A 72,089-nucleotide genomic window follows, 5' to 3' on the forward strand; every position below is an offset into this window, starting at 1 on the left:
TTGATTTTTCTTTAGTCTTGCCTCCATTATCAACCGCAACCTTCATCTTTCCAAAATATAAAATGATCATCAAGTAACATATCCTCAATTTTCTTTTCTTCTGTGCATTATCCTTGCCAGCAATGAGGATGCATGACCTGTTAAGCTGAATGTGCGATATTCGCACTTGTCAGCTCTTTCAGCCTTTGGTATTGAGTGGATGCTGTTTTTCCGATAGTCAGATGGTATGTCGCCAGACTCAAATTCTACACACAAACATGTACAGGCGGTTTGTTGCCACTTCCCCGAATGGTTTTAGAAATTGAAACGGAATGTTATCTATCCATTCTGCCTTATTTTATCTTCAGTTCTGCGAGCCCTCTTAAAATCTGATTCTAATACTGAATCCTTCATATTTTCAAAATCGACTTCTGCTCCTTCCTCTATCACATCAGAGATATCTTCCCCCTCAAAGAGGACTTCAATATTCCCGTTGAATTGTTAATGTTACAACCATTGCTTTTGATTTCACCGAATGGTGTTTTGACTTTCCTGTATGCTGGGTCAGCCCTTCTGACAATAATTTCTTTTTCTATTACTTCACAATTTTCCTGCAGCCATTTCCTCTTGGCTTCTCTGCACATCCTGTTTATTTATTTTCTCAGCGGCTTCTATTTCTGTATTGCTGAATTTCCCAGAACATTTTTGTACTTCATTTTTTCATCTGTCAGCTCAGGTATTTCTTCTGATACCCATGGTTTCTACGCAGTTACCTACCACGTATCTACGTTTCACTTTACAGCTTCTGTGATTGTCGTTTTTAGAGGTGTCAGTTCCTCTTCAAATGAACTGTCTACTAAGTTATTCCTCATCGCAGTATCTAAAGCCTCTGAGAACATCATGGATATCTCTTCCTTCCTTAGCGCTTCCTTATCCCACTTCTTTGCGAACTGATTCGTCCTCTTAAACTTCAGTCTACTCTTCATCACTAGTAAATTGTGAGCTGAGTCTACATCTGCTCCTAGCTACGTCTTACAATAAATTGTTGTTGTTGTTGTCTTCAGTCCTGAGACTGGTTTGATGTAGCTCTCCATGCTACTCTATCCTGTGCAAGCTGCTTCATCTCCCAGTACCTACTGCAACCTACATCCCTCTGAATCTGCTTAGTGTACTCATCTCTCGGTCTCCCTCTACGATTTTTACCCTCCACGCTGCCCTCCAATGCTAAATTTGTGATCCCTTGATGCCTCAAAACATGTCCTACCAACCGATCCCTTCTTCTAGTCAAGTTGTGCCACAAACTTCTCTTCTCCCCAATCCTATTCAATACCTCCTCATTAGTTACGTGATCTATCCACCTTATCTTCAGTATTCTTCTGTAGCACCACATTTCGAAAGCTTCTATTCTCTTCTTGTCCAAACTAGTTATCGTCCATGTTTCACTTCCATACATGGCTACACTCCAAACAAATACTTTCAGAAACGACTTCGTGATACATAAATCTATATTCGATGTTAACAAATTTCTCTTCTTCAGAAACGCTTTCCTTGCCATTGCCAGTCTACATTTTATATCCTCTCTACTTCGACCATCATCAGTTATTTTACTTCCTAAATAGCAAAACTCCTTTACTACTTTAAGTGTCTCATTTCCTAATCTAATTCCCTCAGCATCACCCGATTTAATTTGACTACATTCCATTATCCTCGTTTTGCTTTTGTTAATGTTCATCTTATATCCTCCTTTCAAGACACTGTCCATTCCGTTCAACTGCTCTTCCAAGTCCTTTGCCGTCTCTGACAGAATTACAATGTCATCGGCGAACCTCAAAGTTTTTACTTCGTCTCCATGAATTTTAATACCTACTCCAAATTTTTCTTTTGTTTCCTTTACTGCTTGCTCAATATACAGATTGAATAACATCGGGGAGAGGCTACAACCCTGTCTCACTCCTTTCCCAACCACTGCTTCCCTTTCATGCTCCTCGACTCTTATTACTGCCATCTGGTTTCTGTACAAATTATAAATAGCCTTTCGCTCCCTGTATTTTACCCCTGCCACCTTTAGAATTTGAAAAAGAGTATTCCAGTCAACATTGTCAAAAGCTTTCTCTAAGTCTACAAATGCTAGAAACGTAGGTTTGCCTTTTCTTAATCTTTCTTCTAAGATAAGTCGTAAGGTCAGTATTGCCTCACGTGTTCCAACATTTCTACGGAATCCAAACTGATCCTCCCCGAGGTCTGCATCTACCAGTTTTTCCATTCGTCTGTAAAGAATTCGCGTTAGTATTTTGCAGCCGTGGCTTATTAAACTGATAGTTCGGTAATTTTCACATCTGTCAGCACCTGCTTTCTTTGGGATTGGAATTATTATATTCTTCTTGAAGTCTGAGGGTATTTCGCCTGTCTCATACATCTTGCTCACCAGATGGTAGAGTTTTGTCATGATTGGCTCTCCCAAGGCCGTCAGTAGTTCTAATGGAATGTTGTCTACTCCGGGGGCCTTGTTTCGACTCAGGTCTTTCAGTGCTCTGTCAAACTCTTCACGCAGTATCATATCTCCCATTTCGTCTTCATCTACATCCTCTTCTATTTCCATAATATTGTCCTCAAGTACATCGCCCTTGTATAAACCTTCTATATACTCCTTCCACCTTTCTGCCTTCCCTTCTTTGCTTAGAACTGGGCTGCCATCTGAGCTCTTGATATTCATACACGTGGTTCTCTTCTCTCATAAGGTCTCTTTAATTTTCCTGTAGGCAGTATCTATCTTACCCCTAGTGAGATAAGCTTCTACATCCTTACATTTGTCCTCTAGCCATCCCTGTTTAGCCATTTTGCACTTCCTGTCGATCTCATTTTTGAGACGTTTGTATTCCTTTTTGCCTGCTTCATTTACTGCATTTTTATATTTTCTCCTTTCATCAATTAAATTCAATATTTCTTCTGTTACCCAAGGATTTCTAGCAGCCCTCGTCTTTGTACCTACTTTATCCTCTGCTGCCTTCACTACTACATCCCTCAGAGCTACCGATTCTTCTTCTACTGTATTTCTTTCCCCTATTCCTGTCAATTGTTCCCTTATGCTCTCTCTGAAACTCTGTACAACCTCTGGTTCTTTCAGTTTATCCAGGTCCCATCTCCTTAATTTCCCACATTTTTGCAGTTTCTTCAGTTTTAATCTACAGGTCATAACCAATAGATTGTGGTCAAAGTCCACATCTGCCCCTGGAAATGTCTTACAACTTAAAACCTGGTTCCTAAATCTCTGTTTTACCATTATATAATCTATCTGATACCTTTTATTATTTTAAAGATCTCTGTCTGACCATGATGTAATCTAACTGAAATCTTTCTATATCACCCATTCATTCCAAGTATACCTTCTCCTCTTGTGATTCTTGAACAGAATATTCGCTATTACTAACTGAAATTTATTACAGAACTCAAGTAGTCTTTCTCCTCTCTCACTCCTTGTCCGATATTCTCCTGTAACCGTTCTTTTATTCCTTCCCCTACAACCGCATTCCAGTTCCCCATGACTATTAGATTTGCATCCCCTTTTACGTAATGTATTACCTTTTCAATATCCTCATAAACATTCTCTATTTCTTTATCTTCAGCTTGCGGCGTCGGCATCTATACCTCAGCCATTGTAGCCGGTACTGGATTGCTGTCGATTCTGACCCTATCACTGAGCTTTCAACTCACTCTCTTCCCTACCTTCCTATTCATAACGAGTCCTACTCCCATTATGCGATTCTTTGCTAATGTCGATATTATCTTATACTCATCTGCCTAGAAATCTTTCTGTTCATTTAATTCCTCCGACCCATACTATATCTAGACTGTCTTTGCAGTTCCCTCTTCAGATTCCCTAGCTTCCCTACCACGGTGATGCTTCTGACATACCCTGCCTCTACTATATCTAGACTGTCTTTGCAGTTCCCTCTTCAGATTCCCTAGCTTCCCTACCGCGGTGATGCTTCTGACATATCCTGCCCCAACTCGTCGAACGTTATCCTACCGTCGGTTATTCAATCTTTTTCTCGTAGTCACCTCCCCTTCGGCAATCACCTCCCGGAGATCGGAAGGGGGGACTATTCCGGAATCTTTTGCCATTCCTGTGGATACACTCTAACATTCTGCGTAGTGTCTGCTTGTTCTATATCGTGTCTGCCTACCACTTTCGCGCAATGACGCTCTGAGCGTGTTTTTTAGGGAATTGACTAGTTTGAACCTGGGACCTGTTGCTGATGAGGAGAATTCAGACCACACATGACATGAAGAATTCAGAAGAGTTCAGTGAGACTAGCGATGATATAACCAAATACTTAATGATTTCAGCGTCTGCTCTATTGCACTCCCTGTAAAAGAATCTTAATAATAACTAAATTTAGTGGAAGGGGTTCAAGGCATTCCTATTTTTAGTTAGCTGGTAAAATAACGTCGAAAAAGCAGTTAAGTTTACCATTGGAAATTTTATTCTACTCACAAAACATTGTTTAAAATTGCACTATTAATAAAAGGAAGTGTTTTAATATAGGATGTTAAAAACCAACTGCGTTCAACAAAAATGTGAACGAATATACCCTGAGTGGGTTTCCAAGTTCTACAATGGATCGAAGGATGACCTATGCCATATCACATCTATAATCTAGGTTTAAATTAAGTTTCACAAAAGAGAAAACTATCAAAATGGTCTACAGTGACCCTCAATTATCTTTATTTACTTATCTAACTTGTCGTAAATTGTAGTGGCTGATATGGCTTCTGAATAACTATATAACAGAAAAATCATCGCGTTTCAGATTTTCACTTCAAGTGGCAAATGTGAACACCATGAGCTTTAATTGACGATCGACACTAGTATTACGCAAAATGGGTGTGTAACAGATGAGGCTTCTGCAGTTCTGAGTGAAGCTTTATATGCTGTTATGCAGCATTGCGTGCGTTCATTACCTTGTCGGTGTTCGTCAGGGGGCGGCGGGCAGCACAGCTCCGCTCACCTCACCGTCTCGCAAGCAACCACCTTCCTAACTTCTCCTTACTACAGTTTACCGAAGTTGGTTTAAAAAACTATCTGGCTGTGTTTTCATCTGACCAATCAGGGTCTCAATGTTAACCTTAAGCTCCGCCTACAAAAATTCTGTCTATCCAATGAGAAACGTTATACTTTTCGTGGTGGGGCAATGTTTTTAAAGTTTGCAACGTAACACAGACATGAAAAAAGTCTCACGCTAAAACTTGCAGCTGGTGTGGTCCTTTTAGCGTTATCGTAAGATCTATACTGTTCTTCTGGAGGGCTCTATCTTTTAACATGGGCTGGGGAGGTAGTCCTAGCGCAACAGAGACGCGAAAAAGTCTCACGCTAAAACTTGCGTGTGGTGTGGCTCTTTTAACGGTATCGTAAGATCTATACTGTTCTTCTGGAAGGCTCTAGCTTTTAACATGGGCTGGGGGGTGGTCCTAACAGTTAGATCGAGACGTGGGTGTCGGTCCCTTATTGTAGGGCCTTCTAACTTAACACGGTTCTGCTCTCGGCTTCTGTTCTCTTTTCTCCCCTCGGAACTGAGTCTGTCTCACGGTGGGAAGGTATGACATGCATTTAGGCATTCTTGTGTTAGTCTGTGGTATTCCATTTGCTCACTCGTTACTCGTATTACTTTGGTTAATTTAATGTCACGATTTATTCGGAGCTATGTGACATACTACTGGATTTGCTTATCATGTCAGGGTTTTCATGGAAGGTGTTGGATTTGCCTGACACCTTACAACACGCGTCTTTAATGCAGTGGTTTCCATTGCCTTCTGCATCCTCATGGCGTTGATCATTGCTGACTCTTCCACCTTTAGTTGCAGTTTCCCACAGCAAGGGCAAGAGAGTGGTCTGAGCCTCTGCCCGCTCCTCCACCTCTTTTAGAAGGCCGTTGGCAGAATGAGGGAGGCTTCTTATGCCGGAAATCTTCAGCCACCAGTGATGATTATTAATTAATATTTAAGTTGTGGCGGGTTTCGAATCCGGGACCGATGACATGTTCATTATTAGTCTAAGACGATATCCCTAGACCACGGGTGCACGACAAAAGGAAAGTGAATAATAATAGATTAAAATTTCAAACGAGACTAACAACACCAGTGTAAAAAAAATGACCAGTTATGTTTTGTGTTCTGTAATACAATCCCAAGCTACTATAAGATCTTCTTCTCACTCAGATATCCAACCAGAGAGGTGCATCCGACATTTTCGTGGTTTTTCCAACCATGTTTCAAGGTTTTAAGTAAATAATTTGTTGGTACTAGCCTCGTTAACGATACACGGTGCAGCCACATAAATGTGAATACCACCTACGTTTGACATTAGTGTGCAATAACGACTCACAAACGGCAGATGGCAGTAGCGGCAGTAGAGGGTATATGAAACATGTCGGAGGACGCGGAAAACAATGCACTAGTGTTCATAATGTGAAAACGACCCAATTTATCTGACGCTCAAAAGGGCATTATTATTGGCTTTCGGACCAGGGATAGAAGCATTTCCGAAACGGCTAACTTTGTTAACTTTCCGCTAGCGGCAGAGTGTTGATATACCGCGCATTTCAAAATAGCATTATCCAAAACTATCGCCTACGCAACTGCGGTGCATCATGGCCCATAGAGGACAACAGTCAGTGACGGCTGCGGAGATGTGTATGGGATACTAAAGTACAGTTGTTCAGCAGCTGACCGTCCATGTGGACCAAAGGACTCCCAACAGTGTCTCCTAAACGAATGTTCAGCGAATGTTGCTACATATGGGCCTACTGGATTCCCACGCCAGTGCCAGAACTGGACTTCCATTGAGTGGCGACACGTGACCGTTTCAGATGAATCACGTATCGGACAGATGGCCGTTGGCATGTACGCTTGAAATGTCTGAAATCAAACGTCCTGCAATAATCGTCAGAAAGGTCCTTCCCAGATGGCAGGGCATTCCCTGGATGCTCTCGTCATTCTGCAAAGTACAGTGGATCAACACCAGTTAGCATCTGTCCTTACTGACCATGTAGACGCCTACATACAGTTTGCTTTTTCGCGGCACGGTGGTACACTACGTCATCAAAAGGATCCGGACACTCCCAAAAACATACGTTTTTCATATTAGGTGCATTGTGCTGCCACTTACTGCCAGGTACTCCATATCAGCTACCTCAGTACTCATTAGACAGAGTGGAAGAGCAGAATGGGGCGCTCCGCGGAACTCGCGAACTTCGTGGTCAGGTGATTGGATGTCACTGGTGTCATACGTCTGTACGCGGGATTTTCACACTGCTAAACATCCCTAGGTCCACTGATACCGATGTGGTAGTGAAGTCGAAACGTGAAGGAGCACGTACAGCACAAAAGCGTTCAGTCTGACCTCGTCTGTTGACTGACGGAGACCGCCGACAGTTGAAGAGGGTCGTAAAGTGTAATAGGTAGACATCTATCCATACCATCACACAGGAATTCCAGACTGCATCAGGATCCACTGCAAGTACTATGACAGTTAGGAGGGAGGTGAAAAAACTTTGATTTCATGAGAAAGCGGCTGCTCATAAGCCAAACATCACGCCGGTAAATGCCAAACGACGTCTCGCTTGGTGTAGGGAACGTAAACATTGGACGATTGAACAGTGGAGAAACGTTGCGTGCAGTGACGGATCACGGTACACAATGTGACGATCCGATGGCAAGATGTGGGTATGGCGAATGCCCGGTGTACGTCATCTGCCGGCGGGAGTGGCCGAGCGGTTCTAGGCGCTGCATTCTGGAACCGCGTGACCGCTACGGTTGCAGGGTCGAATCCTGCCTCGGGCATGGATGTGTGTGGTAACCTTAAGTTAGTTAGGTTTAAGTAGTTCTGAGTTCTAGGGGACTGATGACCTTAGAAGTTAAGTCCCATAGTGCTCAGAGCCATCTGAACCAATTTGAACGTCATCTGCCAGCCTGCGCAGTGCCAACAGTAAAATTCAGAGGCGGTGGTGTTAAGGTGTGGTCGTGTTTTTCATGGAAGGGGCTTGCACCCGTTGTTGCTTTGCGTGGCACTATCACAACACAGACCTATATTGAGGTTTTGAGCACCTTCTTGTTTCTCACTGTTGAAGACCGATTCGGGGATGACGATTGCATCTCAACACGATCGAGTACCTGTTCATAGTGCACTGCCTGTGCACACAGGCGGAGTGGTTACACGACAGTAACATCCCTGTAATGGACTGGGTTGCACAGAGTGCCGACCTGAATCCTATAGTACACCTTTGGGATGTTATGGAACGCCGACTTCGTAACAGGTCTCACTGACCGGCATCGATACCTCTCCCCAGTGCAGCACTCCGTGAAGAATGGGCTGCCATTCCCCAACAAACCTTCGAGCACCTGATTCAACGTATGCCTGCGAGAGTGGAAGCTGTCATCAAGGCTAAGGGTGGGCCAACACCATATTGAATTCCAGCGTCACCGATACGCCACACATTTATAAGTAATTTTCAGCCAGGCGTCCGGATACTTTTGGTCACGTATTGTATCTACCAGAGGGACAATGAAACGTGCCACAGAGCTCGCAGTGTATGTCCGTGGTCCGAAGAACATCAAGACGAGTTTAGCATACACTCCTGGCCTCCACACTCCCCGGATTATACTCTTTTGGGAATCTGTGGTACCACAATGATCGAGCTGTTCGTGCCGTGGGTCCTCAACACAAGAACCTAGCACAGCTAGTAGCGGTACTGGATTCGGCGTGGTTCCACATCCCTGCTGGTAACTTCCAGAACGTCATTCACACACTTCCTGCTTGTCTCGGAGCAGTCCGTGATGCAAAAGGTGGTTTTTCAGGCTTTAGACAGATGATCGCATTAATGTGACTGGACAGTGTATATTAGAAAATTGCATCTTGATGTTATCTGTATTGTATCTTATCTTCAGCATCTCAGGTCAAAAGACAGAACTGGGAGGTCACGACATAGACATTTTGTGATGTAAAGAAGACAAGCTGTGATAGTCGTTAAAATTATTCTGTGTCTTCCCATAAGAGCAAAGTCTGACAGTGGTAATGAAGTTCAGAAAATCATCACGTGTCATTCTTGCAGGGCGACGTTTCAGGATGCATGGAACAACTTGCTGTCTTTTGCCAACTAACAGATCATAGATTTCTTTCGTTCGTCACTTGTAATCTGGGCAGACACCTATTACAGGTCTAATACCAGTATGAGCTATGGTGGACGATGCGAGCGAGACGTTTAGGCGTGACTCGTTGAGGAACCAAATTAGCAACTGTCAGCTACTTCAGCTGCCGATTTAGAATAAGTGAAACTCACGAAAGTAGCTGTATCGAATTGGGGCTCTTCTGTCTAGGCGCCACACGACAGTACGAAAAAAAAGAAAGAAAAAACAATAGGTGCAAATGGCTCTGAGCACTTTGGGACTTAACATCTATGGTCATCAATCCCCTAGAACTTAGAACTACTTAAACCTAACTAACCTAAGGACAGCACACAACACCCAGTCATCACGAGGCAGAGAACGGTACCGCACGACCACCAGCTGCGGACCACAGCACGAAACTATTGCTCTACACAGTGCGTAGGCAAACAATTAATCATCGGAACGAAGATCTAAATTCACATCCATTGGCCTGACTGTTCTTTCGAATGCACACTTGTAACTTCTGGTTATTGGCCATATCGCCTTCTGCGTTCAGTATTCACAGCTGTAGATACCTGACATTCGCCTTATTTAGAACGGCGAGAAGTTTCGCTTCATGTAGACATTCATTTTAGGAAAACGCCTACCATTTGCGACGTTATGGGTATGCTGTCAAAATGGGAGCGGTAGATACCGGTTTGTTCAAGGCTATCATCTCAAAATTCAGATGCTGAACAGTCTAACTTCTGACTTTGGCACAGAAAGGGGTAAATTATGCTGCCACAAAAGACTTTGGTCACCTACCAAACAGCGTCAAAAGACTGACAGATAGCCAACTAACATTTAAAAATAAATTAAAATAATTTCTAGATAACAACTGCTTCTACTCATGGGCTAAATTTTTAGATATAAATTATGGGAAAAAAACTTAAACATTAGTGTCATGCAATATGTTGTGTAATATAATATCTTGCACAGACATCTTTTATTAACCTGACACTATCCACATCATTACGAAGTGTCGTATTTATGATCTATGGAACAAGTATTAATCTAATCTAATCTAATCTAAATGGTTTCACGTAACCATATGTGAGTCCGTCATTACTGTTGTAATTATTCTTTCATTTGGACCTACTTATTGACCCTGTTGTACGTTTCTCACTGTAACTGTTATAATATTTCTATTTGAAGGATGTCTGGCGTTCTCAGGACGCAAACTTTCACTTGAAGCTGTCTTTATTAAGCTTTACCAGTTAGTGCTACTCACTGCACCTGGGTATACGCAATAAGCCCTTTAGATAGCATGGGACATTAGACCCTGTAAGTAATTTTATGATTCCTACCCATGTCTTTTGTTGTTCATTCACGTACTACGATTTAAATTTTTTAGAATTCAGAATTCCGAGGATATTAATATGGCTCTATAATGCTTTGTACAGAAACAAATTACTCTCAAGCGCACCATAGGACGTATCTGCATGGTAGGAAACCTGTTGTACCAGTCTCTGAGAGACTACAAGAAATCAGCTAGCGTGGCAATGTCTCAATCAGCCGGCCGGAGTGGCCGAGTAGTTCTAGGCGCTACAGTCTGGAGCCGCGCTACCGCTACGGTCGCAGGTTCGAATCCTGCCTCGGGCATGGATGTGTGTGATGTCCTTAGGTTAGTTAGGTTTAAGTAATTCTAAGTTCTAGGGTACTGATGAGCTCAAAAGTTGAGTCCCATAGTGCCCAGAGCCATTTGAACCATTTTTGTCTCAATCAGTTTTACCAGCATTTCAACATTCAGTACATTTTAAATTGTCCAAGTGTTCTTTTTAATATGTATAATTATACTAGCTGTGGACTCCCTGCTTATAGGATAGTTTGCAATTCCGTGACACAAAATATTCCAGACACACAGAAGCACTTCATTCAGATGATACTAGTTCCGTACATTACGGTGTCATGAGAGTTTCGTAATATTTTGACGGAGCGCCTTCAGGCGATGAGGTTAACAGTTGGTAGACCAGCAGACCGTTAACGACTGTGACGAAGCTAGGTGTGCGCACGTTGCGACTAACGGTGTTTGACAATGGCCCTATGCTGACGCAACAGCTCCCACAGTCAGCGTGACTGTAGAAGGGACAGGGCCAGGTCCTTCGCTAAATAGTATCGAAGAATCATGACTTGCACAACAGCTCTGTGTCACTTCATTAAAAACAACAACTTACGGTCAAACAATAGACCATCCTCAAGGTTAAAATATCAATTTCATGACATGTGTCATATGCAGTTGGTCTATAGGTCTAGTCATCATAAATGTTGCCAAGATTTGATACATGTTTGAGGGATGTCATTTTCTATCTAGGGATGGTCAGTTGTCTGTAATTGTGCATGACGCTTGAGTTCTCTACGTGTAGACTTAATTCAGAAATACGATCAACACAGCATTCCCTACAGTGGCGAGAAGTGTTACAAATACATCTTTGTTTGTCTTTAACAGAACGAAGAACGGCGTGAAGACATTTTAAAGGGCGAAATGGCATATCATCTTCTTATTTATAAGAAATCTGTCAATCTTATGTGGGATGAGCTTGCTCATCGTGTTCCAATAATATGATTCACACTCTGTGAAAATGTGGACATAATAATGGTCCTTAGCCTCTTTCTACATAGGTATCACATATGTGAATGAATTCAGCACGGTATCAGACACTACAAGCGTTAAGCAACGGCCCATTTCTGAAATGCTCATTGTGTCAGAGATGTAGATGCAGTGCGTGTCCACCGCCAAAACAAATTTCCAGCTAAGACATTGTAACTATTGTCTCGCAAAGCGTTTGGTATATTCACAAAAGTCTGCAAATCTTATAGTTTACAATTTATATTGAACCTGAGCAATAGTTCTAAAACTACGAGTGTAATCAAAAACAATTGTGACCTGTAGCTCCCGTTTTAAATAAAATCTCATTTATTTTGCTGAATAACTATTAGTCAAAACCAGATCAAAACCTCTACAGCAGTTCCCAACATTCGCCTGCATATACAGACGGAAGCGAGCAGGCTGGTTCAAATATCTCTGAGCACTACGGGACTTAACTGCTGAGGTCATCAATCCCTTAGAACATAGAACTACTTAAACCTAACTAACCTAAGGACATCACACACATCCATGCCCGAGGCAGGATTCGAACATGCAACAGTAGCGGTCGCGCGGTTCCAGACTTTAGCGCCTAGAACCGCTCGGCCACTCCGGCCGGCACTTTGTAAAATTTTAATCTCATGTGTCCAGTAGTATCCTTAAGCATTCATAACATGTTGCTGAAATTATTTACAATATATAGATGAGTCTTTCGTTTATCATTCTGGAAAGTTTGATACTAATAAAAGAGGTCGCTGAGTAGCTCATTTTGCGTTTCTAAGTCTGGATCTATCACATAAATGTTCAACTGTAAGTGGTAAAATTTTATGTCTCTGTTCTCTCCATGCGAATAGCAAGTGAAAATAGTGTACGTTGTTGATGTAATACTTAAAAGACTCTTGGAGTTCACTACAAGTATGTTCTTGTAAATCTCAAAACGAAGTCGAACATTGTCTACTGTTTGCTGTCTCTTTGGTTAAGAGATTCGTCTTCACAATCTCCGCAGCAGCAGCTTTTAAAAATATTTCAGTGCACTAGAATATAGGTAACTAATGCTTTACAACACATAAGAGTTTTCTGAAGTTTCACAATGAGTAATTTTTTTTTTAATCGTATGTGTGTAATGAGGAAAGAGAGGTTGGCCTTTACTGAAATTTCATATACCGCGCTTTATTAGTGTACTGGTTTAAATTTTCTACACTCCTATTATTTCCTCTTAATTTCCATCGCTTCAGTGAGTTTAGTATCAGCTCTGGGTCGAAATGGGCAAAAAATTACGTGCTTGTAATATACGATTTGATTCCAGGATTATTTCAGATAACAGTAGCGAATAGAATCCGAAAGACAAACGCCGTTCATCTGCTTTTCGTCTTCTGATGCAATGACATTTCTCTTATAGACCACTTTTTGAAAGACGCCACTTACTTACTGTATATTTCTATCGCTTAAAGCTGAAATAGCAGTTATACGATTTTCATTACATATGTGCAGTCAGTGGTGATAATGCTGTCGTACAAAAATTACGTGAGACTGTCAACTGGAGTAAAATACAATTATTTAAAAGTTGTAATGTTTTCTTAGCACTTTCATTGGGCAATCACTCCTGTATAAAACAAAAAAAAAATCGAAATTCGGTGTGTACTGGTTATGATGAAGAAACGTACAGAAAGGCAAAAAACTATGTGTTGTTGTTGTTTTTGTGGTCTTCAGTCCAAAGAATGGTTTCATGCCTCTCTCCATGCTGCTCTACCCTGTGCAAGCTCCTTCATCTCCCAGTACCTACTGCAACCTGCATCCTTTGAATCAGCTTAGTGTATTCGTCTATTGGTCTCCCTCTACGATTTTTGCCCTCCACGCTTCCCTTCAGTACTAAATTGGTGATGCCTTGATGCCCTAGAACGTGTCCTGTCAACCGATCCCTTCTTCAAGTCAAGTTGTGCCACAAATTCCTCTTCTGCCCAGTTCTATTCAGTACCTTCTCATTAGCTACGTGATCTACCCATGTATCTTCAGCATTCTTCTGCAGCACACATTTCAAAAGCTTCTACTCCCTTTTTGCCTAAACTATTTATCGTCCTCGTTTCACATCCCTTCATGGCTACACACCATACAAATACATCCAGAAAAGACTTCCTGACACTTAAATCTATACTCGATGTTAACAAATTTCTCTTCTTCAGAAGCGCTTTCCTTGTCATAGCCAGTCTACATTTTATATCCTCTCTACTCCGAGCATCCTCAGTTATTTTGCTGCCCAAACAGCAAAATTCATCTACTGCTTACTGTGGTGTCACCACAAGGCACTACACTGGCTAGGTTGTAGATTTCAATTCGGCCGCGGTCCGTCAGAACACATCGGACCCGCGAGTCGCCACTGTCGACGCTAGCAGACCGAGCGCCGCCACTTGGCTGCTCTTACGAGACAAGCTAGCACACTGCCCAGTTCTACAGCCGACTTTAATAGGAGTGGTTTACTTGTTATAGCTTCAGAGATCTCATTTGCAGAGATGCTAGTTAGCATAGCCTTCAGCTAAGTCAGTAGATACGACTAGCCAGCCGCCACATACAGTTTATGCATTGACAATTGATCTACATGTGTGAAGCAAACAGAATTGTGTAGAAGTTTTCGCACTCCATTCTATAACTGCACTTGTAAATATTATTGTACAAAGTCAAGATCGAAGTTCACCGCTGATGCTGAATTAAAGCTAAGTATTTAATTGTATTCCTGTCTACTAACTTTCTAATCACCTAAGATGTTCCAAATACATCCCGTCAAGTATAGTTCATTGATCCTCACGTCATCAAACGTGATCAGCCGGGTCACCATTATTCCTTGAGGCCCTTACTTCCTCCTCATACATAAAATTTACGAACATATAAACAGTCTTAAAATATTAACATTGAAAATATGGTAGTCTTTGATGAGTACGAAATTAAAACCAGACGTTACCACACGAGAAACTATATTTTATTGAGCATTTCGTACAGATGATAGTCACTTCTTAGACACGCTATAATTTTGATCTATTCCGTAAAATGTCTTACTAGCAGCTACATGTGGATTTTATTTGTTATGTGCGGAACTGGAGCAGTAGAAGCCAGCTGGGGATCCGCTGACCTCGACGCTTCAGCCGTGGTGGCCGTGGTGAGAGTCATAGCCACCACCGCCATGGTGAGAGTCGTGGTGGCTGCTTCCCCCACCGTGGTGCTGGCCCTGGTGGGAGCCCCCTTGGTGGTAGCCCCCTTGGTGGGAGCCCCCTTGGTGGTAGCCCCCTTGGTGGCCGCCACCATGGTGGTCTGCCTCAGCACTGGCCCACAGTGGTGATACACACAGCGCCACCACCAGCACCATGGCAAACATCACCTGTGTGGCACCAAGATATGCAGTTGATAGACAAATCATTGCAGCATACTGAACACATTAACATCAATTTATAATAATCTGATACCGAGGCCGGCCCACTTAAAAGTTTCAGTGCAAATATCTTTGGAAAAACTATAGAAATTGAAAATCGACTTCTACAGGTATGAATGTAAGGCAGAGGCTCAAGAGAGTAAAAGCTATGAGACATGTTAAAATTATATTCAACACCAATTACTGTTTTAACAGACACCCCATATCATTTCTTACGCTATCAATAACACGAAAAATCTCCAAAAGAATAACTTTGTTTGCATTGCAATACGTCAACTACATCTCGCTCAGTGGCAAAGTGAAGATGACGCTTGAAATAAACGAAACGCGCTGCTGTTGTGCACTATGAGATACAAGCGTTGCTCCTAATCTCAATGTGACTGGCATTCTACGGTGCAACAAACTCTGTACTTATGGGTGTTTGTATTGATATGAAATGGAGTGGAATCTATACAGATGTTCAGTCAACACAACGAAAAATAAGGAAAGGGTTTACTCGTTCGTACTAGAATGGACATGTCACCGGCCACAGTACACATGATTAATGGCTGACCAAGGATCTAAAAACAAGGGTTAAATGTTAGTTTTAAGTAGACATGTGTCTTGACATTCGTATTGTTTCCAGCACACTTCACAACGGTGTAAATACCAACATGCAAAACGTTTGTTGTACCGTAGTACGTCAATCACATAGCAATTATGACCAGTGTGGAGTTCATGCTTGCATCTCGAGATGTGCAATAGCGGCGCGTTTCGTTTATTACAAGTGCCAACTTCACTTCAATTTCTCCAGATGCAAATGAAGTATTGTGATGCAACCAAAGCCGATTTTATTTCGTTTTTTTTTTTGTTTTTTTGTTTTTTTTTTTAAATTTCATGATGATTGCATACTAAATAATACGGGGTGCCCACGTCAAGAAAGTAAAATAAAATAAAAAATAGTTTGCTTTGAAAATAATACCTGCTTACGTTTTTAGAGCGTCTCAGAATATTTACTTCCATGAGCCCCTGACTTATATCCATACCCGTGAAAATCGTTTTTTAATGTCGACTGTTGTTCTAGAGTTATTTGCACTGAAATTTTTAAGAGGACCATCCTGTATGACATTCTAATCTAGTGTGTTCTGTTCACTCTTTCCGAATTGCTACGTTAAGCGCATGCAGTAAACTTCTGTGTGAGTGAAAGGGAAATATATTGCCTTCACTATATAAGTAAAATTTCTTGCAAAATACAGGCAATGTTGTAAATGGAGAAGATGCTAGTAGATGATAATTTAAAATTAGTATGTAATTGTATTCTTGATTGGTATTTCCTTCTGTACCATAGTTGTATTCTTGTTCCTCTTTCCTCGCTTCCCAGTTTACTGTGACAGTTTGCAAGAAGCATCAAAGCAGATGAAGAAAAGAAAGCAGCATAACCCAATAATATTAATGAAGAACCTACGAAAAGTGGAACATTAATGTTGGAATTGAGGCTGTTCCATTTATTAGATGAATGATGGAAATGGAAGATGATACCTGATTCCAGGGGAGCGGCGGAAATAATATCGCTCTATAAAAAAATGAACTAGAAACGCTTGTGAAAATTTCTGAGGAATTAGTCTTTTGATCCCTGACTAAAGATTATAAGCACAAATAATTAATACTAGATAGAAAAGAATAGCTGACACCCTCTTACTGGAGGAACAAAATCGTCTTAGAGAAGACGATCATGCAGTGACAACATTACGACAGGAAACTGGAAAGAGACGCGAACGTAATCACTGCATTTATAGGCTATAGAAAAACTTTCGATAGAGTGAATAGGTATATGCTGCGAAATATAATGGAAAGTCGAGATTATCCTAAACATTTAATACAGGTGATAAAAAGTTGTATTTAAATCACAATCAATAGAGGCAAAGAGAGAACAAGGCCTGTATCAGTTAACAGGGGAGTACAACTAGGTTGCAGTCTCTCTCTCTCTCTCTCTCTCTCTCTCTCTCTCTCTCTCTCTCTCACACACACACACACACACACACACACACACACACACACACATATATATATATATATATATATATATATATATATATATATATATATATACTATGTGATTGTAGCACAATGGAAAGAAGAAGTTAACTCAGAAACAAAATTAATTGCTAGAAAAACAGTTTCTGTTTTTTTGCTGGTGGTCAAATGATTTTACTAAAGAGGAAAGATGTCATGAAAGCAGTGCTGCGTAATGGCGTTTAAAGGAAAATACCCAGTTTGTTCTAAAAAGTGCTAAATGGAAAATCAGGTGTATCACTTCGGTAATATAGGTAAGTTATGTTGAAGTTCAAAACGTTTCGAGTGATATGTGGCACTACACGGGAACATAGCCAATAAAATCAGGCAACACACACAGACAAATTTCTACAAAATAATTTCAGGACTTATCCTCACATACGGAAGTGACTTGTACAATAGTAGAAGGATAGGTTCATGTAAAATGAAAATTTTAAGGAAAGTAAATGGAAGTGCTCTAAGAGAGCAAATGACGCATTATCGAATAAGGAGATAATTAAATATATTTTGCATGAAAATGGAAGAAGCATATTGAAAGAATTAAGGCAGGAAGAGTAGTCAGACTTCTAATCAACTATAGGCGTAAAGAAAAAAGAGACACAGAAAGCCTAAGGAGAAGGTGCCTTTGTGATAACGGATCAGGCCATAAGCCTATACCTCAAACTAAATGAGAAGAAGAATTTTGCAACTTTTGGGAAGACCACATTTCTCGATTGCTTGAAAAATTATTTATAGTAATATACAAGGAGTCTGAAGATTACTGTTACTAGCTTCTAGAGGATCTGGAAGGAACAATGTAGACAAATCTTGATAAGGGATCCACGTCCGGAGGTGTATCTGTCGGCAGTAAAACAAGTTTGAAGACCGGATCATTTTCAAATCTTCCGGTAGACGATACGCACACAGGAGAGACAATGAAATGTAATCTGCGTGCTCTACAGGAGCCCATGGTTTGGGCGGCGATTAGAATACGGATCGTTGGTTCTCAAATGCCTCTAAGCACTATGGGTCTTAACATCTGAGGTCATCAGTCCCCTAGACTTAGAACTACTTAAACCTAACCAACCTAAGGACATCACACACATCCATGCCCGAGGCAGGATTCTAACCTGCGACCGTAGCAGCAGCGCCGTTCCAGACTGAAGTGCCTAGAACCGCTCGGCCACAACGGCCGGCAGCTGATTGGTAATGGCCATTTTTACTTGCGAGAAAAACGGTCAGATTGATGAAAAGATCGCACGATAATTGATACACGTTGGAAATTGTAACATGAAGTTTAATACATCAAGATTAAAAGCAGTTCTATGAAAGAAAGGCGTTAGGGTGGAAGCTGCAGAGAAGCATTTGGGTAACATAAAGTCGACCGAACGAAAAGTCATCTGAAGGGAACACCAGAACATCAAAATGCACAGCAGAGAAGCTGTAAAGAGGTATGACGTTCTGAAAGAAATAGCTGACGTAGATAAAGGAATGATTTAGTGAGCCGTTGAGATCGTTGTAACAGTGCAACGGAAATGAGTCAAATGCTGAAGTTCATTCTGATCTACAAAATCCCACACAAGAAATTTAACATAGCGTCAGAACGGTTCTATAACAAGAGACATAACAGCAGTTCAACACAAATATTTTTAAACGCCTGGCGAATATAAATGTAAGGATTAACACTAGACACTTGTCAAACGTTAGCTGACATTGCACACGAGTGATTATAAGAAAGAAATTAAAATATATGATGAAACACAATAAAGGTAAGGCTACTGCTAGGGATCTGAAGGAATTAATTATTAGAACAGTATCGGTCTGGGATACTGTGTATAAGAGAATAGTTTCATCATCTGAAAAGGAGTATGGGACTTGGCGTCTTGCGAAGACAAGGGATGAAGGGAGGAATAATTTTTGTTCTTTGAAAATGAAGTACAAACTGGGGACAAGATCATTTTTTTAAAAATTACAGGGTGTTTCAAAGTTTTTGTATTAAATGTCTGGGGGTGATAGATCATGTTATAGGGAACAAGGTTTGCTAGAGGCAGACGGTTTCCAGCAACGTTAGGCATCAATATGTATTGGTTATGCTTCTGAGACGTAGCGTCAGGCAATCTGAAGCGATATTACGCCTTGTGTAGCGTCTATAATGCAGTCAAATATTCCGTAAGAAAGGGGATAGACCCAGAAAGTTCCTTGTTCGCTTCTGAAATCACTTTCCGCTTGCAGACACACTTTCCTTATTGGAAATCATGCAGTTTGCTGTGGTGAGTACTGTATATAGTGTGTCCGGAAAGAAACACCGACAAGCTTTAGGGACAGGGCCCTTCGTCAGAAACACGAAAAAATAGTAAACATGGGCTCTGAAGTGCATACCTTAGAGGAAGTATGTTACACATAGTGAACATAAACAAGTGCTCGCCGTTCTTAAAGTATGCATTTGTAGGCCCCATGTTTAAAGCTAAACTCTAAACTCCGCCCGAACAGGCCATGAAGGTCCAACGGTACCGACCGGCTGACGTGTTATCCTTAGTCCACAGGCGTCACTGCATGCGGATGTGGAGGGGCATGTAGTCAGCACACCGCTTTTCCGGCATTATGTCAGTTTACCTGACTGAGACCCCATGTGAACTCGACATTTTCTTCTTTTGGTCCACACCATCTCCTTCCGAAATACAGTAAGCGGAGTCATAGCAGAAGAAGACATCTGTTTCATGGTATCGAAGATGAGCAAGTGCTCGTACCTCTTAAGGTATGCATTTTAGAATTCTTGTTTCCTAGATTTTTCTTTCTTGTTTTTATGTAAGGAAGATGTCCCTAAGGGTTGTCTGTGCTTTTTTCTGGGACACCCTATGTGCTGATCAGCCTAGCTACCTAGCTGGAATGACTACTATTCAGACACAAGCTCGTTTCCTGTAGTATGATTGAGCGCGCTGTCCATGTGTAGAATGGGGAAGGTGTGCTATCTATCTGAGTTTGACAGAGAGCAGACTGGGATAACCTGGAGTCTCGGAACGAGCATTTCGAAAACTTCATGACTTATCCGTTGTTTAAACAATTGCCGAAACCAAGGTGAAGCCACATACAGACGTCATGGGGTTGGGCGTCACCCATGATTGCAGATGGACGTCGTAGACTGGGCAGGCTGGTAAAAGCCGGCCGGGGTGGCCGAGAAGTTCTGGGCGCTACAGTCTGCAACCGCGTGACCGCTACGGTCGCAGGTTCGAATCCTGCTTCGCGCATGCATGTGTGTGATGTCCTTATGTTAGTTAGGTTTAAGTAGTTCTACGTTCTAGGGGACTTATGACTTCAGCAGTTGAGTCCCATAGTGCTCAGAGCCATTTTGAAGGCAATGTGGCCGTAGAGCGCTAATTCAAACTGTCCGCCAGACGCGATTAATGTTAGTCGTTCCCGTAGCGTAGATGAATGCACACGAGAGTGCGCATCCTTTCGTTCGGACTCGATGCTTACTACCGATCCAAGTCCAGTATTTTTAGCGCTCTCTTATTATGTTTCAGGAAACCAAACGAACACGTTTGGCGGCAACGTCTCTGGTGGGGCTACTCGAACTGGCGTGCGCAATGACCTGATTGGATAATTTCAATGTTAATTAGCTCGGAAACGTCTCCGATGTATCTAATTTTTTCTTATCAGTTATTTTCAACAAACTATTTCTGACCACTCTATACATATAGTGTCTGAAGCATCGAAATAGTCAAAGATTTCAGAGTTCCATCCATTACTGAATGTCTTAACGACGACGTTCGGAATATCTAGAAGAGAGGGAACGTAGGCACATATAAAGAGGTTGTTAGTTAAAGCTGGAAATGTGACAGTGTACCACATGCTTTTAGAAGTGAAAAAAGTCTGTCTGAAAGCGCACAAACTACGCAACGGAAATTAATTGAAAGACAGAGAGGTTTCCAAAGTGGAGATTCAAAAATGGCTCTGAGCATTATGGGACTTAACATCTGAGGTCAACAGTCCCATAGAACTTAGAACTACTTAAACCTAACTAACCTAAGGACATCACACACATCCATGCCCGAGGCAGGATTCGAACCTGCGACCGTAGTGGTCGCACGGTTCCAGACTGAAGCGCCTAGAACCGCTCGGCCACACTGGCCGGACCAAAGTGGAGATTTGCACCATGGTAAATAAGGGATTAGAAAAGTTAAATCCATAGATGCTCTCAGCAAAGGTATTTTTCGGTAATGACTAAGATAATACTTAAATCAATCACGTATCGTATAAAGTCTGTAGAAATTACATGTCTGAAATCATAAAACGATCCCTTAGCGCAACATATCTTGTACATTCTTTACGATAGGCACTTTTGTGACCTGATAAGCATTCCGTAATAAGATTATATGTGAAGTAAAGTGTAATTTGTAGCACGATTAATTGTCTGTTGCAACCCAGAACTTCTGCAACTGAGACTGACATTCTGCTCAGATATTTAACTGTGTAGGGTCTCATCCGTTCTGTTAATGAAAACGAAGGGAGAAGCTTAAAACTTGCGGTAATCTTCCAGCTTAACGTTCCAGTCCAGCAGACGGTGACATCAGCGGTCTCAGATGTCCTCACTCCATGAGACAATCCGGAGTTTACAATTTTACTCTCGAGATTGTTGCCAAATCCGATGACCTAGATGATACTACTGCCTACTTCTCCCACGTTGCCGATACACCGAAAGAGAAAACTTTTGTGTCAGCATTGATCGACTTGCTAAACATGATTCCACCACACGGTATAATTGTGAATCACTGAAGACTGTTAAAGGGCTCAGTGGCTCGCATTTCCACAGCTGTAAGATGTGTAATATAATTTGGCTACTCCCAGAACAACCACCGCCCCTGACAATGTGGCACAACAACTACTAGAAACTGGTAACAAATGCGGACATTTATGTAATCCCAAAATGGAATTTCCGCTCAGCGCTACTACTCACCAAGAACTTGTTCATTCTGTTCGATTTGGCTTCAGACCTGCAGAGCTTAGCGCGGTGGTGGCTCTTATATAGAGGTCCGGTGTAATAAATACGGGACACGGCGTCTTCCCGGAGACGCCTCCCGGCGGCCGTGACCGGTCTCACGAAGGCGTTGCCCAAACCGGCCTCTGGACACGGTCACGCCTTCCCCACCAGCGCCGGCAGCTGAGCAAACACTGTGCGAAAAACTCCCATCTGCCAGGGAGTCACCGCCGGTCACTGACTCCACCTTAACAGCTCCCTGTGAAATCGTACTTGGTAATCAAGACTTTAACAGCCAAATAACTCATTATCACTCATCGAAACACATTCGTCCAGTGTTCGTTCTTTTGAGTTCTGAATAATGCCGTTGCTAACGTTTACCAGATAATCTCAGTGTGTTCAGATGTATTATCAGAAGTCTACGATGATCTCTCCTGAAGTAGAGAGTAAATTTTTATCGCTTTATTAACTGAGAAAGAAGAATAATTTCGGGCTTCTTCTAGGTCTGCACATATAGAAGCCTCATTGCTGCATCGTTTCAGTATTGTGTAAATGCTTAGTGTAGACAGCAGTCTACGCGCTGATGACGTGGTACTAAGAAGAGTTGCGGCTCCCTATCGCTGAAAGATAAATTCGAAACACACCTACATATTGCTTTGGTTCTAATGGGGCTATTCTTCACAGTTATGAAGAACTGGAAAAGTTCCAGTATCACAGGTGTTCTAGACCTCCTTTTCTCTGATATTTTTCAGTTAAGTTTCACAAGTGCTAATAAAATCAGTCATCGGAAACTGCATGTAGTTCTACTGTTTTCCCAGTTTTTTAATGGACAATGACAAGCTTTCTCGACGTGTTACACGTACATTGCAGTGGCTACTATGGGCAAATAACGATAAGGAAATGCCAATGTTATTAAGGGGGCCATTTTTTCCAAATATGTTTGTTTTCCGATAATTGTATTTACGATTTAACATTAAAGGTCATCCTACAAATTTACAGAACAATGGATCAGTGCAGTAAGTGATGTAGCTGACTTTTCTGTTAAGGTTACCCATATTTTCACGTTCAAAACTAAAATTAGTCATTTATTTAAATTTAAGAAAAGTTTGAAGTGTTTTACAAATTCTCAATAGATTACCCAATTCATGATAAATTTGCGAGAAAACTAGGAATTTAGTGTAATTATATATAGTTAAGGCTCACCGGCCATTTGACCATCTTCTTCTGTGCGGATGCACAAACAGTGCCCGAACTCTTACGGGAATCGGCAAAAAGCCGCGAGTAATGAATATAATGGGTAGGGGCAGTATGAACGTAGTGCAGGACATTAAGTTGGGAATGTGGGTCTCACGGGTGGTGTACCAGAGATAAGTCCCTGATGTTACACTATCCTCTGTGCCCTCGGTGGCTCAGATGAATTAAAAAAAAAAAAAAATGTGGATAGGGCGTCTGACGTCTAACCTGGAAATCCTGGGTTCGAGTCCCCGTCTGGGCATACATTTTTAACTGCCCCGTTGAATCATATCGACGCCTGTATGCAGCTAGCGGTATTCATTTCATTGTAAGAGTAACTATTTTAATAGCAATACTAATTTCGTATAACACTCAGGATCTGATGACGTTGAATTCCGCACGAGAACTCAGAAAGCATATTTGACGACTGGAAATTCCTTAATCGTCTGAACTCGTATTTCACAGAAATGTCTATGGTTGCCACATATTTACTTTTTATTTTTGCAGCCTACTTTCTCCTTTCTAGCACGATAAGAACTAGGTTTACTCCACTGGACATTGTCACCTCTTGATTTCCAGGGCAGGACACATTACACTTCCAACTAAATTTATCTCGTCTAATAGAATGCTTGCATGCCACTCGCGCGTGGAAATGCTCTTCTTTAACGATTCACGCCGGCGTGTACAATCGGTAGCTCACACTCGACTCTTCAAATTATGCTACCAGTAATATACGTATACATGATGTGTTTACCTAACAGCCAGGGACATTTAATATCGGTGAATACTATTTTTTGTGATCCTTCAGCGAGAGAAGTTCTTAAAAAATTGAGATGTCAGACAATATGTGTTATATAATTTAATGCGATGTCTTGTTGATTTAAAATGATTGACACAGGCCATTTTCAAAATAAAATATTAAAATCGTAGCCGAATACGTGTGAACATTTCCATCGCCCGCTGCGGGAAGCAGGAAAAGCATCTCGGCCGGATGAGGGAGAGTTTGAGTACGTGCGCCACTCCGGATCGAGAAACATAATTCTCAGCGCCGGAGTGAACGTGTTAGCGTGCACTGATCATTAAATACAGTACTACCCGCCTGCCTTCCGTGAACTCGTATAGACGTTACAAATCTTCTGTACTACATGAAAATGGAAGCGTGTGGTGTTTATTGGAATGTAATTATCACACGATCCTGTATTTTGTAATTTAGCAGACTTTATATAGGACGATATGAAAACGGAAGTCACCCAATGTGGGGAGCAGCAATCCTTCTCTCAGTCATTCAAAGGAATCATAATGCACGGACTTGGGAATGCTAATGAATGTGAATGAATGTGAATGACGACAAAGCACGTGTTAATGCGCTATGTATAAAAGTACTTGTTCAGTTTCCTACTATTATCACGGTTATTGAGATTCGCACATATTTTAAAATAACGACTTGCGACTTTGCGTTTGGGTATATTTCCATATTCTTTAATTTCTGAAATAGGTCCTAGTCTGCAATCGAAGCAAAAAAAAATACTCCGTCTTCAGGCCACGAGTGGCCTACCGGGACCATCCGACCGCCGTGTCATCCTCGGTGGAGGATGCAGATAGGAGGGGCGTGGACTCAGCACACCGCTCTCCCGGTCGTAAGATGCTATTCTTGACCGAAGTTGCTACTGTTCGTTCGAGTAGCTCCTCAATTGGCATCACGAGGCTGAGTGCACCCCGAAAAAATGGCAACAGTGTATGGCGGCCTGGATGGTCACCCATCCAAGTGCCGACCACGCCCGACAGTGATTAACTTCGGTGATCTCACCGGAACCGTTGTATCCACTGCGACAAGGCCGTTGCCGCAATGAAAGCCAGCTTCGATAATTGGTCGGTTTCGTAGTTGATGTACTGTCGACACATTCTTAAAATACATTCCATAATTTTACCTCCTCCTGAGATTATATATACTTCCAAACAAAAATGCTGGGCCACTTAATCAGCTCAAAACGTCCAAGACTGACGTACAGTAAGTAATTTATGGAGCTTGCGTTGAACCCAGAGAAGAGTATGAGGATATATTTATGAAGTTCAGAGAGCGATGCATGACCTTCACTCCGTGATGCAGTCACGTTAATGTGACCACCGGCTGTGTTCGACTTCAGGTGCGCAATGATCACTCAAAAAAATCAGGTAGAGCATTATCAGTGAGGTAAAGTATGTGAGCGGGGACGCGTAAAACAGTCAGACACCGTTGTAATGCGGAAAAGACAGCGAGTTATCTTACGTCCAAAAGGACATGATCATTGGCTTTCTAGCCAAGGGTGGAAGCACTTCCGAAAAGGCTAAGTATGTAAACTATTCACGTGCCACCATGGTTTAAGTATGCTTTCGATGGGGAAATGGCGCTCTCCAAACCCGGCGCCGAAGCAATTATGGTGCACTACGAACCATAGATGATCAGGGTGAACGAACGATGGCTGCAGAGATGTAGAAGGGCTAATAGACGTGTAATAGCTGAGTAACGGACAGCCCAGATTTTAACCAAGGGGACAGCAACAATGACTCCACAAGGAACGTTCAGTGAACGTTGCTGCGTGTGGGTTTCCGAAGCAGGCGACCGGTTCATGCGCAGCTCTTCGTCTGCGAGAAAGGCTGAAATCTGCTTGCCAGCAATGCAACTACACGTGCACTGAGTGCAACAGATGGCCTTTCCAGATGAGACATGTTTTATTCTGCATTGGACATATGACCTTCGACATTTACCCGCTGCAACATCCGTCAGAAGAATCTCGGCCATGGGAATGAGCATTATGGTCTGGGAAATGTTTTCGTGGCATTCCATGGGTGATCACGTCATTCTGAAAGGCACAATACTTGAACACAAGTGGACATCTATACTTGGGGAACTTGGCCGCACCAAGATGCAAGGCGTGTTGGCACCTACCAACGGTACACTGCAGCATATCACACAGCTTGCAATGTACGTACGTGGTTCGAAGAGTACCAGGCATTCGTCTTTAAAACCAATCGAAAACCTTTGGCACCATCTCGATCGGGTCGTTCGCGCCGTGTTCCCTCACAACCGAGAAACCTAGCGCAACTGGCCGTGAGTTCACATCCCTGTTGGTACCTTTCAGACACTCTTCCTGCCCGTCTCACAACGATCCGCCATGCAAAATGTGGCTATTGAGGCTTTAGACTGGTGGACACATCAACGTGATTAGACAGTGCAGACTCTCTGCTATCTGGGGGCCACGAAGATCAAACGGGACCGGACCGGTTGAACTCTGATTTCTGGTAAAGGTACGATTCTGAAATAAAGGTTTACACAGATCGTAAAAAGTACTGACATTATTTCATGGTACAGGTCAAATACAGACACTACCACTCATAATTTGTGCCAGAATTGAAGAAGACTTTGCCCAGCCTAAAATAAATGGATCCATCGTAGTCTATTGTACCTACATTCTTGAGGGCCACGCAGTCCATACTAGGGGGCCATCAGAGATATTTACGCAACACAGTATTTTACCTCTAAATGTGACTGCGTGACGTAAGTGCTTTAATGTACAGGGAACTAAATTCTCCATGACCTTCAAGAGCAAGCGAAATTGTAGCTACGCGATATTTGGCATGCTAATAACGCAGCCAGCTGAACTAGTTTGAGCAGTGTCTACCTCATGAAAATCGGTGCCAAAATTTGTTTTCCCGCGGTCATAAGAGAGACTCACCAGAAACTTGTTCATCGTGCGATTCGTGATACCCTGGGAGCCTGCAGAACCGGATCCGTTCGACTAGCGCGCCGAGTGCCGGCAGTAGGCTTTTATACTGTCGGGAGCGGACGAACGCCCTCATGAGGCCCTGCCCCAGCAGACGGGCGGTGTGTGTGTCTGGAGCCGCATCGTCACGGTAGCGCGCTGAACAGCAGCTCTTCGGCGAAACGGCCCATTGTCCGGCGGCCTGCAGGAGTTATTTCCCCGTTTTGCGGCGGCCGGCCTGTGCGGCGCAAACAGGTTTCCCCCGTCCCACCCCCTCCCTGGACAGCGATCAGGCCGCCAACGGACACTGACCTCCGGTCTGCGCCGCAGACGCTGTGGACAGGGGAGCGGCGAGCAACCACCTGCTCCTGCTCACAAAGCCTAAAAACCGAGACCGACAGGTAACCTTCCTGCCAGATCTTGTTTCGTAACAGTGACTAGGTTTATTGTAGATTCACTAGCACAAAAATCTCCTGTCGGATCACAAAAACGACGTATATGTCTCTGCTTTCAAAGACTCTAATTAAAAAGTGGGCTACCGGCTGTCACATTCTACACTATTGGCCATTAAAATTGCTACACCAAGAAGAAATGCAGATGATAAACGGGTATTCATTGGACAAATATATTATACTAGAACGGACATGTGAATACATTTTCACTTAATTTTAGTGCATAGATACTGAGAAATCAGCACCCAGAACAACCACCTATGGCCGTAATAACGGCCTTGATACGCCTAGCCATTGAGTCAAACATAGCTTGGATAGCGTGTACAGGTACAGCAGCGCATGCAATTTCAACACGATACCACAGTTCATCAAGAGCAGTGACCGACATATTGAGACGAGCCACTTGCTCGGCCACCATTGACCAGACCTTTTCAGTTGGTGAGACATCTGGAGAATATGCTGGCCAGGGCAGCAGTCGAACATTTTCTGTATCCAGAAAGGCCCGTACAGGACCTGCAACATGCGGTCGTGCATTATCCTGCTGAAATATAGGGTTTAGCAGGGATCGAATGAATGGTAGAGTCACGGGTCGTAACACATCTGAAATGTAACGTCCACTGTTCAAAGTGCCGTCAATGCGAACAAGAGGTGACCGAGACGTCCAACCAATGGCACCTCATACCATCACGCCAGCAAGGCGATGACGAATACACGCTTCCAATGTGCGTTCACCGCGATGGCGCCAAACACGGATGCGACCATAATGATGCTGTAAAAAGAACATGGATTCATCCGAAAAAATCACATTTTGCCATTCGTGCACCCAGGTTCGTCGTTGAGTACACCATCGCAGGCGCTCCTGTCTGTGAAGCATCGTCAAAGGTAACCGCAGCCATGGTCTCCGAGCTGATAGTGCATGCTGCTGCAAACGTTGTCGATATGTTCGTGCAGATGGTTATTGTCTTGGAAACGTCCCCATCTGTTGACTCAGGAATAAAGACGTGGCTGCACGATCCGTTACAGCCATCCGGATAAAATGCCTTTCATCTCGACTGCTAGAGATACGAGGCCGTTGGGATCCAGCACAGCGTTTCGTATTACCCTCCTGAACCCACCGATTCCATATTCTGCTAACAGTCATTGGGTCTCGACCAATGCGATACGATAAACCGCAACCGTGATAGGCTACAATCCTATCTTTATCAAAGTCCGAAACGTGATGTTACGCATTTCTTCTCCTTGCACGAGGCATCACAACAACGTTTCACCAGGCAACACCGGTCAACTGCTGTTTGTGTATGAGAAATCGGTTGGAAACTTTCTTCATGTCAGCTCGTTGTAGGTGTGTGACCGAAATGGTACTGAAACAGAGGATTGCAGACTAAAGGCCGAAATACTAAATGTCTTTTTCCAAAGCTATTTCACAGAGGAAGACTGCACTGTAGTTCCTTCTCTAGATTGTCGCACAGATGACAAAATGGTAGATATCGAAAAAGACGACAGAGGGATAGAGAAACAATTAAAGTCGCTCAAATAAGAAAGGCCGCCGGACCTGAAGGGATACCAGGTCGATTTTACACAGAGAACGCGAAGGAACTTGCCCCTTTCTTGCAGCGGTGTACCGTAGTTCTCTTAGAAGAGCGTAGCGTTCCAAAGGATTGGAAAAGGGCACAAGTCATCCCCGTTTTCAAGAAGGGACGTCGAACAGATCTGCAGGACTATAGACCTATATCTATAACGTCGATCAGTTGTAGAATTTTGGAAGACGTATTATGTTCGAGTATAATGACTTTTCTGGAGACTAGAAATCTACTCTGTAGGAATCAGCATGGATGTCGAAAAAGACGGTCGTGTGAAACCCAGCTCGCACTATTCGTCCACGAGACTCAGGCCATAGACACGGGTTCCCAGGTAAATGCCGTGTTTCTTGACTTCCGCAAGGCGTTTTAACAGCTCTCCACAGTCGCTTAATGGGCAAATTAAGAGCATATGGACTATTAGCTCAACTGTGTAATTGGATTGAAGAGTTCTGAACGCAGTATGTCATTCTCAATGAAGGGAAGACTTCCGAAGTAAGACTGATTTCAGGTGTGCCGCAGGGGAGTGTCGTGGGACCGTTGCTATTCACAATATATGTATGAGCTATTTTGAGGGTGCACTGAGGGTTTTTGCGGATGATGCTGTAGTATACCGAGAGGGTGTAACAACGGAAAATGCAAGAGGACCTGCAGCGAATTGACGCATGATGCACGGAATGGCAATTGAATCTCAATGTAGACAAGTGTAATGTGCTGCGAATACATAGAAAGATAGATCTCTTATCATTTAGCTACAAAATAGCAGGTCAGCAACTGAAAGCAGTTAATTCCATAAATTATCTGGGAGTACGCATTAGGAGTGATTTAAAATGGAATGATCATATAAAGTTGATCGTCGGTAAAGCAGATGCCAGACTGAGATTCATTGGAAGAATCCTAAGGAAATGCAATCCGAAAACAAAGGAAGTAGGTTACAGTACGCTTGAGCGCCCACTGCTTGAATACTGATCAGCAGTGCGGGATCCATACCAGATAGGGTTGATAGAAGAGATAGAGAAGATCCAACGGAGAGCAGCGCGCTTCGTTACAGGATCATTTAGTAATCGCGAAAGCGTTACGGAGATGATAGATAAACTCCAGTGGAAGACTCTGCAGGAGAGACACTCAGTAGCTCGGTACGAGCATTTGTTGAAGTTTCGAGAACATACCTTCACCGAAGAGTCAAGCAGTATGTTGCTCCCTCCTACGTATATCTCGCGAAGACACCATGAGGATAAAATCAGACAGATTAGAGCCCCCACAGAAGCATACCGACAGTCCTTCTTTCCACGAACAATACGAGACTGGAATAGAAGGGAGAACCGATAGAGGTATTCAGGGTACCCTCCGCCACACACCGTCAGGTGGCTTGCGGAGTATGGATGTAGATGTCGATGTGTGAATGCTCTAAAACGCTAATCATTTGTATATCACAGCATCTTCTTCCTGTCGGTTAAATTTCGCGTCTGTAGCAGGTCATCTTCGTGGTGCAGCAGTTTTAATGACCAGTACTGTAACTCCCCAAGCACCTTTAAAAAATTTTCACAAAAAAATTTGTGATGGAAACATATTCACGCTCCATTTTCACATGCAACTCTCGTCTCACTCCCCCAAACTCCTCTAACTGCAACTCTCTCACACACAACAGTCAATCGCTGTGAGTCGCTCATACCTATCCCCTGCACTCGCCATTCTCGTTCATTCCAGCTCCGTCTCCTTCCTGCTGTCCTACGATTACTGTCTGTTTACAGCTGTATCCCTCTTGCTCTCTCTTTCTGCTGCTACCTCATTCATTCCTATGCATTTTTGCTGTCTCTTCTTCCTGTCACTACTTTTCTTTCTCTTGATTCTCACAGACACTGTCTCTCATTGTCACTGGCTCTCACCCATTTTCACTTTCTCCTATTTCTATCGAGCTAGCACATTCTCCTCACACTTTTCTACATCTACATCTACATTTATACTCCGCAAGCCACCCAAAGGTGTGTGGCGGAGGGCACTTTACGTGACTCTGTCATTACCTCCCTTTTCTGTTCCACTTGCGTATCGTTCGCGGGAAGAAAGACTGCCGGAAAGCCTCCATGCGCGGTCGAATCTCTCTAATTTTACATTCGTGATCTCCTCGAGAGGTATAAGTAAGGGGAAAGCAGTATATTCGATACATCCAGAAACGCACCCTCTCGAAACCTGAACAGCAAGCTACACCGCGATGCAGAGCGCCTCTCGTGAAGAATCTGAGTTTGCTAAACTTCTCCGTAGCGCTATCACGCTTACCAAATAACCCCGTGACGAAACCCGCCGCTCTTCTTTGCATCTTCTCTATCTCCTCTGTCAACCCGACCCGGTACGGACCACACACTGATGAGCAATACTCAAGTTAGGCCGAACGAGTGTTTTGTAAGCCACCTCCTTTGTTGATGGACTACATTTTCTAAGGACTCTCCCAATGAATCTCAAACCTGACACCGCCTTACCAACAATTAATTTTATATGATCATTCCACGTCAAATCGTTCCGTACGCATACTCCCAGATATTTTACAGAGGTAACTGCTACCAGTGTTTGTTCCGCTATTCTAGAATCATGCACTAAAGGATCCTTCTTTCTATGTATTCGCATTACATTACATTTGTCTATGTTAAGGGTCAGTTCCCACTCCCTGCACCAAGTGCCTATCCGCTGCAGATTTTCCTGCATTTCGCTGCCATTTTCTAATGCTGCAACTTCTCTGTGTACTACAGTATCATCCACGAAAAGTCGCATGGAACTTCCGACACTATCTATTAGGTCATTTATATATATTTTCTAGCACTGTTCTGCCACTGTCACCTCTATTCCACTGCCACTATGTCCCTCTCTTTCTCTAACACTCTCGGTGTCTCATTCGCTCTTTCCATATCACAACCACTGTATACTATCTTTTCCTTATTTTTCCCACTGCCACTGCCGCCTACTCTCTCCCAACACAGAAAAACGCGAACATATATCCGCATCAAAATGTTTGGGGAATTTTTAAAGGTACTGAGAAAGATAGAATGAGGCGGCTGGTACCCCACTTGTGTCTTTTAAACAGAAGGGCATTAACCCTTTTTATGTCCCAGTAGGAATATTTTCCTGCTGGCTGCCCTCTTTTCCCTCCTACAGCAGGGCTTGTCAGTCATACGAAAAGAACTTTGTCCGTCAGTAAGATTTCCATTTTTGATTAAGTGTAATTGAAAGAACCCAAAACTGATTTTACATCTGAGACCGGATTTTATGAGCACAAAAATTTTTCATGTGCTTCAGTACTAAAACATGGAGTTTCCAAAACTCCCCAAGATGATAACGGAGACTTTTTTCAGCATATTTCTGTGTGCTAAGTTCCTTCCTAAAATTACGTTCTTGGCTCACAAAGGATATTATGTGCGTATTTTATGTGTACAAGTAGGGTAAGTTTGAACCTCTGTAACTCGATAACGGACTAAGATATCATGAAAATTTTCAAGGTTGTTCGAGATTGCGATCTTACGAATATATCGCAAAAATTACAGCCATTTGCCTTGCATAGTCTTGCATAACCATATGTTTCGGATTTTCTCAGGAACAGGCTCTACAACCTTAAGGCGCAACATAGACCACATGTAATGTATAACCGACAGACTTGCTCTATTTGCCTGAGCTGGATGAAGCGTGTAGTTTTCAAACTTTGGCCATTAACCGTAGGATAGTTATAGTAAGACGATCCTTCTGTCGGGCTCCTAGACTAAGGACTATTCAGAGCATTTGACCCTACCTTCTATCACCGACACAACCCAAATATGAGCACCCGAAGAATGCTGTTTTCATGCCCGGCATTTCGGCGAATATTAGGTAGAGCATGCTGTCCCATGAGTGTCAATTGGTTGGTGGTTTTCTGGCAGTGAAGAATTTGATGATAGCTTCATTGATTAGTGGTTGTCCGCAGCGCGTTGTCATCACGTCAAAGGCAAAATGAATTTTAAATGTCCACATAACGCAATGAGGTGTCAACTGTTCAGTTTATGTTATTAAACTGAAAGGTGTGTGTGTTTGTGTAAAGAACATCGCCTACTCTTTTAGGTACGTAGTGATAAATATGTTCTCATATTTGAGTGATATACAGAATGAAGTATGTAATGCCCGATCTAATGATATCTGACTTAAAATGTGTATAAGGTAAGAACACAGTGCACACTTTCATAAATCGTTCGCAACGGGAGGAGAAAAAAAGCCGACATATCTTAAAACAATAAGTAACACAATGATGTAAAATAAAACTTCATAAAGAACAACTTGGATGAGGTAAACGAAAGTTGGTAGTTATGATTCTACATCTTACGAGAGTTGCGCTACTAGTGCCATCGTGAGGATGTCAACAAGGTTTGCCTTAAATACGCGCACAACAGTCGCGACCGTTAGATACCTTTGAAACTTGTCATTGTGAGTTGATGTTAGTCAAGAATGCCTTTAAGGCGACAAGGACGCCATTATCAACAAATGGTTTAAACGACTCTGAGCTTTATGGGACTTAACATCTGAGGCCATCAGTCCCCTAAAACTTATAACTAATTAAACCTGACTAACCTAAGGACATCACACATACATGCCCGAGGCAGGATTCGAACCTGCGACCGTAGCGGTCGCGCGGTTCCAGACTGAAGCGCCTAGAACCGCTCGGCCACAACGGCCGGCATTATCAACACCGCACTGAGTTAGAACGAGGTCATGCGATAGACCTACGACAAACTACACATCCTTTCTACGGTACCGCAGAAAAACTTGGCAGGAATGTAGCCACTGTAAATGATTTCTGGCAGTGGTGGCCACGAGAACCTACAGTCGAAAGACCGGGCTCCGGACGCCTAGAAGACACTACTGAGAGGGCGATCATCATGTTCGATATACGGCAAGCAATTCGTGTAGCAGTTGGCCCTCAGTGACACAACCTACTGTTTCAAATCGGTTAATTCAAGGATAGCTCCGAGACAGACGCCGTGTAACGATCATTGTACTGACCCCAAACCAACGCCATTTGCTCTTCACTGCTGTCGGGCGAGATCACATTGCAGGGCAAAGTGGAAGATTGTTCTGGTTTGGGATGAAATCCGGTTTTGCCTCGGTACCAGTGACGGCCGTGTGTTGGTTAGAAGGAGGCCAGTTAACCCCCCGCGACCAACCTGTCTGCGGGCTACACGCACTCTACCTCCATCTGGACTCAAGATGTGCGTGGACAGTTTGTATGGTAACGAGAGCATTCTCCTGTTCATTCCACGCACGCTGACTGCGAATGTGACACTCAGCCTGTTGATTCGATGCATTGTGACTCGATTCTTGAACAGCATTCGGGAGGGTCACATAACTCATGGGAATGTAGCCGGATAAGGTCATCTCCAAGAGCTGACGTTTCGACAGGAATACACGCTGCCACTTTCAAAGCAAAACTGCTTCAAGTAAGCGCTGTGCAAGCGAATGTAATACCTCCGTTTTGAAGAAACTCTGGAAAGATAAAACACACACTCACACACGCACACTATGAACACTAGCACTATCACAAACCGTAAATTCCTCGCGGGATTAGCCGAGAGGTCTTGGGCGCTGCAATCATGGACTGTGCGGCTGGTCCCGGCGGAGATTCGAGTCCTCCCTTGGGCATGAGTATGTGTATTTGTCCTTAGGCTAATTTAGGTTAAGTAGTGTGTAAGCGTAAGGACTGATGCCCTTAGCGGTTAAGTCCCATAAGATTTCACACACATTTGAACAAACCGTAAATGACCGTTGTCAGAAGCTATCGATAGTAAAGTTAATAATCAACGGGTAATGTTGCATAAACTCTGTCCCGCTGTTTATTTACGAGGGAGAGAGCAGGCTTCCACGCAGAATCTAAACAAAAACCACCCTCTTTATTTTGTAAGGTTATCTGCTAATTTGATTTCAACTGTTTCCTTAATAACATTATGCTCGTAGCTGGAAGTGCATGCCAGATCCTCTGTGGTGTTGTATTCCATAGGATAACGAGTGCCAAGAAAATGTTCTGAAATGGCGGATATGCTCGGCTGTTGTATGTGTGTACGATGCTTATGCCCAGTACATCGATCCTCCAGGGTCCTGATAGTCTGACCAACATATGATATGCCCCAGCTGCAAGGAACACGGTAGACACACGCCTTAGCCTAACCAAGAGCACCTTTTACGGAACCTAAAAGGACCCTAATCTTAGTTGGTGGTCGAAAAAAGCACTTTACATCATATCTCCGCAAAATGCTCCCTCCGCAAGGCAGAAAGGCCGTAGATTTTGGTGCCACCTCGGTATTATTGTTACTCGCCCAGGGCGCAGATGGTCGACTAGGCAACGCGTGTCTGACCTGTCTTTCACTGTAACCATTCTGACGGTAGGTAACTTCGGGATGGGTAACTCAGCTGACAACGTCTCAGGGTCTGAGATGACATCGACCCTGTATGAAGCAGCTCTCCACATTGAGCAGGATGTACTTAACTATCAGCCTGCAGATACAAGTCACTGTGAGTAGGCTTCCCATAAATGGCATATTCCAACGTACCATCCACCTTCCATCTTATCATCACACCAAGGAAGGGAAGAGAGCCATCCTTTTCCACCTCCGTCGTGAAACAAATATTAATGTGGATTAAATTCAGGAGTTCTAAACAGTCGTTCAAATTCAAACTGCCATGAGGTAAAACAACAAAGGCACTGTCTACCTATCTGAAAAAAAGAAACTCTCAGGTTTCAAAACCGCCGACTCGAAGACACGTTGCTCGACATCTTCCATGAACAAACTGCCAATAACAAGTGAAAGCAGACTTCCCACCGCAACTCCATTCGTCTGCTCGTAGTACTGATAATTGAATAAAAGTGTAAGCCAGCACCTGTAGAAATAGGCTCGTTAATTCAGCACCAAATCTAACCTGAATCAACTGTAACGAATCAGGCAGAGGAACACGAGTGAATCATTCCTTCAATCGAAGTAATTAATCCGCCGAGCTCTTACTATAGCCCTACTACAGGGCTCAACAGAGTAGCAAGGTGTTTTGCTCTACGTTATTTCGGAGCACCAGTGTTGCAATCGGACGAAAACGACCCCTACCTTGTTGACCTTAGGAAGGCCGTATATAGCCTAGGGGGAACAGCACAATAAGAATTAAGACCCTTGACAGTACCCTGCGATAAAGAACTTTTCTCAACACTTTGCATGAGGTCAGCACCGATCTTGCCATACACCGATTCAGACATTAAACACTGCATCTTTTGAACGTAATCCTGCTTTTCGAAAACAACGGTAGCGTTACCTATGTCCGCAGGTAATATAACAATAACCGGATAACTCTAAGTGAACGTAAAGCAGCCTTCTCAGCTGCTATATTACTGTTGCGTGGAAGAGCCTCAGTTAACACACGACATGCCTCTCTCTCCTAGCCCCATTTGCAAAATCAGGAGGTATCCTACTCAACAGAACTTATAAAATCGTTCATCCGCAAAAGCTTCAGAATCAGTGCACAATTTAAACCTTTCCCTAACAGGGTTAAAGTCAGGTCGTCAAAAGCTTTCTCTGTGAGATTTATCAGAGGATGTCGAGGAATAGTATTAGACACCAAATGTTCATACTTCGCCAAATAACGGGCATTTCTTTTAGTCATCAGTATTGTGACTGGTTTGATGCACCCCGCCACCAATTCCTCTCCTGAAAAAATCTTTTCTTCACAATTCCTCTCACGTGACAACCTTTTCTTCACAGAGTAGCACTTGCTACCTACATTCTCAATTATCTCCTGAATGTATTCCAATACCTGTCTTCCTCTACAGTTTTCGCTCTCTGCAGCTCGATCCCTGATGTTTTAACGGATGTCCTATCGCCCTCTCCCTTCTTGTCAGTGTTTTCCTTTCCTCTCCGATTCTGCGCAGAACCTTCTCATTCCTTACCTTGTGAGTCCACCTAATTTTCAACATTCGTCTGTAGCACCACGTCTCAAATGCTTCGATTCTTATCTGTTCCGGTTTACCCGCAGTCCATGTTTCACTAACATATAATGCTGTACTCGAAACGTACATTCTCAGGCCTAAATTTGATTCTACAACTACATCTACATTTATACTCCGCAAGCCACCCAATGGTGTGTGGCGGAGGGCACTTTACGTGCCACTGTCACTACCTCTCTTTTCTGTTCCAGTCGCGTACGGTTCGCGGGAAGAACGACTGTCTGAAAGCCTCCGTGCACGCTCGAATCTGTCTAATTTTACATTCGTGATCTCCTCGGGAGGTATAAGTAGGGGGAAGCAATATATTCCATACCTCATCCAGAAACGCCCCCTCTCGAAACCTGGCGAGCAAGTTACACCGCGATACAGAGCGCCTCTCTTGCAGAGTCTGCCACTTGAGTTTACTAAACTGCCCCGTAACGCTATCACGGTTACCAAATAAACCTGTGACGAAACGCGCCGCTCTTCTTTGCATCTTCTCTATCTCCTCCGTCAACCCGATCTGCTACGGATCCCACACTGATGAGCAATACTCAAGTAAAGGTCGAACGAGTGTTTTGTAAGCCACCTCCTTTGTTGATGGACTACATTTTCTAAGGACTCTCCCAATGAATCTCAACCTGGTACCCACCTTACCAACAATTAATTTTATATGATAATTCCACTTCAAATCGTTCCGCACGCATACTCCCAAATATTTTACAGAAGTAACTGCTACCTGTGTTTGTTCCGCTATCATATAATCATACAATAAAGAATCCTTTTTTCTATGTATTCGCAATACATTACATTTGTCTATGTTAAGGGTCAGTTGCCACTGCCTGCACCAAGTGCCTATCCGCTGTAGATCTTCCTGCATTTCGCTGCAATTTTCTAATGCTGCAACTTCTCTGTATACTACAGCATCATCCGCGAAAAGCCGCATGGAACTTCCGACATTATCTACTAGGTCATTTATATATATTATGAAAAGCAATGGTCCCATAACACTCCCTTGTTGCACGCCATAGGTTACCCTAACGTCTGTAGACGTCTCTCCATTGATAACAACATGCTGTGTTCTGTTTACTAAAAACTCTTCAATCCAGCCACACAGCTGGTCTGATATTCCGTAGGCTCTTACTTTGTTTATCAGGTGACAGTGCGGAACAGTATCGAACGCCTTCCGGAAATCAAGGAAAATAGCATCTACCTGGGAGCCTGTATCTAATATTTTCTGGGTCTCATGAACAAATAAAGCGAGTTGGGTCTCACACGATCGCTGCTTCCGGAATCCATGTTGATTCCTACAGAGTAGATTCTGGGTTTCCAAAAACGACATGGTACTCGAGCAAAAACATGTTCTAAAATTCTAGTAGAGTTCTCGTTGCTTTCGTCTTTCTTCGATTTACTCTCAGTCCATATTCTATACTCATCAGACTCTTCATTCCATTCTGCAGATCATGTAATTCTTCTTCACTTTTACTCGGGATAGCAACACCATCGGCGAATTGTATCATGACCCCTTCACTTAGGATTTTAATTCCACTCCTGAACTTCTCTTTTATTTCCAACGTTGCTTCTTCGATGTACAGATTGAACAGTAGGACGAAAGACCACATCCTAGTCTTACATCCATTTTAATCATAGCACTTCATACTTGGTCATCCCTCTTGGCTCTTGTAGATGTTGTATATAGTACGTCTCTCACTACATCTTACCTCTATTTTTCTAATAATTTCGGAAATCTTGCACCATTTTACATTGTCGAACGCTTTTTCCAGGCTGACAAATCTTTAGTCTCGTTTCCATTATCAAGTGCAACGTTAGATTTGCGTCTGTTGCGTCTTTACCTTTCCTGATGCCAAACTGATCGTCATATAATTCATCTTCAATTTTATTTTAATCTATATGTTATTTTTGTCAGCAACTACAGATCTGGAGTTATTGAGTATTATTAATATTTTGGTTGGCGAATATCAACTTGTAAGTAGCCACAAAAGTTCCAATTCACACGGTATTAAAACATGCATAATATCTACTTTTAAACCATTCTCTTGAAAAAAAAAGAAACCTTACTAAACTATATTTTTTCGTGGCCCTGAGAGCTAGCGGATGGTCGCGACCCCCTTTGCATTTTTTTCCTGAAGTGTTACAAAAAGGCCACCTTTTCCTATCTAACGGGGTAAAGCGGCCAGTGAGGATATGCATACCCCGCTAGTTGACGGCAGCCCTTTTCGACTGAGGTAACGCCATTGGCATATAGTTTTCTGCTCTTGGAATGAACTGTCAACTGTTTCATTCACGTTATAAACGTGATGATTAGCATGACATCGTTTCACTTGTACTTTTTAATAATATCAGAAAACTTTTTACATTGACCTTATTAAAAGCTTGCCCTCTAGTCATTAAGATAAGTTTCCTAACACTAAACTCCGCCTGCCATCTCCGACTTTTTGTTAAAGCGATATGCTATTCAGTTCCACTCTGCCAACTGAAATACTAATATGCACTGTAACTCCATAATATCGCTTTTGCATTTCAAAACCATAATCAATGGTTTCTTTTTCTTGTTCTGTATTGAAGACTCCGTAACCCCCCTGAAGTAGCATAATCTATGCTTTCTCGTTCTTGCTCTTTGTTGAACACACTTCTAACCATCCTATAATCTCATTACCACCTACTGCATCTTCCTTCTTTCCTACAACATTTGTTTTCAGCGTATTATGTGGGCCATGAAATTGCTTTACTGTTGTAGAAGAACGCATTTTATCATTCTTTATCGTCTCAGTCGTATTCTCCATAGCCAAAGGTTGTCAAATTAGTTGCTCTGATTTCTGGGCGTACTTTCTAGGAATCTTGGTGTCCTGGTATCTGAAAATAATGATCGACTCAAGAAGACCGTTTTGGATCGCATGTTTGTGTTAGAACAAATAGAGCTGAACAGAGGTAGCTTTAAATAACATTGGTTAATTAATTCTCAGTCTTAACAAAAAGACAGAATAACGGATGGTAAATTTGTACGTAGAAGGATTTAGAATTCAGTCTGCACTGTTACGTGTCATATATGGAAGAAGCTAACTGTTGGGGATGTCAACCGATAAAAATGAGCTGTTGAGACAGACGACCACGTTTCCTGGTCGGACGCCATGTCGGCATTAATGGGTTCATAGATAAAACTTTCAAACAGAAAGAAACAACATGGAACTATAGTTGTAAGGCAAAATACGTTCTTTAAACACTGATATTGTATAGAAAAATATTACTCTATGTATAAGCGAGGTTATCACTTACCTCATCTCAGGCGACAGTAAATCAGGACGTTTGCTTTAAAAAGTAGCACAATACGCTGAAACGCGTCAGCCTACTGTTTTGCTGATACATTTCATATTTCATTGCTGTTACCCTGTTTATAGCAATCCGTTATATGACTGTAATGTTTGGTAGGTATCTGTATGTTGATCTCATGGCTAATGTAAATGATTGCCAAGACCGAGCTGGTAACACCCATCTCAAAAAAACAGAAAAATATTGGTTCAAATGGCTCTAAGCTCTATGGGACTTAACTTCTGAGGTCATCACTCCCCTAGACTTAGAACTACTTAAACCCAACGAACATAAGGACATCACATACATCCATGCCCGAGGTAGGATTCGAACCTGCGACCGTAGCAGTCGCGCGGTTCCGAACTGAAGCGCCTAGAACCGCTCGGCCACAGGGCCCGCAAACCCATCTCATCTCTCTTTTTCCGTTTATCTATTTGGCTGTATGTTTCGTGAGCAACACAACTCCGCAGACGAATGAGTGATCCACGTAGCAGGCAGTGCTGGAAAGCACCGAGGGCAGTGGGCGACTTTCGTAGCGGATGCGGCGACTTCTGACGATGGATGCCCAGTGCAGAGTGTAGTGGCCTGTCCGCTATTCAGCAAGTGGAAATTTTCGCCCATACTGTATTGACCACTGTGAATCTAGGCGGGTGCCCGTGCGACATGAGATGTTTAAAACTACAGTCCTCACCTTACGTGGCCAGACACTCTTTCAAAAAGCCCTGTTTGGGTCCGCGCGGGATAGACGCGCGGTCTGGGGCGTCTTCTCACGGTCCGCGCGGCTCCCTCCGTCGGAGGTTCGAGTCCTCCCTCGGGCATGGATGTGTGTGTTGTCCTTAGCGTATGTCAGTTTAAGTTAGATTAAGTAGTGGGTAGGCTTAGGGACGAATGACTTCAGCAGTTTGGTCCCATAAGATCTAACCACAAATTTCCAAATTTCCCAGTTTGAAGACAAACGTTCAACATGCAGCTGATGCAATGTAACATATTTTACGATCCAGTACCTATGCTCAAAGCACAGCATGGTGAATCGTTTTGGCTGACTGGCCTTGCAAGAAAGCTGGTGGAAGCCAGGATGGGCTTGCTACTTTCACGTTGTAAAGCTATAATGCAGTTACTGCTCAAGTTTCTCTTTCCGCTCTTGTGAAGGAGGTATGGCGTCATCCAGACGACAGTCATTATAGACAACAAATTCTTTATCTTGCAACGTGGGAAGGCACCTCATTCGCTAACACAAAGATACGAGAATTAGATTCAGTTTGGAACTCCGTTTGACAATATTTTGTACGCGGAATCCACCCAATTGATGGTGGAGTGCTGGCCACTCTCTAAAAAAAATTTTGCGCAGTAGTTGACTGTACTGTCCTAATGGTGAAGAAAGTTTGGTGCAGACCTTTTGCAGAAAGAAATTGGAAAAATTATTCCAGTACCTGTTTGAGGGCCTGACAGGAGTAGACTTGTTCAGGGAGAACGTAAGAGAACCACAGAGCTCAACTTCGAGAGTCAGTTCACCTCTCCACGACAAAAATGTTCAAATGTGTGTGAAATCTTATGGGACTTAATTGCTAAGGCCATCAGTCCCTAAGCTTACACACACTACTTAACCTAAATTATCCTAAGGACAAACACACACACCCATGCCCGAGGGAGGACTCGAACCTCCGTCGGGACCAGCCTCGACAGATGGGTTGTTGCTACCAGCAGGCCACAGCTGATGACGGCCCAGTCACTCCTGAGTCAGCGACTCTGGTCAGAGTACCTCGCAGCGTGGGCTATCACAGGAGGAGAACGACTAGATCTTTTCGATGTTCTTTTTTTAAAACTTGGATTAGCCAGTGTGACTTGATATTTCATCTTGTAGTAGACGATCCTTCCGTGACTTCGCGGGCCTCGGTGTTTGATGTACATGTAGAATCATTTCCATGATTTCTGGTACGACCAGAGTCATCATTCCAACGGTGATTATATGGTTGACGTATAACCGTGTTACGGCCGCCATTACTCTTAGCTCATTCATTACTTGTGGCATTGTCAAGCGGATCTAAGACACAGTCGCATTGTGCCAATGTTCACTACTAGTATTTTCTTTAGTTTTGGTATTTTGTTAAGCACATTAGTGTCTGGATTACTTTTACGTGTTTGCTCGCACAGAGTAAATGAAGCCAATGCCAATCTGAAACAAGATTCTCAATTTAATGGATAGAAAACATTCCTCAATTATTAATCCTTCAATAATTACGTGAGAACCGACACCCAGAACTCATTTATGAGTGTATTTCTTTTCGCGTTATGTGATCTACTGCTTGTTAAATTCATTTCTATATTTGAAGAACGATTTGTCTGCTCGAGTTGGCTTATCGCAAAGCTTTCTGCGTAATATCATTGACAACAGCGATGGTGTACATTACAATCAATTCTAGGTACGCAGCGGCACTGTTCAGAGCATAAAATATGCACTGGCCGTATTTCCCGCCCTGGCCTATTTATCTCAACCCCCCTCCCCTTTCCCCACGCTTGTTAGTAAGGACCAACTAACAGGCACCTTACAAAGAATGGGAACCTACTTTTCAGCTATTGTTGTGGTCTTTAATCTGATATTGCTCTGCACTAGTCCATCGTGTATAAGCCTGTTCGTCTTTGCATAACTACTTGAACATGGTTAGTGCAGTTAGTTGTTGATCTCCCTCTGCACATTTTGTCCGCCTTCTCCCTAACTTATCTTCGTTATGAAACTGAATTTTTTTTACGGCTCGCGATGTCTCCTAGCAACTGATCCCTTACATTAGCCAAGTTATACCATTAACTTCTTTTCTCCAAAATTAGATTCAGTCCGTTTTCATTACTCTACGCAATTTCAACTTTCTTGTACTATTACTTCGATTTTCTTCTTGCCTGTATTGCATCGCCTGATTTAATTCGCCTGCAGTTTATTACCCTGGTCTTTCTTTTTATATTTGTCATTCAACCTATTCAATCTGTTCAAGCGATCTGCCAATACTTCCCCATATTTGACAAAGTTTGAGTGTCATAGGAAAATTTCAACCATTTTAAGTACTGTTGCTAAACTTTAATTTTCTATCACAATTTCCGTTTCATTTTCTTTAGTACTTACTCAGTGGACAGTCTGAATGATATCGGTGATAGGTTACAAACCTATCTCATTCAATTTTCAACTACTTCTTCCCTTTCGGTAATATACATCCCTCTCAGCGTCTATCTTCTTTGAAAATGGGAATACTATAACCATATTGAAGTCTGAGGACACTGCTTGTGTCTCTTGGCGCTCTTGGATGCCAGAGCGAACAATTTTATCATGATTGATTCTCGCACGGGTCCTAATCATTCTAACGAAATGTCACCTACTGTACGTGCCTTGTTTCGATTTAGGTATTTCAGTGCAGTCAAATGTTTCTCAGAGTGTCGCAACTTGCATCTCATCCTTGTCCACTTCCCCTTCCGTTTCCATAACATTGTTTTAATGTTTGTATAGCCTATCTACAGGGGATAGACAAAATAATACGAACAGTAATGGGATGGTTGTGTTTGACGGTCGACAACGCGGGTAAGGCACCTGTGGCTCTGGACTGTGCGTGTTCAGTACGGACTAGGGATCAGTGCAGGCTGTTTACGAGTAGTGCACACTTCGTATTTACATTCAGAGGCACAGGTCTACGTGCAATGAAAGACCTAACAGTTCCAAAGAGGGCAGATTGTGGGACCCGATTAGCTGGAGCATCAGTAACCAAGACAGCCAACTTATTGTATGTTTCAAGAGCAAGTGTTTCAGCAGTCGTGACAGCCTACACAAAACATGGAAAGACATCATCGTATAAATGTAACAGTGGACGCAAATGAAAACTAACTGACAGAGATTGTCGTACGCTAACACGAATTGTATAAAAACAACACAAAACTACGACGGATAAGTGATTGCAGAGCTCAGTAACCATCGTCGAGACCTCTTATCTATGCACATAGTCCGCCGAGAAATTCATAAAGCGAATATATGTGGACGAGAGGCTATATCGAAACCATTAGTGACGACAACCAACGTAAAGAAGCGTAAAACATGGTGTCAGGAGCATAAATCGTGCACAGCTGAACAGTGGAAACTCGTCATACGGTCCGACGAGTCAACGTTTTCATTATTTCCCATATCGGACAGGGTTTACGTCTGGAGTGCGCCAAAATAAGCCTACAGTCCTAATTGCTTGGAGATGGTAGTCGATGTGTGATGGTCCGGGCAGCCATATGATGGTACTCTGCTGGTCCCATCATTATTCTCTCTCAAAGGTCGTGTTACATGAACATTTTAGGTGATCAGGTGCACCGCGTGATTCAAGTGTTGTTCCCCAACAATGAGGAAGTCCGGTCACTCTACTCCGATGAATGGAAGAAACACACTATAGAAACAAAAAAAAACAAAAAAAAACTGAAGGGCTATTATGTATCACGTAGTATATCATGCTGAAATTATACACTTCTTGTTAAGCCTTAATGAAGAACTCACGCACTGAAAGTGTGTGCCATCATGGGGCGAAGGGATGCTTCTATATAAAACAAAGTACAAAGACTTCAAGTGTACAGCATTACTTTTTATTTCGAGAAACACACATATATGTTCACGACCAAAACAGATAACTCGACAACAGAAACAGCTATATGTGAGGTGTGCACTACAAGCAGGAAACAGCTACTAGGATAGCGGAGTACGTGTGGACTGCACATGACCGTTTTTTAGGGTAGAGGAGTCCATCGACAGAACCAATAAGACGCATCCAGAGCCCAGACAAGTATCATTCGTCATTGCAGATCGGAGAAAGAAAATAATTAGTTAACTGCAGGAGCATCTATAGAAACGTACCAGATTTATTCCCACTTTTAAACGGTGACAGTGCAACATGGGACAGGAAACTGATTGAAACCAGTGGTTCATAGCAATGGAATTCTAAATTCATTTTGGAATGTTGATCGCAGAGGCAGGTTGAAACGCTGGTGATTGAGGGATGTTAACAGAATAAAAAATACGACAATATCTAGTGAGATTTGTACAGACCCAGATTACGCAATAATTTGGTTGAAGATTAGAGTTAGGGATGGAACCACCTTGGTCATCGGATGCTTTAATAGACCTCCAGCAACCATAGCAGCAAAACAGTTAAGGGGAAACTTCAATATTTCACGTAAATTTCCTGGTGTTGTTGTAGCTGTAGGTGGACACGTTAACTTACTAGTTCTACACTGGAAGACTCATTTGATTAGGATGGGTAGTAGGGACAGAAAATCATGTGAAATCATTCTGAGTGCCATGTACGAAAGTTACATTGAGAATCGACTCGTGAAGACAACATCTTGGACCTGCCGGAGACAAACCGACACGAGCATTTCGACTCAGTTGCCGTGCAAGGCCGATACAGCATTACTAAATACGGCTGTAAATAAAAGAATAAAGAAAGGCAGGAAGATCTTTCTGTTTAGCAAGAATGACAAGAGACAGAGATTTCAGATTACATTTCTTGACTAAAATTTCCTCTCTAGCACTGAGAATTAGGAGCATCAATGGAAGAATTTCAAGAGCATCGTACAATACGGTTTAGACGAGTACGTCCCGAGCAAAATTATCAGGGATGGAAAAGAGATACCGTGTTTAGACAAGCGTGTTAATAAGCTGCTGCGAAAGCAAACAGAGCTTCACTGCGAATTTAAACGTAGTCAAAGCCTCACAGATAAATGAAAACCAAAATGAAGGCAAAATTAGCGTAAGGAGAGCTATGCGTGAAGCGTTCGACGTATACGAAAGGGAAAAAAACACAAACTACTACCTTGATAGAAAGTGCTAAGATGTCCTGGTCTCACGTTAAATCAATAAAAGCATCGAAGCCATTTGTTCAGTCGCTCTGCGAGCACAATATCACTGATGCTGAGAATGACACAGAAAAGACTGAAATATTAAACGTCTTTTTGCAAAGCTGTTTCACGGACTAATAACAGTATAGTTCCTCTTTAAACCGACGACGAAACGACAAATATCGAAGTTAGTGACCCAAGGATGGAAGAAGGAAAGGCCACTGGACCCGACGAAATACCAGTTCGGTTCTACACAGGGTATGAAAAAGAATTTCCACCTCCTCTAGCAGTGTACTGTAGGTCTCTGGAGGAGCAAAGCGTTCCTAATAATTGGAAAAAAATCACAGGTCATTCCCGTCTTCAAAAAGGATCGTCGAACAATGGGACAAAACTGTAGGCATATATGTCTGACGTCAGATCACAAAATAGTAGTGATGAAGAGTAGGCTGGAGTTCAAGACATTAGTCAGGAAGAATCAATACGCAAAGAGGTGGGATACGGAAGTTCTAAGGAATGACGAAATACGTTTGAAGTTATCTAACGCTATAGATACAGCAATAAGGAATAGCGCAGTAGGCAGTACAGTTGAAGAGGAATGGACATCTCTAAAAAAGGCCATCACAGATGTTGGGAAGGAAAACATAGGTACAAAGAAGGTAGCTGCGAAGAAACCATGGGTAACAGAAGAAATACTTCACTTGATTGATGAAAGGAGGAAGTACAAACATGTTCCGGGAAAATCAGGAATACAGAAATACAAGTCGCTGAGGAATGAAATAAATAGGAAGTGCAGGGAAGCTAAGACGAAATGGCTGCAGGAAAAATGTGAAGACATCGAAAGGTATGATTGTCGGAAGGACAGATTCAGCATATAGGAAAGTCAAAACAACCTTTGGTAACATTAAAAGCAACGGTGGTAACATTAAGAGTGCAACGGGAATTCCACTGTTAAATGCAGAGGAGAGAGCAGATAGGTGGAAAGAATACATTGTAAGCCTCTATGAGGGTGAAGATTTGTCTGATGTGATAGAAGAAGAAACAGGAGTCGATTTAGAAGAGATTGGGGATCGAGTATTAGAATCGGAATTTAAAAGAGCTTTGGAGGACTTAAGGTCAAATAAGGCAGAAGGGACGGATAACATTCCATCAGAATTTCTAAAATCATTAGGGGAAGTGGCAACAAAACGACTATTCACGTTGGTGTGTAGAATATATGACTCTGGCGACATACCTTGTGACTTTCGGAAAAGCATCATCCACACAATTCCGAAGACGGCAAGAACTGACAAGTGCGAGAATTATCGCACAATCAGCTTAACAGCTCATGCATCGAAGCTGCTTACAAGAATAATATACAGAATAATGGAAAAGAAAATTGAGAATGCGCTAGGTGGCAATCAGTTTGGCTTCAGGAAAAGTAAAGGCACGAGAGAGACAATTCTGACGTTACGGCTAATAATGGAAGCAAGGCTAAAGAAAAATCAAGACACGTTCATAGGATTTGTCGATCTGGAAAAAGCGTTCGACAATATAAAATGGTGCAAGCTGTTCGAGATTCTGAAAAAAGTAGGGGTAAGCTATAGGGAGAGACGGGTCATATACAGTATGTACAACAACCAAGAGGGAATAATAAGAGTGGACGATCAAGAACGAAGTGCTCGTATTAAGAAGGGTGTAAGACAAGGCTGTAGCCTTTCGCCCCTACTATTCAATCTGTACATCGAGGAAGCAATGATGGAAATAAAAGAAAGGTTCAGGAGTGGAATTAAAATACAAGGTGAAAGGATATCAATGATACGATTCGCTGGTGACATTGCTATCTTGAGTGAAAGTGAAGAAGAATTAAATGATCTGCTGAACGGAATGAACAGTCTAATGAGTACACAGTATGGTTTGAGAGTAAATCGGAGAAAGACCAAGGTAATGAGAAGTAGTAGAAAGGAGAAAAGCGAGAAACTTAACATCAGGATTGCCGGCCGCGGTGGTCTCGCAGTTCTAGGCGCGCAGTCTGGAACCACGCGAATGCTACGGTCGCAGGTTCGAATCCTGCCTCGGGCATGGATGTATGTGATGTCCTTAGGTTAGTTAGGTTCAAGTAGTTCTAAGTTCTAGGGGACTGATGACCAAAGATGTTAAGTCCCACAGTGCTCAGAGCCATTTGAACCATTTTTTGAACATCAGGATTGATGGTCACGAAGTCAATGAAGTTAAGGAATTCTGCTTCCTAGGCAGTAAAATAACCAATGACGGACGGAGCAAGGAGGACATCAAAAGCAGACTCGCTATGGAAAAAAAGGCATTTCTGGCCAAGAGAAGTCTACTAACATCAAATACCGGTCTTAATTTGAGGAAGAATTTTCTGAGGATGTACGTCTGGAGTTCAGCATTCTATGGTAGTGAAACATGGACTGTAGGAAAACCGGAACAGAAGAGAATCGAAGCATTTGAGATGTGGTGCTATAGACGAATGTTGAAAATTAGGTGGACTGATAAGGCAAGGAATGAGGAGGTTCTACGCAGAATCGGAGAGGAAAGGAATATGTGGAAAACACTGATAAGGAGAAGGGACAGGATGATAGGACATCTGCTAAGACATGAGGGAATGACTTCCATGGTACTAGAAGGAGCTGTAGAGGGCAAAAACTGTAGAGGAAGACAGAGATTGGAACACGTCAAGCAAATAATTGAGTATGTAGGTTGCAAGTGCTACTCTGAGATGAAGATGTTAGCACAGGAGAGGAATTCGTGGCGGGCCGCATCAAACCAGTCAGTAGACTGATGACCCCAAAAAAATAAAAAAATGTCTGACGTCGGTCTGTTGTAGAATTTGAGAACGGTGTTTTATGCTCACTGGAGACCGAAAATCTCTTCTGTAGGAAGAAACATGGGTTCGAAAACGAGGTTCGTGTGAAACCCAGCTCGCTCTGATCGTCCACGAGACGCAGAAAGTTGTAGGTGCAGGCGCCTGGGTGGTGTTGTTTGCCTCAACTTCTGAAACGCATTCGATACAGTTGTGTACTGCCGCCTAATGAACAAAATACGAGCATGTGCCTTACAGTATCGATTGCGTGACTAGACTGAATAGTTTCTATCAAATCGAACACAGCACGTCATTCTGAAAGGAGAGAAGCCTTTCAGGCTAAAACCAATTTCGAGGTGCTGCATTGTAGTATTATAGGACCATTACGTATTAGATAAACCCCACAGTTCCATGAGGCTTCTCGCGAATGATGCTGTCTTATACAGACTTTCAGAGGATCGGCGCTTGGCGCAGGGGGTGGCCAAGCAAATGTAAGATATGCGTATACACAGACAGAAAAACCCTTTACTGCATGATTACAAAATTGCAGGACAATCATTGGAAGCAATTACTTCTGTAAAATATCAAGGATTATGGGTACGAAGCTACTTGAAGTGCAATGACCACATAAAATTAATTTCGAGTAAGGAAGATGCCAGGCTGAGACTGAATGGAAGAACCCTAAGTGAAACCTGGTAGTCAAGGGAAGGCAGAAATCGGTAGCGATTGTGGGCGGGGTCATGATCAGTTACTATTGGTAGTCTTTTACAATTACACACAATTTATTTTAAACCATTAATTACAGAGTCAACAATAAATAATAAAAAAATGTCACATGTTATTAATGAAGGAATTAACAACAGTGCAAATAATAGTGTTTTCAATGAGTTACAATTTAGCAAATCACCATTAAATACAGATACAACAGAAAATGTTTTAAAAGTAAGCCACTGCGATCTGGGCAGAAGGCGTCACACACCAGGAATGGCAATAAATTAAGAATTGTTTAAAACTCGCTGCAGCTTACAAATTACAGATATTGAAATATTAACGGCAGGTCGCCACATACACAGCAGGCGGCATCAGACGCCAGGAATGGCAGTAATAAGGTTTTAAAGGCTTACTGCGTAAATACAATTTTAAGGCAAGCGACCACAATCACGGCTGAAGGCCTTACACGCCAAGAATGGAAATAAATTAAGAATTGTTTAAGAACTCGCTGCAATGTACAACTTACAGGTATTGAAATACTAAGGTAAGTCGCCACAAACACAGCAGAAGGCATGAGACGCCAGGAATGGCAGTAAGTAAGGTTTTAAAGGCTTACCAAAAATGGTTGAAATAGCTCTGAGCACTTTGGGACTTAAATTGAAAGGTCATCAGTCCCCTATAACTTAGATCTACTTAAACCTAACTAACCTAACGACATCACATACATCCAGTCCCAAGGCAGGATTCCAACCTGCGACCGTAGCGGTCGCGCGGTTCCAGACTGAAGCGCCTAGAACCGCTCGGCCACTCCGGCCGGCTACGGCTTACCGCTATAAAACAAATACCAAAGTAAAATGTTAAGGCAAATGTCCCAAATCATGGCTGAAGGCCTTACACGCCAAGAACGGCAATAATATAAAAAAATAGTAACCTACTGTAAAACAACAAATACAATAACAAAAGTTAATTAAAAAACAAGCAACTGATCCAGACGGTGCTCCAGGAATCGACTTCTGAAACTGTCCCGCAACAAACAGTTGCGCGAGCGTTGACATAGGAAGCCAAGAGTAGCATTCACTTCACAAGATAGTAACTCAGACTAGTGGCAATCTAACGAATGACTAATGACAATCTTTCTGAAGCTACCTGACGTCCGATTAACCAAATGCAACGATGGAACAATACGCTAAAGCCGGAACCGGCGGTCTGCACTACGTCCCCATAATACTGTGTTTAGAGCGCCCGGAACCAGAAAAGAACCACTACCACCAGAGTAGAAAGCACTCCACTCGCTGCTCGAAGAGCGACACTGCGAGCAGCAACACGAACCCAAGTCAGTGGAGAATCGCGAGATATCACAATGGTGGAGGTTTCTCCACTTGGATTGAAATACACTCATGTTGAAGCTTGCTGGATCCGGTTTACGACGAGGTCGTGCAGCCTCGTGACCACAGCCCTTCCATCTGGCAGTCCATGCGTGCCGCCAGCGGTCCCGGCGTGTTCCCGCACTGCGTGGACCTGGTTCCTCCTGGGTCCCCAAACGAACTCGCCACTCACACGACCTGGCAAAACAACGACGTCGCCCTAAATATATGGCAAGTTACTACATATCGATAACCGCCGCTGCTGCCACTAGAGGACAGGCAATGCTTGCGGATCCGAGTGGCGCCAATCAACACGAGAAGAAGACGAACAACTGCAACTATGCCAACTTTTAGTTGTCTGGCCTCCAACAGAAGGCGGAAGCCTATAAACAGTATCAACGCGAGCTGCAGCACAGCTCACTTGAAACGTCCCCTTTGAACAATTATACACGAATGTGCTTAAACTGACACACAATAGTTTTTAGCGCAACACAATCTGACTTTCAAAAATCCCTACGAAAGAATGGCCCTGACTAACATTAACCTATACGTTTCACAAATCACTTACCTCACAAAAATCTTCGTTACTCAAGCTACTGCAATACAGCGAGCACCACTACTGCCAGCTAAATAAAATATTCAAACTACTGAAGGCACTAACTACTGACAGGCATAGTTAGCAAATGAAAGATTTTAATACAGAACAGACAATGTATTTACCTTAATAGTCATAATATATAAATCAGTTCGTGACACCAATTCTTACAAATTTCAAAACTCCGCCATCTCTCTCCCCACGTCCACCACTGCTGGCGGCTCACCTCCAACTGCCCAACGCTACGCGCTGTTAGCATCCAGCTGCCGCTGCCCAACACTACAATGGCAGACAACAATGCAAACTAAACACAGACTGCGCACAGCACAGCCAGTGATTTTTCATACCGAGCACTAAGCGGCGTTACCAATAAGAAAGCCTAAACAGCCTACTTACACACTCAGGAAATGTGGTCTATCAACAAAGGACTCGTCCTACCAGTACTTGAATACTGCTCTTCAGTAAGGGATCCATACCAGATAGTTCTGAAAAATGGAAGAGAGAAGACCAATGAAGAGATGCACGTGTCGTTACAGGTTAATTTAGTAAGAGTGAAAGCATCACTGATATGCTTCGCCAGTGGCAAACGCTCCATAACGTCTCCTGCTTATATTCTGATAGCGTGCATATCTAGAAGAGTCATTCAAAATATTGCTTCCTATTAAGTAAATCTCACTAAAAAAGACACGAATATGGTAAAACTGGAGAGATTCAAGGCGGCACGGGAAATGACTCTGTTACACTATGTATCCTTGGCCACACACGTTGAAGTGGATTCCGGGGCGTACTTGTAGGTGTAGCGTGGAGCTGCTGGAATGTAAGCAAATTTAAACGTCATTCACCAGCCAGCATTTGTTCCCGAGTACTTGTCACAGTGTCGGTACAATAGCTGCATTGTGGGACAGTGTGGCTGCAAGCTGATGGATGAGAGTTGTAACCGCACGTGAGGGCTGCGCAGGTTGTCGCCACTGTAGTTTCTTGTGAGCGGATCAGCATGGGAGCTACACGCTAATTCCAGTAATGAGGTGGCTCATCCATCTCGAAGTTCTGCTGCTGGAAAATAAGCTGGAAATTCTTTGCAGATAAGGAAACTCGGTGGGATAAAGGACGTATACTCCTGATGAAATAACTGAGACGAAGCACGAGGTGGGATAAGACCACTGTCGAACCCTAAGACGCACAAACACATTGAATGTAAGTTGTGCAGTCCTGCTTTATCCTGTGCAGCCAAGTGCCACGAGAAACTAATTCCCGTCCCGAAGACAGAGTAACTCAGGTCCAGCGTCCGAGGCAACTGTCGAAGGAATCTCCCCAGCAACACCAGCGGACCTGCTTATATAGGCTCGTCTGATGCAATCCCCCGCGATCACGACAGTCTCACGTGTCCTATCGTCCTTCTTGGACATTCTGTCGTAGCCGGTCATGTAGCTCCAGCGTCCCTTGCTACAAAAACGTAGCCTCTCCTGCTCCCCAGCGCCCTGGCTGAAGTTAGGTAGCGTTCCTACAGGTTCATCTTATGCAGTCTTATGCATTCCTACTGACATCCGCGACCCATTCGCGACAAGGTGTGTCCTGGCGTGGTGGGGCTCGTAGGGATGCAAGTAGTATCCCCGCAGGTTTGATTCGTTCAATGGTCACCTCCGTAGCTTTGCCGATTTGCATAATCTCCATGGAGTGCCCCCTCATCACAGCATCAGAAAGGGGGCGGTGTGCGGTGGTTGGGGCTGCGATTTGATTACACTACTGGCCATTAAAATTGCTACACCACGAAGATGACGTGCTGGAGACGCGAAATTTGACCGACAGGAAGAAAATGCTGTGATATGCAAATAATTAGCTTTTCAGAGCATTCACACAAGGTTGGCACCGGTGGCGCCACCTACAACGTGCTGACATGAGGAAAGTTTCCAACCGATTTCTCATACACAAACAGCAGTTGACCGGCGTTGACTGGTGATACGTTGTTGTGATGCCTCTTGTAAGGAGGAGAAATGCGTACCATCACATTTTCAACTTTGATAAAGGTCGGCTTGTAGCATATCGCGGTCGCGGTTTATCGTATCGTGACATTGCTGCTCGCTTTCGTCGAGATCCAATGACTGTTAGCAGGATGTAGAACCGGTGGGTACTGGAGGGTAACACGGAAAGCCGTGCTGGATCCCCACGGCCTCTTATCACTAGCAGTCGAGATGACAGGCATCTTATCTGCATGGCTGTAACGGATGGTGCAGCCACGCCTCGATCCCTGAGTCAACATATGGGAACGTTTCCCAGACAACAACCATCTGCACGAACAGTTCGACGACGTTTGCAGCAGCATGGACTATCAGGTCGCAGACCATGTCTGCGGTTACCCTTGACGCTGCATCACAGACAGGAGCGCCTGCGACGGTGTACTCAACGACGAACATGGGTGCACGAATGGCAAAACGTAATTTTTTCGGATGAATCCAGGTTCTGTTTACAGCATCATGATGGTCGCATCCGTGTTTGCCGACTTCGCAGAGAACCCACGTTGGAAGCGTGTATTCGTCATGCCCATATCACCCGGCGTGATGGTATGGGGTGCCATTGGCTTCACCTCTCGGTCACCTCTTGTTCCCACTGACGGCACTTTGAACAGTGGACGTTACATTTCAGATGTGTTACCACTCGTGGCACTACCCTTCATGCCGGCCAATGCGGCCGCGCGGTTCTAGGCGCTTCAGTCTGGAACCGTGCTACCGCCGTGGTCGCAGGTTCGAATCCTGCCTCGGGCATCGATGTGTGTATGTCTTTAGGTTAGTTAGGTTTATGTAGTTCTAGGTTCTAGGGACTGATGACCTCAGATGTTAAGTCCCAAAGTGCTCAGAGCCTTTTGAACCAATCTACCCTTTATTCGATCCCAGCGAAAACCTAAATTTCGGCAGGACAATGCACGACCGCATGTTGAGGTCCTATACGGACCTTTCTGGACACAGAAAATGTTCGACTCTGCCCTGGGCAACATATTCTCCAGATCCCTCACCAACTGAAAACGTCTGGTCAACGGGGGCCGCGCAACTGGCTCGGCACAATACGCCAGTCACTACTCTTGATGAACTGTGGTATCGTTTTGAAGCTGCATAGGTACCTGTACTTGTACACGCCATCCAAGCTCTGTTTGACTCAATCCCCAGGCGTATCAAGGCCGTTATTACGGCCAGAGGTGGTTGTTCTGGGTACTGATTTCTCAGGGTCTATGCACCCAAATTACGTGAAAATGTAATCACATGTCGGTTCTAGTATAACATATTTGTGTAATGAATACACGTTTATCATGTGCATTTCTTTTTGGTGTAGCAATTTTAATGGTCAATAGTGTATATATGTGCGGAACTTGGTGGGCGAAAACTGGTTATTCACCATGGTGGGAAATAGGCGGCGTTGGATACTTGCTTTCTGGTATTGAATCTGTTGCACCAACTGTAGCAGTTCGGCTGTTGCAGTGCGGTGTGAGATTGTTGGACTGCGTATCAGCTTTCCATACACCATATCTGGTCTCAATACTTCGGTGTCTGGCTTATACGGTGCCAAAGGAAAGGCCTTTGTTCATTTCTCGCGACTGTACATCAGAGATGTATTTACGTTTCAATGCCATCTTTCTGCCATCCCATTACTGACAGGCTGGTAGCTTGTCGTAAGATGAAACAGTATGCCGCATAAGCTGGACAGCCCCATGGAACAAAACGGGCTCGTGTTACCAGTCCTGATCTGTAGTGGAGTGTTAAGGCCAGCCGAATAGCGCTTTGCAGATGGCAACGACGATTTTTGCTGTTGTCTCTGGAACGACTGTCCGTAATGGTTGCAGAACCCCGCCATAGATTACATCGTCCACCGCTGCAAAGATGATGGAGACGCATTCCATCGAAACGTTGCTACGAGACAATGATGCTACTCGGCTCTTAGCCCATGAAGACTTCATATAAGATATCTTCCCTGATGCACAGTGTAGCGATTATTCGCTGTGTGGGAAACGATGGTCGACCAGCTCGAGCAGCAAGGCCTGTGGTTCTGGACCCTCAAATGCAAGTGGACAATGCTGTGAGCAACACCAAAGCCCTGGGATACACTCATCACTTGTCGTTCTTCTTCCAGTTTCTGTCGGTACTTCCCGTGTGAAGTCGTCCAAATTCTGTCTGCTGGCCATGCTGTAATGAAGAACATCAACGAAGTTCGTTGTAACCGTTCGATGATTGACTCAAACTGGCTTCACCAGTCCATTCAGCTGCCTCGTGATGTGGCGCAGCCGCATTTGGCGTTGTAATCACGCTGACCTTCATCTCTCCATCTTTCTGTGGACGTCTGGGAGATCTCTGGAAACATGCTTCTCCAGTTCTTCCACAGAATAATGAATAGGTTATGTTACTTTACCTATCGGCTCCTTAAGTTTTGCAGATGTGTATAGCCGACACTGCAGGGCAGCACTAGCTTGGCAGGAATGATCTTAGGGTAAAGAATCATTTAGCCCACTGCTGGCACAACTTTATGAGACGAACGTACGTGCTGTTCCCACATTACACTCCAAAATGAAATCTTCAAAGACGGCAATTTACTTGCAAACTGGTTGGTGCTTACTGATGAATATCCTTCCTCACGATTCACAATCTCTGATTGTATGATGCGAATAAACTTTTATCGAGAACCTTGGTTAACTCTGTGCGGTTTTAACCGGACTAACTTTCGGTATGTAGTGACGGTTCTTGCTGCGAAACTTTTCTCTGTACATTCCCTCTGGCGCTACATCTTCTATCAACATACATAAAATGAATCGCCGTATGTAGATACAACGATTAATGCTCCAATTCTGACGGGCAGTCACATACTGAAAACAGTGAGAAAAGCTAGCCTGACCAAATCACCACACGACTGTGTATTGTTTTTGGTTGTGCAACAAATTGTCAGTGCGGCAGCCAGTCGTTTGTTACGAAACACCAACAGTTCACAGGCACGCACTACGTGGAATATTCATTTTAGAACGTTGATTCGTTATTCCAAAATGCTGATTTTCGGATCCTCTGACACGTGCACATTTTTTCTTTAAAAGTTGCTCTGTAGAAGACAGCACGACAAAAATCTGCGAAAGTTTAGAATTAACGTCCATTTGACGATAAGGTCATAAGGAATGGAAGAAAAGACTGGACTGAACGATGATACGATATGGAATTAGCCTAAGTTCTTTTATGAAGTGTCGCGTTGTGTGACCCAAGAACATCATGTAAGGCTGTAAGTTACGTGAGTTGGCGTCCACGTCCGCTCACTATATAAGCGCCGAACAAGAGAAATAATGCATGTTGTAATTGTTCCAGACTGGTGTTGCGACCCGCGAAACTAAAGGTGTGGACTGATGGAATTTTGGAAAATGTAAATTGCATATCACGATCTGATACTCACTGCATACGTTGCAATTAGAATTGTCGGATTTCTTCTTCTTAGAATCACTGCATTTTTCAGGTTGTACGATAAGAGAAAAAAGACACAGAAAATTAGCAAGAAAGTCATTCCAATGGCGGATTTGTGCCACCTCGAGACGTTGCGTCTCTCACACAAAAGGCGCTAAAAAATTAACTCTCAGTTTAAACATAAATATATGAAATTGTATTATAATACAATGTTCCAACACGTTTTGAATGAGAGTTACCTTAATAAACTGGAAACTATTCAGAGCCACAGGAAACGATGCTTATATGAGAAGATAAGTACGGCAAAAGACAAAAGCGAAATGTCAGACATCTGCTAGCTGCCCTCGAAAAATTGAAGGATGCACCCATGTTTATTTCCACGGATAGCATAAATGTTGGTACATGGATTCTTTGGTTCTGAGGCGTTACACAAAATTTTACACACACAAATAATTTTTAGTAAAAGGGGAAATTACACTTGGTAAGTCGATACCATTGTCAACAGAATGCGTATGATTCAGTAGAGTACAGTAAATCATCAACGTGAATTTCTTTACACTCCTTTAAGACAGTTCTGGATACTTAGAAGCGGACCCATTATGTGTTAGGCTTTCAAGTACAGTTCAGCACCGAACAAGTCCTAATTTCCTTAAATCTGAAGTGCAAAACATGTTGTGGCATCTTATCGGAAGTGATGCTTTGTAACATGGTAAGCGTTTTATGGGAGAGTCTAATGTAGCACATCGATCGCTGAAGAAACAGAAACAATAATTTCTTCAGTATCATAAAATATGTCTACAGAAGTTCATAAGACATAAGCAGATGTTGGTTAAAACTAATTTTTGAGTGGGATAGGTTATAAAGAATTTTCTATAGAAGAATGGACATCTAGGTAAGACATAAGAGAGTAAAAGCAATGGATAGGCTAAGAGAGGGATAAGCATGCAGGAGACGAGAGAAACAGAAATATACAATATTTTTTTGAAAACGCCGAGTGAAGGATGATAACTGATACATACTTTTAATGGACTTAAAGAAAAAATGCACAGCAGCCCATAATCCAAAAAATCTAAGCTGAAATTTGTCACCTTCGTTGCATCATTCCCACAAGGAAGACATAGAGATAGTCACTGCATACGTCTCTTGGAAAAAGATTTCGCACCAATGTAGAAGTCACTTCCTTGTGATGAATTTATTCTTATTACTTACAGCATTACAGTAAGAACGAAGTGTTTTCTCACTGCACGTGAGTATAATCGGTATTGAGGCTACATGAAATGGACCTGACCTGCCCCATTTTACGGAATGTTCGAGAATGCCTGTGTGCCACTGTTGATGGGCATTGTGAACTGTAGTTGTTTATCACTAATGAAACATCCCTTTAAATGTTGACTTGTTGACTACATAAAGGTTATCACTTCTAAATCTGCAGTTCACGTTTAACGCTCTTCTTGGAATCCATAACCCGTGTCGTCATCCTGAGGAAACTTGGCGAAGGTTTACACAGAGACTGCTGCCAAGTATCCACCGCCGTGTTATGTCGGGTGATTTACAGTGCACGGCGTAATTGCACAAGCTGCCAGAGACGGACCTTGAAGTATTTTATAGGATTATTGACATGTCGGAGGAAGGTGGAGGCAGTGATTGCTAAATAAATGACAGCAAAACTGTGCACGGAAAACGTGGCTCTGGAAACGACCTTCACGGCAATATACCTCGATGTGAAGAGGTCGGGAAACAATAGAAATCATACTGTTGGTGTTGGAAATTTGAAGTAAGGTTTTACGGGACCATTAGTGTTGGAAGTCATGCCTCTTTACAGCACTTGCCAGTATCGTACACAAAATTTGATTAAGTGTACATTCTTTACTTTTCACAAAAAATGTAATTTCAGGACTTGCTTCTTAAAATGATGAACAGTGAGGAAACTGCAGGCTTTCACATATCATCCTGATGTGAATTAATTCTTCGGATCCCAATAGGACCTTTGTCACGAAGACTCGAGTTTCAGAAATCTGAAACATTCGCACTCGGAAGTGCGCGCTACTTACTTTTAGGCATTTCCGGCTAGGTGACTACGAAGCGTGCAGCGGACAGCCGTAGTGTGTTACGAGGAGGAGCAGTTTTCTAGGGCAGCGAGGATCGTTAACCAGAAATAATCAAAACGGTAAATGATGATGTTGATAAACAGACGATCATGCAGTATGTAACCTTACAGACGCAGAAAAATCTTCGGGGGGCGCTGGTCACTATACAGGCACGCAACTGATATGAAAGCAAAGCTAGTTTTGGGAACTGTACTGATAAGAAATAATTCCGGTTACTCTTTCAGGGATGCAGAACGATATTTTGGGTCAAACTATTCCAAGAGCAACGAGTTACAAACTGTTCAGTGCCAGACGAGTGATTGCTATAAATTTATAAACGATTAGCTGGCGTTTTTTTTTGGAAATTTGGATGTTCATTTTGCATAGTAACCTACACAGCGTTGCAATGTGGACGTAAACTTACGCGCATGCCAAGGCCAACTTTATTAGGGAACGGATATCAATACTAACTTTTGTTCTTTTCTTATCGTTAATGTAACTCGATGTTCTGACAGGTTATACTTTCCACAAACATTGACTGAATATTCCCATCAAAAGGCGATCGCAACGTTTTCCTAATGCAAACAACTTTATCCATATGAGGGCAATTACTAGAGCTCTTCTAAAACCATTTTTATCTGTGAAATAGGAAGATTTGTTTGCAGAAACACGCTTCCTGAATATGCATCAACCTTGGAATAATATCTTTCTCCCTGAAAAAACTTATCCGATCCATCATAACTAGAATGTATCTCTCTTTTACTTTCGATATTTCGGATGCCGATGTTCTTATTTCAGGACCCTTTTAATGCTCGACATAATTACGGGCATGTAAAGGATGCCAAGTGCAATTATTAGTCATTCAGTGTTTACTGTATACAAGCATTTTCATCACAAGTGCAAAATTATAGCTGTGACACGCTACACAATGGATTGCTGAATGTAAAACTTCCCACCAAAAAAAACTGCCAGGTGTGATGTACACAGTGGATTTCTGGATTTCTGAATGCAGCATCCGCATCCATTTCCCTTAACTAAATTGTAGCCAATTAGCTTACCTCTTGTCTTAGAAAGATGACTCGCGATCGTCGTCCAAATCGGTTTCTTGTCCACCGCCCGCATGTTCATGCAATAAGAAGTGCGTAGCAGAGAGTCAAATTTGAAGGTTCCGATATACGAGGGGGAATCCAAAATTTTCGGGCTTGGTGCTGCCATCTGGAAAGTGGGAGTAGTAGATCATTGCACCAATAGGTGGCGTGAACTGCATATCTGATGAGTCAGTGTGCAGAGTGGCATTCAGCAGGGAGGAAGTGTTGCGTGTCCACAGTCACTCTGTGTTTGGTGTGTCGCGATTTTACAATGGCTCCGGGAACAGAACAGCACATGTGTATTAAATTCTGTGCGAATCTCGGGAAAAGTACTACGGAGACCCTTGCAATGATTCAACAAGTGTTTGGGGCACAGAGCATGACGTGTACACGTGTGTTTGAGTGGCATTCTCGGTTCAGGACCGGCCGTACAGACGTCGAAGACGATGCTCACACTGGAAGGCCCGTTAGCAGCACAACGCCCGACTTTATTGCCAAACTTCAACAACTGGTTCGTGCGGATCGACGTTGAAGAATTCAAGACCTTGCGGATAAATTGGGTATTGGTTATGCGACATGTTGACTGATGAATTGGGCACGCATCATGTCGCCACAAAATTTGTACCAAGGATCTTGACTGCCGATCAGAAGGCACAGCGTGCTGAAGTGAGCACGGAACTTCGTGAGACCGCATCTGATGATCCAACCTTCTTGTCACCAGCGATAAGAGCTCGATTTACGTTTATGATCCAGTGACAAAGCAACAATCGTCCAAGAGCCCGGGCTCTCTAAGACCCAAAAAAGCGAGACAGGTGAAGAGCAAAGTGAAGAGCATCATCATCGTTTTACTTGATTCCAAGATAATCGTGCACCAAGAATTCGTCCCACCCAACCAAACAGTGCTAATGTGACGTTTTGCGACGGCTCCGCGAAAACGTGCGACGACGACGTCCCGAACTTTGGCATCAAGGGAACTTGCTGCTGCATCACGACAATGCGCCCTGTCACACGTCTTTGCTCACCAGGAATTTTGGGCAAAAAACAACATGGCGGTTTAACTCACCCACCGTACTTACCAGATTTCGGACCTTGCAACTTCAAGTTGAAAGGCCTTCGGTTCGACACTCTAGAGAGGATTCGAGAAGCATCGCTGGGCGGGGGAGGATGTCTGCCAAGGGGGAGGCGGCTATCAGAAAAAAGATTTAATAACCAAGAAAAGGGTAAATTTCTTCGAGACGGAACATGGAATCTCACAAGCCTGAATATGGTAGGCTCGGCTCTGAGCACTATGGGACTTAACTTCTGAGGTCATCAGTCCTCTAGAACTTAGAACTACTTAACCTAACTAACCTAAGGACATCACACACATCCATGCCCGAGGCAGGATTCGAACCTGCGACCGTAGCGGTCACGCGGTTCCAGACTGTAGAGCCTAGAACCGCTCGGCCACTCCGGCCGGCGAATATGGTAGGGAAGCTAGAAAAACTGGAAAGGGATGTCCTAAGGTTCTCTCTAGATATTAAAGGGGTCCGAGAAGTGAAAACGAAAGAAGACAAGGACAGATGAATGTAGGGTGAAATCAACAGCAGCAGAAAACGGTATAATGGGAGTAGGGTTTATTATAAGTAGGAAGATAGGGCAGAGAGTGTGTTACTGAGAACAGTTAAATGATGTGTTTTTTCTTATGAGAATCGACGGCAAACCAACGCCAACAACGACACTTCACGTAGACACGCCGACGTCACAAGCTGTACAGGATGAAAACTGTAGAGAAAGACAGAGTTTGGAATACAACCAGCAAATAATTGTGGAAGTAGGTTGCAATTGCTACACTGAGAACAAAAGTTTGGTACAGGAGAGAAATTCGCGGCAGCCGCATCAAATCTGTAAGAAGACTGATGTCTTAAGAAAAAAAGTGTAACAGAAACGCCTCAGTTCCAAACCTACAAAATACTTTATGCTATCGTTTTGTTTCCCTTGAAATGCAGTAAACAAACAGGTAAATAAAAATCATGGACGACGTCACAAATAACTCGGCGTGATCCTGTCCTGGACTATTGTAACTTCAGCAAAATGATAACCAGAAAACGAGCCGAATGAAACGGTAGAGCAACATGATAACTCACGTAACCTATTTTTCAGTGGCTGCCAAGAGGAATGTGTCAGTTATAAGTGGCATAAAAAATGGAATGAACTGAAAAGCAAACCATAGTAATAGTCTGGAGAAAAGCTCGGGGAGCAGACGATACAGAACGAGAAAACAAGAGAGCCGAATTACCACATGAGCGTTGGTAACAACCATCAAAGAGCCACTGAAGAAGACCACGCGCACGAGTTATAAATATGGCCCAAACCAAAATGGCGACGGAGGTTGGTTCGCATTCACACAGAGCACAAGGAAAACAAGTAAATATTTTAACAATACACTCCACTGTGACGCAACACACCAATCTTACAGAATCTAGTTTTAGAGTTAGACGACTGTCTCCCTAAGCTTCTCGTACTCTATTAAATCTCTCCTGAAACGCAGTGTCTTTCTTTAAAATTCTTGATCGGGTCGATTATACTCCAGAATCGGTTGAATGTTTTGTTCACCACTTTCGCGCCTGAATAACTTTTCCTTTGGTTTCTTGTAGTGGATGTCTATTTGGTATTTGTTTATAAGTTTCAATTCTTAATAACACTTTAAATCCCTTGGCACGAAAACCTGTAGATGTATGGCGGTTGTGATTCGTCACCAGTTTTGCAATCTTACAAAAATGATTTTCATGTCTATCTGGCTGGAGTATGTTAGTTACGCATACTTTGAGGAAGAATTGCCACTGTCTATCATCAGCAGTCCGTTCTGCATTATGCTACAATTTTCTGGCATTCCGAACCTCCTACGCACTATCTATCATCCGAGAATAGCTAACGATCATTTTATATGGCACAGATGAAATAGAACTGACTAAGAAAATAGTTAATTCACCAAACTTAACTTCATCTGTCCGAATGCAAATGGTGTAGATTGGTTTTTCTCCCTGAAGGGTCGTGATATATTTTCTGGGCTAGATTTATTCTGCCCCTTGTGTATGTATGTCGTATATGGTTGCACTTCTGTAACTCTCACATTCGATACGTCAACGCCCTACTTTCACATTTAGTGACTTGCAACTGCTAAGAACGGCAGGCTGAGTTCCGACTGCTAGGAACTCTCCAATTCAGTCACAAGGCTGATCTAATACTTAACGCTTACAAATAAACGCAAGTAACATGTACATTTCCTGAGAGAGGTGGTACACAATTTGCCATGAGCAAAAGTTTCACTTAACGCACGAGAGGCCCGCCATTGAAGGTCGCTGACAGGGGCTCTGGCCTGGTTAAAATAAATAAAGAGCGGTTCAAGGAACATCCTCGTCTCAGGTGTCGAAGCAAGCGATAATTGCGTTTATCCATTGCACGACAGACAATATGCAACATAATAAGAGTTGTTGATAGAAAATTAACCTCTGAATTACCGCCTTGTTTTGGACTTATGATATATTACGAATCTAACGTCGCACCTAAGCAGAGTAAGTTGCATGATCGCACCTCTAAGCATTTAATATTATGAAGTAGGATACATTAGTTGCAAAATCCAGGCCACGTATCTGAGGCGTTCCCTCTGACACTTCCGAAATGCAGCCTGAAATCACTAATCGAAGCCCTTAACATAAGGAAAATTAAGGCAACGTTTTCCGAACCATTTGTCAATCAATTTAACAGGTTTCCATATATATATATATAACTCTCTGTTATATTCGGTATGGTTTTTAGTGATAAACTACCGCATGTACGGCAGAGATCTCAACTTGCTTCCAGTAATCTGTTCCTGAAGAATCGCGATAACACCGCCTGTAACCTCATTTCATTGTTGCTATCCCTCAATCGTCAGAGCCAGTCCCACATTCCTACCTTGTTCTCGTGCTGTATACCTTCTGGAGGAACCCCTGCGCAATATTCTTGCCACACTGTCGATTTGTCGTGTCGTCGCCACTCGTACACCTGTCATTGCAACACATCCAGCTTTCGGTGCTTCCTGTCGAAATGTTGCTCTCATCTCTCTCACGGCAGTAATTCGATCATTATCAGTGTCGGAAACATAGGGACAAGCCAAACTTTTACAACCTCTGGGCCTGCTGTGTTGCGATCAACAGCAGAAAAGTTCCTGATCTGTTGGACCCACCTAACATGTACTCTTCCCATTCTTCTGTTCAGGAATGGCTTTTCCCTGTAATTAAAATAAGCATTAAATTTCAATCAAAGTGTCCCACAAGCATGCAAATACAGGTTATCATATCGGGAGCGCTTTGTTGAAGTGTCCGTAGTGTAACTCTTTCCAATTATATACGGATGCATATTACTTGACATTAATATGGGGTGCGCCCACCCTCCGCCTTTATGACAGCTTGAATTCTGCCGGAGACACTTCTGTGACGTATCTGGAAGTCTGTGGAGGGATAGCAGCCCATTCTCCCGCAAGAGCCGAGACCAGGGAAGGTGGTGATGTTGAATGTTGGGATCTGGAGGGAAGCTGACCTCGTAACTCATCCCAGAGGTGTGCCAGTGGTTTCCGGTCAAGATTCTGGTCATGACAGTCCATTACAGGAATGATATTGTTCACAAACCACTGCCTCGTAAGTTCTGCTCTATGACAGGTTGCGTTGTCATGCTGATGCAAATAATTGTCGTTTCTTCCGCGTTTAGCGCTTTTTAAGCTCAGTAAGGGAACCACATCCTAGTCACGAAAACCATCCTCATACCGTAATTTACTTTTGTACCTCCACGTGATGGCAAGTGGATGGCAGGTTCTTCAGACATTGGTCAAACCCAAACACTTCTGTCGAACTGCCACAACGTGTACCTTTATTCATGCATCCAAATAACCTGTTTCGAGTCATCCACTATGCAGTGCCGTCGCTCTTTACATCACCTCAAGCATAACTTAGCAATGACTACAAAAATATGAGGCTTATGAGGAGCTAGTCGATCGTTGTATCCCATTCGCCTTAACTGCCTAAGCACATTGTGCTAGCTGGACTTCTGACAGCACTTTGGAACTCTCGAGTTATCCGCTGATTTCATTCGATTTTTCACAACCTCCCTGTGCAGTGCTGAACGGTCCCGATCCGCCACGGTCCATTTTCGCTAGTGTATCAGCTCTGCCAGGTCTTGATTTAGCTGTAGTTGTTTCTTCGTGTTTCCACTTCAAAATCACACCACCTATAATCGACGAGCGCAGCTTTAGAAGGGGTGAAATGTCCTTGATGCTCATATAACATCTAGTGACTAGTATACTTTCGAAGTCACTAAGCCCTCCTGATCGAGCCATCCTGTGATTAGTATACAGGGTGTCCGAAAAGTCTTTCCCTAATTACACAAATTGATAACTCAGGCTAGAAGTAAGATACAGATATGAAACTGGTGTCTAATTGTTTACAAACTATCAAAGTTTTTGTCACACATCAATAAACTTCCACATGAGCACCCTTGGTAGCACGTAGCACATCTAGGCGATATTCAATTTCCGTCCACACATTAGCCAACATCACAGGAGGGATCGATTCAACGACTGTGGTTATCCGTTGCCGCAGGGTTTCCAGATCTGGTACACGTGTTCGGTAGACCTCGTCCTTGACATAACCCCATAAAAGAGGTTTAATGGGATTATGTCAGGGGAGCGTGGAGGCCAAACCGTTGGCCCATCACTACCAATCCATCGCCCAGGAAAGGTCATATCGAGATAGGCACGAGCGTCTAAACCCCAATGAGGCGGTGCACCGTCTTGCTGAAATAAGACATCGGGGTGATACTGAAGCAGCTCAGGAACAGCATACAGTTGAAATATGTCCATATGCACTGCAGATGTGATGGTAGCCGCAGCGAAGAAGAATGGCCTGATAATTCGATGGTGCAATAGCGCTCACCAAACAATCACCTTTGGACTGTCTCTGGTGCACTCCATGACCTCGCCAGGTAGTTGTGAACCCCAAATGCGCACATTTTGGCGATTCACTACTCCACTGACAAAAAAGGTCGCTTCGTCCGAAAAGGCAATTCGTCTGAGGTAACCATCATCGTCCTCAATACGTGACAGCATTTCGACCGCAAAGTCGTATCGACGTGTACTGTCATTGGGCAACAAGGCCTGAACGATTTGCACTTTGTATGCACGAACAATAAACGTTTGTGTAAAATGTCATGGAGAGATCTTTTTGGCATGTGTAATTTACGTGATGCCCTGTGCACCGATTTCTTCGGACTTCGCAGAAAAGACTGCCTTACAGCTTCCACCCTGTCTGCTGAGGTTCTTGGTCGACCAGACCTCAGAAGGTCAGCAACCGATCCTGTGTTCTTGAACCTCTCATATTAAGCTTGAATGATCTTGACATCAGGTGGTTTCCTTCCAGATGTTGTCTGGAAGTGTCTCTGCACTGTGGTTGGTGATCGTGTCTCATGGTACCACAGGACACACTGTGCCTTCTCCTGATTGGTTAACATGGCTTCTTGGGCACTGAACCTCATCCACTACTTACTAACTGCGAACCTAAAACAGACAAAAAACTTTGATAGTTGCAAACAATTCGACACTAGTTTCATATTTCTATCTTACTTCTAGCCTGAGTTACCAATTTATGTAATGAGCGACAGACTTTTCGGACACCCTGTACTTCTCTACTGAGAACACAGTAGTCTCCGACAACTTTTAAGTGTCCACCTCTTGTTACATCTAATGGTCAGTTCCACATTAAATCTGTTGGGCTGTCCTGATACTTTTTAAAGGAAAGTGAAAGCACCGTCATATTAATTCAGCCTCTAAAATGCCGACTACAAGGTGATGAAATATCTTAATCTCTGAAACGTTGACCGTAATATGATAACGTAGTAAACTAAATCAGTTGCGACTTGTGTTGAGTAATGTACTGCAAGACAATGTTAATGAAGTTAATTTGTTTGACTAGAAGTACATAAATCCCTTAAAAGCACAAGTTCTGATGAAGTGAAGAAAGGTAAACGGTCTGTAAAACCAAACATTCGCTGTGAACAAACTGTTTACTTACAAGGTATATTCAGCGGCATTTCTTGAGAAGTCTTTTGCTGTTAACGGGCAGCTATATTCTTTTGTGAAAGTGGCTTATAATCTAAAAACCTTTGTGGCCTTTTGAGTACAGACATAAAAAAATTGTTACCACCGTTTCACGCCATACGAGGAAATTCTATTTCTTTGTAGCGCATATGACGCAACTCACTTCAGAACACCAACTTAAAACATCCTTTCACGACACCGGAGATCTTCGTAAGTACCTAAGCGAGTTGAAAAAGATTTTACTGTCACAGAAAATATAAATGCAACGTTACCGGCGAGGATAAAGTATGTATTTCTAAGAAAGTCTGTGTTGCTGTAATCAACAATGACGCAAGCACCGGCATGCTACGGACGTATCAACAAAGTACTTTAAAGTGCGCCAGCTGAGGTAGTTAACCAAGGATGTCCTCTGCGCGATAAGAATTATGATATTACTAAAAATCCAATGGAAATTTGAAAGCGCGTTCAGGTTTCACTGTCTGATATCACTCTGTCGAAAATTGTGATGCTTCGCTCTTGTAAGAAAGGACATGTAATTCAGACAAAACGTGTTCGTTTATCGTCCGACCATTCTCAGAGTAAGTTACAAGACTGTCTTGCGACTTACTCTGAGTATGGCCGGACGATACGTGGCCGAAATAGCAGTGGAATAAATTTTGTTTGCGCGTCTGCATGCTCGAAATTTAATGACCAAAGAATGTTATCCATGCAGACTTTTAAAGACGCCATGTCAGTTAGATTCAGACTTATAAGCACAATTCTTAAAAGTGTAGGTTATGGATCTGTTCAGCAAGTAGTGAAATACTGTTTCTATTTTAAGTGTAAAATGTAAAATGGAGAAAAGTCGCAGTATATACAAAAAATATATGTATTTTGACAGATGTTCAGGGCACTCTCTTGCCCTTGGGGTAGGAAACCGTCGCTAAAAGGCAGTCAATAATGATCAGCGCCATGATGTAGAGGGCAATAGAAACCGTTGCATTAAAGGCGCATAGGACAGACATGTGAACTGTAATTGAAAAAGTGTCACGACCTCTGCACTGCCAAAAAATTTCTGGCTACTCCCTCTTTCAAATTCTGGTAGGGGACTGCCAAGTGGAACGCTCAGTGAAGTGAAAAGAAAGAAGATAAGGATTTCTCGTCAGGCGAATACAGGTTAATATCGACAGATATGTTATATTTACTAAATGAAACACTTTATTAGATTGCTTCACACACTTTATTATTCTTTCCGACCTACGTGTCTTGTTATAACATCATTTTATAGTACATAACTAATCCCAAACATGAGAAACAAGCAAAGATAAACATGTCAATTCTTAATCTATTGATTCTTTACAGTGTTTCACCAGGGACTCACAGTTTAATCAGTTAAAATTATGAACAGAAACACTTCAACCGACCTAGGAGAGAATGGAGTACAGGGAAGTTGCGGGAAGAAAAGAATACCGACGTACAAGTCACTGAGGAATGAAATAAATAGGAAGTGCAGGCAAGCCAAGGCTTAGTGGCTGCACCAAAAAGATGTGCGACTCTTCAGACTTCACGGTCAATGTCCAATAAACTGATATCGTAGCAAATAAGTGGTACATACAGAGTGGTTTTTCAGAAGTGCTATTACGTGGACTAAGAATAACAACTTGGATGCCACAGACAGGGAGAGCATTAAAATGGGAACACAATTATCACGCTGATCAGATTTACTGAATACCAAAAGCAGATTATCAAAATGCAGAAAATCATTGTATACGATACGAATCGAAAAAGACGACAAGGAAGCTGGCAATAGAAATGGCAAATGTCAGAGAAAACGGGAAGCATATGTAGCATCAGAACCTCATCATAGACCACAGTGAAAAATACACTGAAAGCAGAGAACACTTCGCTGATATGCTTTGGCGTGAAAGAGAAATCCAAATATTAAATGAGACCGGCAGAATGGTAAAGAAGGAGCTAAAATTGGGAAGAGATAATCCAAAAAGTTTCGTTACACAACTCCACTACATATATAAACCACATCATCAGAATCACTCCACTACATAGGCAACTTTAAGTACTTGTGTGCCGAACAGAGTCAGTTATTAGTTGCTGGCTTCTCAGTCAGCCTTAAAAGTCCCATGTGCATGTTGTTATATATTTTGTTATCTAAATTCTATTCTATTAACCTTCTGTACTTGCAGGCCAAACGGGAGCAATTGTCTGCCCAGCTCCTGCAGCTGGATGCTCCTGTGGTAGTTGCCATTTATTGTTATATTATATGTGTGCGCGAGTGTTTTAGAATCTGTACTGAATCGAACAACCGTCTGGGGCACTGGCTGAACTCGTGTCGGTTCCGTACATTGCCTAATCCATGTGTTTCAGACCCTTTATTTGGTTTCAGTTACTCCTTCGTTGCTTTTCTTTTCTCTCACTCTTATTTTAAAGGCAATGAGGACGTTACTTATTTTGCTGTCTTTAAAGTTTTCTTAATGTTTGAAGTGTTATGCATATTGTGGTAGTGGTAAATTGATTTTTAAGTTACTTGGGTGATAGTTATCAATTCAGTACCTCTGGAGGTGGTTTTTAGAATGTTTATCATGGCAAAAAATCTGTTCTGTCACAAATTAAAGAAAAAGACTTTCTTAAACTAAGGGACAGTGATTTAAACTTTTGCCATCTTATTGCGGTATGTCGTGGTGCTTAACTGCTCGTCACTGTTCGTGATAAATTTCCCACCATAGCAAATAAATACTGTTTCTCATTGCTTACACTGAATGTGGTCTCTGAGGAATATAAGTATGTTGTAATGTACCTTTTATGAAAGAGCTCCCCAGTAAATCACTCAGTTACATTTTCAAGCCAGTGTCATGAGTTGATAACATAACTTGTAGCGATACATAACATGTACAAAGGAATTTTTGTTTATTAAACTAAGAGTAAAGTAATGAATGTTTATTATATTAAAACCTCTGTGCGGGATAAATAAGATGATTCACTCCTCGATCCAGTTGCTTGTGGCGAGGATCTGGAACCTCGGGTAGGAACTGTGAGGGGAGGTGTTAAATGAACATTTCTGGGAGATTAAAACTGTGTGCCTGACCGACATTCGAACTCGGAACCTTTGCTTTACTAGTGCAAAGGCTCTACCAGCTGAGCTACCCACCCACAACCAATGAACCGTCCTAACAGCTGTAGCTCTCAACAGTAACATCATCTTATAGTTTTCATACTTCTCTGCTGCGCTCATATGAAACTTCCCGGAAAATTACTACTATGCGCTGAACTGAGACTCGAATCCAGGACTTTTGCCTTTAATGGGGAAGTGATCTACAACTGAGCTACCACAGCATGACTCATGACCACTCCTCCACTACGCGTCCCTCACGCTCTCGAGGGAGAGAGGGAACTTAGGCCTTCTCCATGCTCTCCCTCTCCCTCCCTCCCACCCTCCCTCTCTCTCTGTCTTTCTCTCTCTCTCTCTCTCTCTCTCTCCTCCGGTGCTTTTATCGGACGTCCCAGTCCATTTCCTCTACATTGGTCAATTCTTCCTTGCACTATGTTACATCCGCATCACACGACTGCCCACTAGCTTGTCATCAGCGAAGGTGACATACATCAACCTGTAACTGAGTAGGGCGCCGAAACTGATTGAAAGAAAGGACTCCAATATAGAGTGTCCGTGAGCGCCGAGACTCGCTTTACGGACTTTCAGTCCACTTCTTTCGAGTACATAACGGTTAACGGGAAGCCGATGTGCCAGACTCACCTACGCCAAATTCACCTCGCAAGTGACGCATACGGATAACCATTGCCTTGTCTGCGGATCGGCGGATAATGTGCAGCATTTGGCGCTCGAGATGTTACCTTTCTTTATACGCGTGACTCCCGGCCGAATAACTGCACAGTCGCTCCTCCTCCAAGATAAAGTGTATTTTCCGAGAGCAAAAACGAAATATGTGACATGATTAAGAGGCCACGTCATGTACGATATGTTTGGTAACGGGGAGAGGACAGCCCTCGATTTATCGAATTACTTAAACGATACCGTAGGCAACCCCAAGTACCAGCGCTATTTCTCAAATTTTCTGTGGAGTGCGTTCCTCGCAGGTGAATTATCCATGATGGGAGAACGTAATCCGTGAACCCATTTTGTTGCGATTGAACTACCAAGCGAATGCGAAAATATTTTGTTGAGACCAACCTCCATAGGTAGGAATGATCATCAGAATAAAATAAGAGAAATCAGAGCTCGAACAGAAAGGTTTAGGTGTTCGTTTTTCCCACGCGCTGTTCGGGAGTGGAATGGTAGAGAGATAGTATGATTGTGGTTCTATGAACCCTCTGCCAAGCACTAAAATGTGAATTGCACAGTAATCATGTAGATGTAGATGTAGAACACATTAACACAAAAAACCATGCATCTATATTTCCGCAGCGAGTAGCACCCTGGAGCGTTCTCACATCGTAACCACACAACATCTTATGCTTTCGTCTTATTTGGTAGCCGATGAGGACCGATTTTCATTTACTTTCCCCACAGTGTTAAGATGCATTTGATTTTTGTTGATGCATTTCGGCTCTATGAGTCCAATGCCCTCCACCAT

General features: G+C 43.0%; 1 protein-coding gene across 2 annotated transcripts; it reads right to left on the minus strand.

The window, feature by feature from the left end:
- Positions 1-14,713: 14,713 nt before the first annotated feature.
- On the minus strand, positions 14,714-27,234 carry LOC126267550 (uncharacterized). 2 transcript variants are annotated; one of them, XM_049972855.1, is made up of 2 exons: positions 27,135-27,234; positions 14,714-15,131 (listed from the first exon to the last, which is right to left on the minus strand). In XM_049972855.1, exons 1-2 carry the CDS (start codon positions 27,147-27,149, stop codon positions 14,895-14,897), a joined length of 252 nt encoding a protein of 83 aa, XP_049828812.1. In that variant the 5' UTR covers positions 27,150-27,234; the 3' UTR covers positions 14,714-14,894. The 2 variants fall into 2 exon arrangements, with proteins under 2 accessions (XP_049828812.1, XP_049828814.1); XM_049972857.1 differs by lacking the exon at positions 27,135-27,234 and adding an exon at positions 22,168-22,266.
- Positions 27,235-72,089: the final 44,855 nt, after the last annotated feature.

This window comes from Schistocerca gregaria, chromosome 4, assembly GCF_023897955.1.
Source record: "Schistocerca gregaria isolate iqSchGreg1 chromosome 4, iqSchGreg1.2, whole genome shotgun sequence".
NCBI lineage: Eukaryota > Metazoa > Arthropoda > Insecta > Orthoptera > Acrididae > Schistocerca > Schistocerca gregaria.